At 47.0% G+C, this 56,406-nt stretch overlaps 2 protein-coding genes across 2 annotated transcripts; one reads left to right on the top strand and one right to left on the bottom strand.

Moving 5' to 3' along the window:
* Window positions 1-9,243: 9,243 nt before the first annotated feature.
* On the bottom strand, window positions 9,244-39,066 carry TSPAN32 (tetraspanin 32). Its single transcript, XM_041415123.1, has 8 exons — window positions 38,944-39,066; window positions 36,822-36,936; window positions 35,459-35,556; window positions 28,791-28,865; window positions 16,138-16,239; window positions 14,547-14,639; window positions 12,369-12,452; window positions 9,244-10,237 (listed from the first exon to the last, which is right to left on the bottom strand). Exons 1-8 carry the CDS (start codon window positions 39,007-39,009, stop codon window positions 10,142-10,144), a joined length of 729 nt encoding a protein of 242 aa, XP_041271057.1. The 5' UTR covers window positions 39,010-39,066; the 3' UTR covers window positions 9,244-10,141.
* A 7,498-nt stretch (window positions 39,067-46,564) lies between these two features.
* On the top strand, window positions 46,565-47,086 carry ASCL2 (achaete-scute family bHLH transcription factor 2). The gene has a single exon (XM_041415142.1). The coding sequence runs from the start codon at window positions 46,565-46,567 to the stop codon at window positions 47,084-47,086; it is 522 nt and encodes a 173-aa protein (XP_041271076.1).
* The last annotated feature ends 9,320 nt before the right edge of the window (window positions 47,087-56,406 follow it).

Here is a 56,406-nt window from a genome sequence, read left to right as displayed (position 1 = left end):
CTCTTATTTATTACTTTGTTTTTCCCTTCTTCTCACCCTCACAGGGACAGCTCACAACAAAATTTCCTACACACAAGTAGGAAACACGGGGGCAGGTGTTGGTGGGCTGTAGGAACCTCCCAAGCCTGACCACCATCCCTGTAAACTTGCTGCCACCTCCTAAATATCACCAGGCAGCCTGGGGTGCAGGGAGAAACCTCTGTGAATAGGTCGCAGGAGGTTTTGTATTTCTATACAGGAAAGTTTGAGGGTGCATTCATGAGGGGATTCCCCCTCCCCCTCAAAATAAAAAAGAGCAAAGGTCTTTTGCATTAAAACTATCGGTTTGAAATTCAGAGAGGTGTTTCCTCACTTCCCCTTATTTTATCTCTAAATCTGCTCTGCTGAACAGTTTTTGTCTAAGCTTGTGGCTTCAGTACTGCAAGCAATTACATCAAGGTCAGTAGAACCACTCAGAATGTTTTTTCTTTGGTTACTGGGTAACAAGAGCATCAGGGGGGCTTCAGGGCTGCCCACCAAAGAGATTCCCCCCTTTTTTAAAATTTTTTTTTAATTTCTTTTTTTCCTTTTCCTTCCCTACTTTTCCCATTTCCTTTTTTATTCCCCACCACCACCTTTTTTTTCCCCAAGAAAAGTTAAAAAAAAGTTAAAAAAAAAAAAAGGGTCACACATATCAACAGGCTTGGGAATTTTAGTTAACATCCTCCCCTCTCAAAGCTACCAGTAGAAGCAGGATGAAATTTCCCAAGCTTTCAACTGAAACCCACTTTGGCCCACTCACTCATCCTTAGAAATATAAATTGCTCTCACCCCATGTTGTGCTTCCAGGAAGCTCATTCATTTCTCCAGAGGCAGGGTGGTAAGTCACACAAGCAGAGCATAGGAGGATGCCTGGAAAAGGCATCAGTGAGCAGCTCCAGCCAAGGTCAGCACCTCACCGAGCTAAATGTGAACCTGGCACCCGCCCACAGCGTTGTGTGGGGAAACCTGCCCTCTTCCTGCCTGGGCACTTCCCTCCACTGAAGGATTTCAGGGAACAGCTTCTGAGCCAAGTATTTGGACACTCTGATAGAGTCTTCCCAGCCGTGCATCCCATAGTCAGGAATGAGCTGTTAGCTATCACACATTTCCTGCACATGTATGTAGAAATCAGGTCAGCTTCTTCCAAAATCATGCCATTGCCCTCAGGGCTGAGTTGGTCCAGGGCTTTGTCACATTCATCAAAACTTTCTGTGTCCCTCAGTAACAGCCCATGCACTACATGGCAGCAGGGACCAGGCATGAATAGAAGTTGGCTCCATTCCCTAATTACTTATGCTGAGTATGTCCGCGATTGTGGGCTTGCCATGGATTCATAACCTCCCCTTTGTCTCTAAGCCACATTCACTCATCCAGACTTACCAACAAAGCTGGAGGTTCACCAGGCTATTTATGCATGTAACTGCTGTCCTGAATTATCAGCATGACCCATCTGGTCACGGCAATAGCTGTAATCCTGTGGGGCTCCTGCTCATCAGTCCAAATGGTAACGGCAGGATCCCAGAGCTGCTCACTCGCTCCAGCACAGTGAGCTGTGATATCTTCTTTTCTGCAAGTCCATCCTTTACAGCTATAAATATATAAATATAATTATTTATATATAAATATATTTATATTTACTATAATAGTATTATAGTACTATAAATGGTAAAATAAATAGTATATAGTACTATAAATAGTAAAACACCCTCACCCCCCCCGAAAAAATAAAAGAAGAGAGAAGAGAGAAGAAAGGAAAGGAAAGGAAAGGAAAGGAAAGGAAAGGAAAGGAAAGGAAAGGAAAGGAGAGACTATATGAACCAAGAAGTCTCTCGTGCACTCTAGGCAGCTGTTCCCAGAAAAACTTTCAGAGATGATGCTTGGAGAGTCTGTGAGTGGGAGAGGAAGGAACTAGCAGCAGTAGGGCCTTCAGTAGCAGCAGCCCCACCACCTATGAGGAAAAACGACTCTCAAATCAACTTTTGTGCACTGGAAAGCAGTGCAATCACTGCCACAAGGCTGGCATTGAAACTGCTTCCAGGGAGCTTAGGATTGCTTTTTTTTTGTGTGCTTCCAGGGAGGTTAGGGTTGCTTTTTTTTTGGGTTTTTTTTTTCCCCCCCCCCCCCCCCCCCACCCCGTGGCTTTTCTTGTCTTGCTTTCAGTCCTTTTTTCCTCCTATGATGGGAAGTGAATAAAAATGGAAAACAAGAAATAAACTTTTTTGTATCCTTCAAAAATTGTATTAGGCAACAATTTGGTTTGGAGCCAACAGAGTTCTGTTTCTGGAAGCTTCCTTAAGGTTCTGTTGGAGCACTTGTTGCTCAGGGACAGCTGTGGCAGGGACACACTCCCACCATCTCCTATGACAAGCTCCCAGTTACAGCCTAAAGCCTACTGGGTTTAAACTGGCCATGCCAAGAGTCTTCTCCAAAAGTTGGAAGCTGAAAAGTATTTCAGGCTTCATCTTTTCTTGTTGTTGTTCTTTTAAGCAGCTCAGCTGGGTATATTTGAAAACTTTGGCCTTTAGGTACAGGAAGAAAAATGCCATCACCATAGCAGTGACAAGATAAGAGACACTGTTTCCCAGGACTATGTGTGATTTCTGGTGTTGTACACTCATTTCTCATGTTTCATACTCATTTCTCACACTGCATTACTTGCTGTACAGCCTATAAAGTACCACAACTACCTTTCCAAGGCTCTCAGTGGCTTTACAAATTTGCAAAAATTCAGTTCATGTCTGGGTGTCACATGCCAGTATTGAGTGTGAGTGCTATGAATAGGGCTGATGACTTCCCTCTTCAGGAGGAAAAGCTGGTTCAAGTGCTCAGGGCATGAAGTCGTTCACAAAGCAGCCAGCTGCAGGCAGGGCTGTGAGGAAGCTACCTACCTCCCCTCAAGCCTTTCATCCCTGAAAAAAAAAAAAACTCCTCCAAAAATGTTTTCTAAAAAATGCCCCCAAACCCCAAATTAAAAAAAATAAACCCATCCCCAAGCAGCTATTTGAATGTGCTTCTGCAACTGGGTTTGCAGGCAGAGTGAAGCAGCTGAGATGAGAGAGGCAGCACTTGCAGTGTTTCTTCTGTCTGTTTGGCTTGGGTTGTTGGGGTTTTTTGTGAACCTGTTTATAAACGCCAGTGTCATGCCTGTGGGTTTTGGCACCTCTGGGTATGACTCACCAGGGTCCGTTAGAGCAGATGCTGCCTCCCAATCCAAGTTTAGCAGAACATCCCTTACCAGCAGGACTCAGCAAACCCAACCCCTGGGGCTTTGAGCCTGATTATCCCAGGGGGATGCCCACCTGCCTTCCAGCAGCTTCCCCTTAAAACTCCTTTTGTTTTATAAAAAGTGAGGGAGGGGGGATGAGGGAAGAGGACAGACACACATCCTCCCCTGCTCTTACACGGCCTGAAGAGCTGGCAACCAGGATGGGAACTGATGACCTTCAAGGCAGGCTCTAAACACCTACTGACCAGGGTCTCCAGGAGATCTGGGAGAGCAGATGGGAATCCCTTATCCACTGGATAGCTGCTGATGTCATACTCTGGCTGCATGCTTTGGGCTTGAATGACAATCCTCCTGCCCTCCTCAGCCAGCTCAAAACTGATGAATAAACTATGGGAATAAAATGCACATAATTTTGCTGGTGAAGTCCTAGTTAGCTTTTAAACACCACTTCTTATTTTTATTGCAAAATACTACAGAAATAGCCTGAATTCTCAATTTACCTCTGGTAAAAAAAAAAAAAAAAAAAAAAAAAAAAGAAAAAAAAGCCAAACAACAACAGCATTACCAAAGATCTTTAAATAGGACCTTTTGGAGATGCATGATAAGAAACTCAGAAATTCATTCTGTGGGAGGTTAACAGTCCCAGAGCACTCAGGGGTAACTTCCTTGGCAGCCAACACCCCACAATGCTGTTTTTCAAGGAAGAGACTTGAGCAAAGGCAAACTGCAGGGCACGTACTGGCCTATGGAGCTCCATCACCTCAGGAGAGACCTGTCTACACCCCTGGCCAGCCAGCCAACACCTTCATTTTGAATAGAAAAAAAACATATGAGGAATCTAATCCCCAAGTCTAAGGGGACATTTTCAGAATACCTTTCCTGTGCCCCAGCAGGAGAGGATGTTGCCTGCTTATCCGAAATCCCCATGCCCATCTCTATAAGCGGAGTCAAAGCACTGTGACAGTGTGGGGGGGTTGCACTTGCCTTGCAGCCTCAGGGGAGAGGGATGCAGCAAGCAGAGACCTGTAGCTGAGCCTGAACTTTCTGTTTCTAATAAACTCAACAAATGGTTCCCATCTGCCTGACCTGTCTCTCTGCCATCTTTAAATATTTATATCAGTGTATCTATGGTGATAGGTCAGGTTATATAAATGGTGGGGGAAGGACAGCATCAGCTCCTGCTGGAGCTCCAGCCGAGGGAGTGAAAACCCAAGCAGGCTTCCTCTCCAAGGAGAAGCTCTCTCTTCTTAGCTCATGAGCACAAAAAGTGAGCATTCATTTTTCTCAGGGCATCAGAGAAGACTGAGTCACAGCTGGGCTGAGCTGTGCTTTGGGAGGTGCCAGAGCCCAGCCCGTGGATGCAAAGAGCTCTTATTGTATAATCAATGTATAATTCATTAGTAGGTGAATAAAGACTGGAATAGTTTATTGCTGATGTAACAGGGCTAAAAAGAAACCAAGCACGTCCGTGAGCAAGCTGCTGCACACAGGGGTTAAACAATAGCACTCAGTGATGCTGAGGGGAGACAGGGGATTCTGTCTTGGGATAATATAAACAACCCAGCTAGCTGATTGCCAGTGACTCCAGGGTGAGCAATGCAGGGATATGAATCTTCCTCCAAGAAATGCTGGGAAGGACCTTTCTTCTTTGCTTGCTGGAGTCTAAGGGAATAGTAACTAGAAGGCAGCAGGGCTTTAGCTGTTGGTGGTGAACATGTTTCTCCCAAGGGATGCCACTTCCTTGCAAGCTGAACAACAACCACACATATCCCTTCTAGATAAAGAGGTGGATTTTTCCTCTTGACCCTCCTGACAGGGGTAGATATGCACGTTGTGTCCAGGTATAAATCTGTTAGAGGGACCCCAAACGCCAGGTGATGAAGGTAGCAGTAGTTCTGTGCTGCTGGTGAGAGGGATGGCATGGTGGGGAGTGGAGTGAGTTCACCAGCAGGCCTGCAGTCAGTTATGGGTTTGACAGCTCTGGCCAAAAGCTGCAAAACACACACAGCCTGAGTTTTTCCAAAACAGCCTCCAAGACTTATCCAGAGCTCTCCCTCTTCACCCCCAGGTTCTTCCCCTCTGTCCCACACATTGTTACATCTCTCAGTGGGCAGGTTTGATTCTTGCTGCCAGTTGCTCATTCTCCCAGAAGAGGAACTACACAGTTAAGGAATAGACCACTTTTCTCCCCAGCTGAATTTTACTAACAGAGAGAGCTGCAATGACACTTCATGTGAAAGCTGCAGGATGTGTGTGATCTAACTGTGTATTCACAGCAGCTTCTGACCTCAACTGCTTTCAGCTGTGCTGGCCGAGATCTGTGTGGGGCATCTTCCATCTCTGGCTGCATGTCTAGAGGAGAATTATAGCCAGCTGCTTTTCCAAATGCATTACTTCTGCACCTGGTTAGAAAAACATGTGTCTATCAACTATTACTTCCAAAAATATTTTGTGTGTCTGCAGCTTATAAACACAGCTTTACCTTGGCAGGAGTTGGCTTCCTTACACTCCAGCACTGCAAGGCTCCACCCAGATTTGCCAGCTTCTAAGGTTTTGCAAGGACTTGCTCAGCAGTGTCTTCTCTAGGAGGATGCTGCAGGCATCAATTCAAGCTGCACAGTAAAGGGGTTGCTGCATGAGGAAGTTGCCTTTCAAGGACTCTCAAACACAGGGTTAAAAGGGCAGGAAATAGCAAACCAGTCTGGAGTCAAGACAGCACACCACAAGGCTGAAAGATTCTCACTCTCCTCACCACCAAATCTCTGTAGAGAGTTACTGTATTATTTAACTAACCAGTGCTTTCCACAAGTGCTCTAAGCATCATCCACTGCCATCAGAGTGAGTGGAAAAGCTCCTCTGTCTCATAAGCAAGCTGTGGTCAGTCCAGCCATGAGCATATGGTGAGCCCCATGTAGGTTTCTATGGAATTTAATGCCTCTGTTGGCAGAGCAGTGCCTGAGCAGTGCATGGATGGTGAAGGGTGGAGAGCAGCACAAAAGGTGCCTGCTGCTCCTATAGGCTGATACTCCCCAGCCCCAAAAGCTTATAGGTAGTCCCAAAGGTGGCCACAAAGGCCAGAGCAACCTGGCCTTATGCTGGTCCCTCTTCCTGTGGCCTCAGATAGAGCTGGGGGTTGTCTAAAGTAAAAGGAAAAAAGTAACTCATGAGCAGAAGCTAATGCATGCTCAGAGAGAGGCAGACTGCAACTGCCCAGATAATCTTAGTGGAAATAACTGATAATTGCTGCAACTTAATTGACAAGTAGCTGGAGCCAATTCACAACTAAATATTTAACTTTGCACCTTTGGTTTGAAATTTCTATTTTTTTTTTCTCCCATATATGCCTACATGAATGGATATCTTTCCTAGCAGAGTGTGAGTGTTGACATGCTTATAACAAACAGCTTCCTCTAGAGCAAGCCCCAGGAAGGCTCACTGCTCTGCAGGTGTTTCCGTGTCTGGCTGCTAGCTTGCATCCCCAGTGCTCAGCTCCATGCTCTTCTCCCACCAAAATCTCTCTCTCACTCCTCTCAACACTGTGTAAATCTTGGCACTGCTTATCAATAAGTTCCTGGGGTTTTGCTCTGGTCACACAAGAGCTGTAATTTGCCCCTAGACAGCAGCAAATAAGGGACTAGTAAGTGCAAAAACATTCATTGTAGAACAGGGATTTTTTTGTTGGCAGAGGTGTAAAAACACTGTTTAACACTCACCCACCCTGCAGGTTCCATCCAGCTATCCCTCGGTGCTGCCACTTCTACAACTGTGAACAAAATGTTAACACTGCACATTTCTGTAACAGGTTTCTAAAAATCAAGGAGCTGAAGGGATCTGCTTTTCTGCTTCTGAAAATCACAGCGGGATGCCATCACATCCCTGCTGCTACACACAACACAAGCTCTGGGAGAAGAGCGTGTCCAACTAGGCATGGCTGTGTCACCTCCTTGTTGGAGGTGCTGCTCCTTGCAGGGGAGCTCCAGCAGCCAATGAAATGGGAATAAAGCTCATGAGATGGCCAGTGGCTGGACACACTCTTCTCCCAGATCTTGTGTTGTGTATAGCAGCAGGGGCTCCTGCCACCCTGCGATGACATCCCTCTGTAATTTTCAGGAGCAGAAAAGCAGATACCTTCATTATATATATGGTACTCCTGTCCACAACTATGCCTTTACATTAAAAACTGACCTGGGAAGGTGGAGCACCTAAAGATTCAGCAGTCCTGGTGGTGATGCTTTAACAGAGATTTTTTTTACCCGTTGACGAGGCTTGAGCAGGTAACCCACACCGATGACACTGACTCCACCAATTTGTCCACGATGTTTTTTGATACAGTACAATATCAGCAGTTAACTAGCCAACGCAGAGCAGCGTGCAAGACCTGACTACCTAATCCTTAAAATAGAGAAACCATAGACATTTCTTCCATGTAAATACTCTGGTTGTTACAGTTTAAACATGTCCTTAAGCAGTTTTCCTGCCTCTGCTTGCATTACTCCCTGAGAGGTGCCATCCTGCTGGCCCATCAGCTGGCTGAGGGTGGGACAAGGTTGATGAGCTGCTCCTTTTCCTCCAAAGGACCAAGACCATCCTCTCCCTCCAGCACACTGCTGGGACTGGCAAGCACAAGCTGCCTAGGGAATATCTCTTCCCAGCACTGAAAGAATTACTGAGTCCCCCCATGGTGTAAACTCCCAAGCAATGCAGGCAGCTTCATGCATGGCACAAAAAAGAGGAGGAATGATGGCCTTTTGCAAGAAATTCATCTTTATTGAAGCAACCATGAGTCACATGAGCTACCACCTGGCCTGATGAATAACAATAGCAGTAGCCTGACAGCAGCAGCTGGAGCTCACAAAGGAGATGGTCTCTTTCCAGAGATCAATATATGTGATGATACATATACATGTGTAAGTGAATACTTCCCCACTAGAAAGTGCATATCGTACCCAATTTCCTACCAGACTGAAGTGTGTTGGTGACTGCCAGGAGGTAGCTTGAATATACACTGGGCCAGTTTGAACTTCATCCTGCTTCCAGTGAAGTCAACAGTGAAGCTCTGCTGGTTCCAAGGGTGTGGAATGAGAAGTGACAGCCTCCCTCAGCCCTGCACAACACAACTCTTTCCAATGCAAGGTATTTGCAGCCCAGGTTAAAATGCCAGCCAGGTGCTGTAGGCCGTACTGCTGTTCTTGTGCATGCAAAAGCCCCTGCCAGAGGGCCAGGACTTGTCCTGAATATCAGCACAGGGTTTTCCATGTTCATCTCAGTAAACAATTGCTACTTACAATTTTTCATGCCTAAAAACCACTATGTACAAGAGAAGTGAAAGCTGTTGCTGGCTCAAAAGACATTTCACGCAGCTGTATAACTTACAGCTACATATATTGCAATGATGGGTTTCAGCTCAGAAGCTGCTCTGCCTCCTCAACATGAGGACATAGCTAGACTGACAGCCTTTTACAAATTCTGTTTATTATTGATAAAATGATGTAAAAAGGATGTGGAGTTGGACATTGTATTGTTTGACCTGGCTGGAGATCAGTCCTGTTCTCTTATAGATTTGAACTTCTGTTTGTGTGTGTAATATCAAAGTCCTTTTACCACAAGAGCACAGTGGGCTAGCAAAGCCTGATAAACATAGCGCTGGGGCCGGAAGTTACAGAATCACACAATCAGCCAGGTTGGAGATCACCAAGTTCAACCTATGATCTAACACCACCTTATCAACTAAACCATGCCACTGAATGCCATGTCCAGTCTTTTTTTGAACACCTCCAGGGATGGTGACTCCACCACCTCTCCCTGGGCAGCCCATTCCAATGCTCAATCCCTTCTTCTGTGAACAATTTTTCTCTAATGTCTAGCCTAAACTTCCCCTGGCACAGCTTAAGACTGTGTCCTCTCATCCTGTCACTGGTTGCCTGGGAGAAGAGACCAACCACCACCTGGCTACACTGTCCTTTCAGGCAGTTGTACAGAGTGATAAGGTCACCCTGAGACTCCTTTTTTTTCCAGGCTAAATAACACCGGCTTCCTCAGCCACTCTTCAGAGCTTGTGCTCTAGACCTCTCACCAGCTTTCTGGCCCTTCTCTGAATATGTTTGAGCATCTCAACATCCTTCCTAAACTGAGAGGCCCAGAATTAGACACAGGTGTGGCTTAACAAGCCCATGTGAAATCAGTGTGGCATGAAGATTTAGGAGGCTGACTAAATCCTATGAATTTAAAAAAAAAAAAATTGTGTTGCATTAGCAAGGAGGAATAACAGAAATATGTCCTTCTGTTGGTCAGTTGTTTCAAAGCTCATTCACTACTTTCTGACTTTTTGTCCTGATCTCCACCAAAAGTTCTATACATTTGGCAACACTTGAAAATGGGAAAACTAGCTGACAGTCATTGGATGCCTATGTAGCATCCAGCATGATCAGAAACATGCCCAAAGTTAATCATTGCAAGTGTCCAGGCTGGGAGAGCACATTTCCCATTAGTGGTGACACACTTCTGTCATTTATTTACTGATAGTGCAACATTGATCCTGGGCTGTGATTCAAAGCCATCTTCCTAGAAACATTGCATCTTTGGGGATCACAGGGAACAGCTCAGATGACAGCACGAGAGAAGTTTGGTTTAATGCTGTGATTTTTGCTGGGCTTTTCTCTCCATTTGGTTGTAAAGAACTCCTCGTGTCCTTGTGGAGCCACAGCCCATACTTCTCCTATCGAGGGAATCTGCATCTCTGAGCCCAGTTGTAGTGCAGGACAGGGAAATGTATGACACATATCCCACCACCTGACCCCACGCAATACCTTCCCAGGGCATTTTGTGGGTGACTTCAGACATCTTCCTGTGCCAAGAGCTGGCTCTGCCTGGTAGGGATGCCCAGGCATCAGGTTTCTACCTCTCTCGCAGGATGTATTTGCCTTTCCGGTACAGGTTGCTGCTGAAGTGGATGGAGAACCAGAGGAATGAAGTTAGGAACATCCCATAAACCTAAAAGGAAATAAATGAGATAGGCATACAATTAAGTGTGTAACTGATTATGATGCTCCCTCTCTGCAAATAAGCAATCACAAATATTGCCTGTTGTCACAGTTTGCTGAGCAGAGCTGGTTTTCAGCTGAATGGTGCTGAACACCATTTCTAACATGGAAGTTTAAAAAAAAAAATCAACACATGGTTAAAACATCTGATTGGAGTTAGCATAGCACAGCTCAAACCTGGCCCTAAAAATACCAAGAAATAAGATGAAACCAGGAAATTCAGATTTAATTCCTGCCACAGAACATTCCTCTATGCAAACAAACATACCTCTTATAATAGTAGCCCTTTTGTAAAGATACCATAGGGAGAAAAAACCACAACACCCATGTCTTGTTTGAAGAAAAAACCCCAACAAAACAAACAAACAGACAAACGCCTAAACCAACCCCAAACAGTTATGAATGCAGATGACCGTGTACTTCCTCTGTATTGTGATACTCTGCCTAGTGTATCACACATCAGTATTAACACAGGCAACATATCCAAGGTAAGGCTGCTGTGGGAAGGATAATGATGGCTGTAACAATGTGCTCTTTCTTCAAGTATGCCCTAATGTGCTAATGCCTTTGCTTGCAGCTTGATCTGGGGATGTGTGTGCATTGTTGGCTGAGGGACAGTGACATCAGAGCAGCTATAGCCCTCTTTATGTGCTTCCCTTGCATCCTGCCATCACAATAGCGAACTGCGCGGCGAGATTTCCTCCAGCACAGGCTTCAAAGACAGCTGCCTTATCTGGCTACAGCATCAAGCTGTGAAAAAAGTGTATCTGTTATAAAAGTGCTCCAGCTTTTATCTGAATATAGCTACAGTGAAATTCTCCTTATACTTGAGAAAAATCGGTGACACCAAATATTCACACATTACTTTACATTTACAGCTCCATAGCAATACCTGAATGTTTTCCTACTTTACTGCTATAAAATACAAATCGTTTGTTCCTCTGGGTTTTATTTAAATGGAGAAGACTCTTCTAATCCATGAATGTGCCAAGGAGGCCACAAGGCATAAAACAATCTCCAAATACACTTTCAATCAAGAAAGGTCATCACAGCTGGGGAGCAGCATGGAGATATCACATCATGGTGATACCATGCCTTCGTGGTGGAGAAAGTAGTCTCCTGGCACATGCTCTTTTCTGGTGTGCATCACGTTGTGTACAGGTAATTACAGTGATACACCTCTGCCAAGCAGTGAGTGGGCAAACAAGAAGGCTGGTTTTAACTAGTGGCCTGCTCCAGCTCCAAAGAGACCATCCCCATACAGCCCCAGAGCCCCCTCACCACTGAAAGACATGCTTCCCTTGCAGCATTTAATCTTCTCTTTTGTTCTCCCCAAAATTAACTGCAGAGCCTTTCTACATGAGCCATCATCTGAAGATGATTTCACCTCTCCTCTGTATGTTACTCCTTCAAAGACAGAACCTGGGAGCCCAGACAACACACTCTTTCCATCTCCTTTGCAGCCTGCTCCTTATGAGCCTGTGATTTACCCACACATTGCCCGAGATGAACCTCATCAGATTCATATAGTGATCATTAAAAGGATGAGACCTTCCCCTTCTGCACAGCTCTCTAGCTCCACTGCTGGTGCTCAGTAGCTTTCAAGACCTTCCAGCTTCTTGCTGCACAAGCAACTTCCCAGGCTGATCTAGGAGGTAGCAAGTTTTCTAAAATATGAAGGGTTTACTGCATCTCCTTTTCTGCCATTGTTGCTGGCTTCCTACCTAATCCACAAGGCCCCAGCGAGGTGACATGGCCTCCTCACTCACAGGAGAAGTCATGCAGGCAAGCCTGAGTGGATGAAATGCAACTGCTGCTGCATCCTGCTCCCCACTCCCAAATGCCATGCCTTGTTAGGGCACAAAAACCATCTAGCGAGCCTCTTCCTGCAGGAAAACCCCTCCACCTATCAGCCTGGCTGGATTACTGACCCTTTCCCAATTTCCACAGTGGAGTCCACCATTGCTTGTGTCTCTGCTGCCAGCATCCAAAATCACTCAAAATTCTAGCTTCTGGGGGCTAATTCAGGATACTGGATCCAGCCTTTCAGGGCCAAAATGTGAAAGGACAGACACTGTTACCGTGAAGCCAATGGCGATGCCCAGGAGCGAGAAGACAAAGTCCATGTGCTTCTTCAGAAAGTCCTGGATCTCTTGCAGGCAGTCCTGGGAAGAGAGAAACAAATACCCCTTGCAACACAGCAGCAGCTTGGTGGGGGGCTTTATCCCCACAACAGCACTTCTACAGCCTCAGAGAGAAAAGGAGGCAAGAAAGGGGTGCAGCATTGCACAGCTGGGCAGTTCTCCCTTCTTATGCTGCTGCAGCTTGGGAAGACAAACATCTGTGATATCTTTTCTGTTACTACAACACGCCTACAATTTTATTGGTGTGATGCATTTTGGACTGTGGAGGATGTGTGCTTAAGTGTGGTCAGGCAAAAGCTTTTTTCTTTTCACCCACTGAAAAATTGAAAGAAGGAAGTGGAAAGATAGAACAGCAGAGCAGAGTGTGATGCCAAATGCATTCCCCAAGGTTACTAATGAACAGCTCGATTTTGCGAGGTGCTGCAAGCATTAATATACATTAGCCTTAAGCATACCAATGGCCTCACAGAAATCCCCGAGGTGTTAGCCAAGACAGCCATTTCAGAAATGCAAGAGCATGCCCGTGATGAAGGGGTTTGCAGAACAAGGAAAGAGCATTCAAAGCCAGGAGCAAACGTGGTGTGGCCACCAACCTCTGTGGTTTCCTGTGTCACATAAAGCACATCCTCCCACTCACTTCCCTGGCTCCCAAGCGAGGGAAACACACCACTAAGTGGGAGGAATGAGTCGCCCATACGGTGCCCAGCTTTGTTCTGCTCTCCCTTCCTGCTCTTTGAGCAGAGTTCCACCCTGCCCTGGGATGTGACATTCCTGGAGGACGTGCTTTGAAATGCTGCTCCTGCGGGATGATGTGCGCCTGTGCATCACGGTTGCTGCTAGCGCTTGACATCTTCACCTGACAACCTGTTTGTATCACTGCAGCGGTGTGGTTTTGTTTTTTCCTAGAAATACCATATATTGATGCTGGTGGCTTTAGCAGCTCTGGTGGAAGAAACATCATCGTGCAATAGATATGCTCAGAGAGTATGAAGTTGTAGCTTCAATGCACAACAGTCTAATACTGGAGGCTTCTCCAGCAGCCTCACTGAGATACCTGACAGAGCCAGAATGAAGCGTACTGGAGGAAGCTACTGCTGGGCATCACAGCCTGCTTCATGAGCTTCTCATTTTAATACCTATTTAATGCCCTGGAGAAAAAGTAATTACATCAAATTCCACATTTGCTGTTAACTGGAACACATTTTAAGTGTCAGAAATTAGTGTCATGTGAAAAAGTCAGGGTTTTTTGCGCTCTGATACATGCCTGTGATATCTCACACTCTCTGCAAGCACAGAAGATGAGCAGGAAGCTGGAGGGAAGTGACAGGCTGCAAACACAAGCATTTTGAAGGCTTTTTTAAACAGTGAAGGAAACTGCATCTGTGAGTCTGAGACCTGCTGATCCGCCAGGGCTCTTCCTCCTGATTCACAGAATCGTAGAATCATTTGAGCTGGAAGGGACCTTAAAGATCCCATCCAGTTTCAGCCCCCCAGCCATGGGCAGGGATACCTTTCCCTAGACCAGGTTACTCAGAGCTCCATCCCACCTGGCCTTAAACACTGCCACAGATGGGGAATTCCTAAATTCTCCAGGCAACCTGTGCCAGTACCTCACCACCCTCACAGCAAAGAATTTTTTCCTAATATTTAATCTAAAACTACTGTCAGTTTCAAGACATTCCCCCATGTCCTGCCATTACACCCTCCTGCAAAAAGTCCCTCTCCATCTTTCTTACATCTTTCTCCTTTTCTAGAAGGACACAATTAGGTCACCTCCATGCCATCTCTCTTCCAGGCTGAACAAAAGCAATCCTTTAAGCCATTCCTTGTTGGAGAGATGCACCATCCCTCTGATCATATTGGTGGCCTCCTCTGGACTTGCTCCACCAGGTCAATGTCCTTCCTGTGCTGGACCCCAGAGCTGAATGCACCACTCCCATACTGTGTCTGGTGTTATTGAAACAACAAAACCCCAACAAAGGAAATCCCAACCTGTTTCAACCCCAAAACATCAAAAAGCACAATTCTCATTAACACTTTAGCACCAGCGAGGTTTTGATAGCTAGAAAGTAGAGGCACAACTCCCTTATGGTGTGGGAGAATCCTTTCCCTTACCTGTCCTTCATCATGCACTTGGTTGGGTGGGCATGTCTTGTTCTCAACATCAGTTGTGTCCCCAAAAGGAGAGTGCTTCCCACAGCAAAGGAACTGCAAGAGAGGGAGAAGTCAGCCAGCTGCTCACCAGGGCTCTCCCCTTTGCTACCAGCTGCTGCAGCAGGAGGTGCTGGCAATGGGCCCCCGCTGCCTCAGGCAGGGCTACCCAACCAGGGTGGCAAGGAGCAAAGCATGTAGGAATCAACAACTGCAGCAATGCAAGCTAAATTCAGGGGAGGTGGATGGATCTGGCCTCAAACTTGCTCATGCTCCCCCAGGACTGCTGCCTGGGAATGGGGCCGAGCCCTTCCTCTGTGGTCATATTTATGCTCCCAGTGGCTGCTCCAGAAAGCCCAGGGATGCAGACTCATGTTTCCAGTAATTGTTATGGGCTGAGGGGATCCTCAGCAACACCCACCCGGGAGCTGGTTTCCTACAGCTGTGGTGCACTGGGCAGTTTGGAGCTCTGGCAGAAGGGGAAAAAAAACCCCAGGAGTAGAAATACTGCTTCTCCATCAATTCAAGTGGCAACTAAAATAAGCAACTGGTGAAGCCAGACATTGTGCCTGGTTCTCCTTGTCAAATGGGACCCTGGGGGTGCTGCTGGTGGACCCTGAGAGCAAGCACTTCCATACTTCCATGCCTGGGCATGGCTCTGAGGGCCATCACCACCACTGCAAAAAGGAACATTTGACCTCTTCTGTGTTTTGAGAAGCACAGATAGAAACAGCTTTGAAAAGTACTTGTTATGATGGTTTAAGAAAACACAGAAGGATACAGGGAGTTGTGTGGGAGGTGTCTGGAAACAGCTGAGCAGGGCTGACCTCCCCATCCAGCCCTGTATGTGCCATGAACTCACTCCCCAAACAAGCCCTGCTGTGCGAGGGAATGGCATCTCCTTTACTCAGCAGGGACTCGGGAGTTTCTCACTGTGGGGGACATCCTCACTCATCTCCTGTGGCTTTGGGGGCAAGCGTCCTCCCTGTGCTCTGGGTAACCACCCTTGCCTACCTGCTGAGCTACACAGACCAACAGCATCCTGGGTAGTGGTTTTTGGGAGCCTGATAGCAGTCTCCAGCTCTGTAAGAGGCCATGTAGCCTCCAGTATTCCTCAGACACAAACTTGAGGATAAATAGGGATAACCACATGCAAATACTACTGCTGGACTAAGTGGAATTCCTGCCCCTTCACCTCTACTTGACCAGGTGCACATCCACACTCTTGTACCACAGATAGGGAGCAATTCACAGGGGCTGCTGAGACAGAAAATACTATGGCAGCTGCAGGACAGAAGCTTTGTAGATCTTGCACCACAGTGATACTCAGAGAGGTGGCCCTTTGTTCCTGTTGGTAATCTGGTTGGTCAGATATGAGAAAGGAAGAATAAGAAGGGAGGAGCAGACTCCACAGCAGGCTGGAGGATTTATTCTTGAGGGAAAACGGCATTGCAGCATTCACGCGACAGAGCACAGGTGTCAGCCCCAGCCTGCCAAAGCCCTCAGGAAGACACCCCAGAGCAAGGTTTTCTCCTGCAGGTAAAATACAACTTACTGCTTCATGGATGGCAGTCAGCTCGTGCCTCCTGAAGCTGGAGGTGTTCCTCCTCACCTCTTCGTACACAAAATCATACACATCCATCATACTGTCTTCCACCTGCAATGAAAGCAGAGGTCTGTAGGTACAAAACACTGATCACAGTCATCTCTGGGGGGAATTGTGCTCTTCTTGATTTCCACAGAAGATCTCCCAGGTATAGCAATACAAGTAGTAGCAGCTACTAAAATGACCCCCAGGCAGCAGCAGGGGCTGGTGTGTGACCCACCAGACACTAAGGAGCCAGGGTCTCACCAGCTGATGGCTGGAGCTTTTGGCCAGTTTTGGATTTTGTGTCAGAGATGAACTTGGGTGCCTGTGACCAGTGTGCCTCTGAGTCCCTCTGCCAGCCAGGGCTGATGCCATCTCCACATCCTAAAGGTGGTACTGTGAGGACAGGCACACATGACCATGAGATGCTAGAATACAAAAAGTGAGAGGACCTCAGAGGGTCTGTGTTGTCTAAGTGGCAGAGCCATTTCTCGGAACAGAGTAAAAAAAATAATGAGAGTGATTCAGTGGTGACTCAGACCCTAAATATTTACCAAATGTGTGAGAACTTGAAGCTTGACAGATCCCAGCCAACTCCCACTCGGGTGTCAGAGGAAAAAAAAATATGACAGTTGCCCTCAGTGCCTGGAGTCAAAACCTCATTTCTTCCTTTCATTTTCCCTTGCTTCCTCAGCAGCACCGGTCCGAGTGGGCCTGCAGTCAGTGCTTGTCTTTCAGGAGGGAAAAATCAATGGGAGACAGGCAGAGCAGGTGGCCACCCAGGGACGTCTCTGGGAACAGAGTCACCTCTCAGCGAGGCTCTGCAGCTCAGCCTAAGGGTTCACACTCGGAAATTCCTCTAAGGAATAAACCCCAGCACTCTCTGCTCAGGGGTGAAACCAGGATCATTCAAGGTGGTTACATCTATTACTGCAAGATTGCCCTGTCCTGCCCAGCTGTCCAAAACACAAGCAACAAACAGAGGGTGATAACCAGGGAGGCGAGGGGGCAGGGGTTTGAGATTATTATTTGTATCCAGATTGGCTCTGTGCCTCCAGGAATAGAGTTTGAAGGCACACATCAAAAGATTTTCCATGGCTATCAACATGGCATAAGAGAGACCAGTGGCAGACAGAGCTCAGATATTATGGGCCAAGAAAAAAATACTCCATAGCAAAATGTGTGACACTGAGCTGTTCCACACAGGTGAGGAAGGAGGATGCTCCTTTCGTCCCTCTGGGGTATCAGAGTGCAAAAAGTGAGGTGGGTGCAACAATAAGACCAGATTTCTAGACAACTTCTGCACCAACCGTCCCCACAGCAAACCTTATAACCCAATAAAAAGGAAAATATCAAAGCTTTTCTAACTTCTTGTGGGCCATGAAATAGCTTTCCAGAAGCAGCAATTAAATAAATGGATTCAATAAAAAGAACGTCCATTTCCACTGAAGAATTAGATTAAGAATAATGAAAAAAGAATAATCTTCTGAGCTCCTCTTGTGGAGAAAGGAACAAGAGAGCAGCGGGTTTCTTAACCTAAGAGATTATAACCTTTTGAATATCCTGATCCCAGTCTAAGATGTAGGAATAAAAACTATTTTGTGCTGTGACAACATACATATGTGTTTTGGTAAGGGAACCAGTGCACATGCACAATATTTGTCTTTTCATATTTACCATGAGGGTCAGGATGCTGAGCTTTCATCCAAAAGGCCTAAATTTGGATGACTTAAAAAGAAAAAAATGAAAGGGTTCAAGCAAGTGACTATGTTCAAGCAAGGGTTCAAGGGGTGAAAGCAATCCAGAAGTTTAACTACTTTCTAAAGATCTCTTGAAATCTGGGCCAAGAAATACTGGGAGAGGTAGCTGTTTGAATGATAAGAGTGGATAGGAAAGAACTGAAGGAACAAGATGCCCATAACAAAACAGTGGCTGAAAATTATTTCAGCTGTTGGAAACAATAATTGAAAAAAACACAAGCAGTCATAATTTCACAGCCAGCTCAGCAGCAGTGATGGAAATGATGATGGTAATCTCCAGGTACATAACGACTACTAGAGACTTCAACTGCACCATTTCTGAGCTTGCTTGTGAGCTGACTTCTCAGTTACCTACTGATTTTTTTATTCTCATTTTGTCAAGCAGCCTCCAAGAGCTGAAAACACAAGTCATTAAATGGAAAATGTTTAATAGCAATAATTTTCTTTTAGAATGTGTGTCTGGGCAAGCCTAAGAGTACAATTTGCTGATTAGTCATTCTCAGCATTTCTATCTAGCAATTATATCTAGCATTTATATCCAGACATTATCTGAATAGGCTATTCAGATCCTAGTAAGGGAATATCAAACTCTAAATCCATTTTTTAAAGAGTGAATTGCTTGTAGTTCCGCCATATCCTCTTTCTAATTTTTGCTAGGATCATTTGATTTTGGAGGGAAAAACTGCTGTTTTCATACAACATAATGGTCTGTTTTCAAAGACTACTGCAGACAGCTTTCTCATTTAAATACTTCAGAGGTAGATAGCAGAAAACCTCAGTATTTATCACTCTGTTTCCTTCTGTGCAGAAGACTGTACCACAGAGCATACAAGATGTCTGATTTAATTAGAGAAGACATAGGAGAGCAAAACATCACACTTAGCTGCCTGGAAGGGGGTTATGTTTATACTCAGAGCTGCAGCCAGGCTCTGAAGCATGGGTCATGGATGGGAGCATTTATCCAGCCGAAAATATCATGCTTGCTCATGCATGCCTGATAATGTAAAAATAAAAGCCTGAATGCGTGAGACATTCACCAGGAGGTTGCATGACTTATTTGCAACATTGCTACATCCAGCAGAAGTTCATCCCCATATTTTCTATTGATCCAGCTACTAACACAGTGAAGAGCTAGACTGCAGCACTGCTTTGTACTCAATTGCCATCCTCAACAGATTCCTATCACACACTCCCCTGATGGGCAAGTTTGAGTCTGTTGCCTCAAGACAATTTTCTTTTTCTGTATCTTACACTGGTTGTTGGGGGGGAAAAATATTAAAAATATTCAGGGTGCTTTCTCTCACGTTTAAGAAACAGGATGATTGTGGAGTTGAGTGCTTACACTGATGCTGTTAATAATGTGCTTTAAGACAAAGAGCTGTGCCCCATCACTTAAACAGTACTTAGCATGCAATGGGCCGATACAGCTGGAGAAGAGAAAGTCCATCTGTTTTTTGAAAGGTCTTTCACTCCTCCCACACATAAGCATCATAATAGTCAAGTGGATTTTCCTGTTCCTAGTGACATGCTGTGATCCACTGCTGGAAGAGTTCTGCTGGACAAAGCTCTCCCTTGGAGGGAGACTGAGCCTGCAGTGCTCATCAGTAAGAAACACCATGAGCTGAAGGCAAAGCATCAGCTGGGCTTTGGTTAAGAAAAATCTCCAGCTTGAGTGATATGGAGGTCACACCTTACAGTAATTCTTTTTCTGGAAGAAGGTGAGTGAAATGTTCCAGCTCTAAATCAGGTAAATAATTGCTGCCTTCCACTTCTGTCTGCATTCCTTAATGAAATATTCATTTAGGAATGATATTGATGGGTTGCTGGATACAACAAATGGAAAATCACCACTGAAATGGATGCAGCTGATTCCCACTGACTCAGTAAGTACCATTTTTCACCTTAAGTAAAAGAAAAAAGGATTTTTGAGATTATTTATCATCCTCTAAATCCTTTATCCCCCAAGAAGCAGAATGTATGACTGCAGGAAGACATGTACTCTAAGCAATTAGAGTTCTTGCCTTTGGCTATTAAAACTAAACCAAATTTCCACCTCACCTCCTTCAAGAGGAAAAATTACATTTTTGACTTAGGTTATTTATTAGGGTAAGTTTTACCTGTAACTGGATTTGGAACAGAAAGATGAGACAAGGTCTGCCTTCAGTTCCTGATGCCTTTGCAAGCCAAAGATGCCAATGAATCCTAGTCCTGCTGCCATTGAATGCCTCTGTCTGGGCAACCTGGAAGTGTCACTTAGGTGGAAACTAATGTAGACTTGTACCAAGAACAATGGCCTGAGTCTTAGTGATCCATCTTTGCAACTGCTGTTGGGTAAAAATCCCTCTGCAAAGCTCAAGGAGAACATAGTGAAAGGAGATATCAGGATTGTCTCAAAGACAAAACCACCTTCCTCCTTTCCGATAAACAGGAATACTTGGCACGGCAGAGGAGGAAGACAAGCATGGGAAGCAGGAGGAGGATCCTCCTCTCCTATGGGTCTTTATGCCTTTGAGGAATCAAACTGAGCAGATGCACTGCAGGCTCAGAAGAAACTGCAACCTCAGCACTTTGTGTTCTTTCAGCATCACCACAGAGGATGCACTCACCAGCCTCACTCAGAAATGTGCCTCGAGAGGTGGCTACTGCAGACTCCGACACTCAGCTATGAACCACAAGCTAGACAGTTACGAAGTGAAACTGGAATAAACTTGTGAACTCAGTCAAAACCCTTCCTTGTTCCAGGAAGAAAAACACTTCTGCATTTTGCTGTCTCTGTCTTCCCTTTCCTCCCCAGTGTGCAGAAACGCATGCATTCACAGCATGTAAGAAATAGGGGTGGGGGCACATGCAACAGCTTGGGTTTGGGCAAAGCAATGATGCAACTGCAGCGAAACAGAGGAGAGAAAGCCACTCTGGGGACATTAGCCAGGTTGCAGAGCAACTCCTATCACATGGACCTAACACATGGTAAGACAAGCTTGCCCCATTCATACTCAACCAAGCCCCATTTAACCAGTCATTGCAGCTTGCTGAATGTTTTTATTTCCATCACTGCATATCAGCTTGAGAGCCTTCCCCTAGCTAGTCACTCCCAAATGCAGAAATCCAGCCAGTGCTGCAAATCAGAGCAGCCTTTGAGGTCTCCCGTGGAAAATGGCACAAGTTAAGGTGGTGCTGCTCCCCCTCTGACTGACAGTGGTCACTGGAGACCATGGATGCCACAAGATCTAGATGACACTTTTAGCCAAATGGTTTTCACCTTTTTTCCCCCCAGATTTGTGTATACATACAGATTTTGTATCTATCTATACATACATACATTAAAAAAACCCAAGCCAAACGATATGGGCTTCCCTCTACTTTCTGCTATATACCTAGAAGGACAGACCAAAAACTGCTGTGGAACAAAAAACTCAGAAAAAGCAAAAACTCTTTCTCTCCAGCCTCAGCACTTCCATCCTGTTCTTGCACAAAACACTTAAAACATGAGAAAGTGCTGAGCTGTTACACTGTTCACCTCCTCATTTCCTATCCCCACATTCCCCAAAAACCAGCAGATTCTAGCTGTGTGGGTGCTATACATCCCTCTTGGCCCAGGGGCAGGGGGACATCTCAACCTCATGCTCAGCCAAGCCATAAAACCCAGAGGCTACCTTTGTGTTACTCAGATGCAGCATTGCTCTGTGTCTGTGACAGAGTATCAAATGCCTTATAGGGAAGTGCAGAAAACCCAGGCAGGCAGTTAATCAATATCAACAAGGATTTTTTCCCCTAAATCTTCCAAATCTGTGGCTGCACACCTGTGAATGTCACACGTATACCAAGGTCCTCTTGGATTTTTTTTTGGATTAGCTTTTTTATGTTTGCTCTTTGTTGTTTTTTTGTTAAAAAAGAAAAAAAAAGCCCTTTAAATTTTCAGTCCATTTTATAACAGAACCACAAAGCCAACAAACTGCCAAGGGCCCACAATGACTCTATGTTCCTGTCTTTCAAAACACACAACCCAGCAATTTGTGAACACCCCCTCCCAAAAACGGTGGTCACATTATCTCAGCCATCCCTGAGCCTTCACCTGTAGCATTGAAACCAGAGCCAGTCAAGACTGCTTCCCAACAGAAAGCACTGAACAACACTGAAAACAGTTTTAGCTTATAAACGAGTGATATCAGCAATAGAGCCAGTCCCAGGGCAGCCCTGTCACCTCTGAGTGGGTGGTGGCTGTCCTGCTGTGGTGAGCATCCTACAGGTGCATGAAGGCTGGATGTGCTGCAGTGATGGCACCATCTGAGTGGCCTCAGGTGCCACTGCTGATGCTGCTGGAGACCGGAGCTGCAGCTCCAGCTCTGCCACAGAAAGCGGCAGAAACGGGGCCGCATGGGTTCAGCGCTGGGGCAGCCATAAATTATAGAACCCGTGAGTGCAAATGCCTGTGTGGAGGCTCAGACAAAGGAGAGCAGTGTCTCGCTGGGGGGAGTGGGCTGTCGCTGGCTGGTGAGAACATAAACACTGGGAAAGAGGCACAGTATTTAAAAACGTTAAGGAAGAGGGAGGGGTTTCCCTCCATTTTTGTTTTTTCCCATGGAGTTCAGAGACTGGGAAAAGCTTGGTGCTTTTAAAGCAATTGTGCCTCCTAGATGAAGAGCAAGAGCAAGGAGTATGTCAGATAGCTCACAGTTTTCACAGCAACATCAGTGACTTTTGTAAATGCTCTTGGAAGACCCCTGTGAGAAGTTACAATCCTGATCCAGCCCCTCTGAATCAAAGTCCAAAAGGAACCTACCTGTTCAGGTCTGGTTTCAGAAAACACCTGAGCACACCTTCAGCTTGTGTTTAAAACCCATTAAAATCTCTAGGATTTCAGCCTGCATTTAATCATTTAAGTCCCTGCAGGACTTTGCCCCAACACACACCAGAGGCAGCAATGGCAGACACACACACCCCCTAGGAAATCCACAGAGGAAGGATCTCTACAGTCCCACTTAAGAAATTAACTGGGAAGTGATGGGCTGTTCCTTACGTACCTGCAGAAAAAAGATGCATGTGCTGGTTTTATGCACAGTAGGAGATTATTTCCCTCCTGGAGACCCATGCAATGCTGCCTCTGGCTTTGCAAAGGTGCTGCTTGGAAGGGAGACCCACAGACAGATGACCAGTGCTGGTTCCATAGGCAGAGAAGGGAGGAGGGAAGCAGCTTTGTTCAAGAGCAAGACCCAGGTGTGGTAATGTTTGTTATTTAACAGCTGCAGCTGTTAGTTCCAGCCACGTACTCCAGGCTTTCTAACAGGTTAGAAAATCACCATCTCAAAAGGTATCACCTTGCTTGCTAACAAAGCTTGGAAGACTCCATTTCCACTTCCCAGCATGAGGAGGGAAGAGCAGACAAGTTACTCTGAAGGAAGCAGAGCTAGGCTGCAGGAGAATCACGATGTAGACAAATTACTTGTATTAATTCCCTGCCCATAAAAAGTTAAATCTTTGCATTTATTCTTGAAGTACAAGCAGTGCAGCACAGAGGGGCTAATGCCTTTCCTCTCATGTGGAGCCAAAAGCCACAGGTGAAACTTGTTTTGAAATCACCCAGCAACCTGAGAAACCACTTGATAATTAAGAGATTACCATATCATTGCAGCTAGTGCAAATTCAAACAACCTCTTCTTTCAGAGGACATGGAGAATCAGGCCTTTACAGAAATATGGACAACTATTTGCACCAGTTTCAAATTCCTGAGTTGGAAAATTGTAATTTAATCAATTTTACGCTTTTACCTGTGAATAAATCTCTGTAATTAAAATGCTCATTCTGTTGCAAAACTCCTTTTATGTTGCAGCAATTTTAGTGTCACTGACCCACCCTACCATCCTGGCTTATCTGGCCAGGGCCACAGGGTTCCTGGAAGAAGCTGCTGCAGAGAAAGGGAACAGCAGAAGTTGATGTGGAATAGAAACTCCTCTGGCCTCTTTCACAGCAGGGCCCAGAACATAACCCCAAACCTCAGGTTCAGCAAGACCAAGTGCCAGGTCCTGCACTTTGGTCAAGTGAGGTCAACAACCTCATGCAGCACTACAGGCTTAGGTAACAGTGCCTGGAAAGGGGCCCAGTGGAAAAGGACCTGGGGGTGCTGGGTAAGAGCTGACAATGAGCCAGCAGTGCCCAGGTGGCCAAGAAGGCCTAGGGCATCCTGGCCTGTATTAAAAATAGTGTGGCCAGCAGGGCTAGGGCAGCGATTGTCCCTCTGTACTGGGTGCTGCTGGGACCACACCTGGATGGCTGTGCCCAGTGCTGGGCCACTCACTACAAGAAAGACATTGAAGTACTGGAGCATGTCCAGAGAAAGGCAATGGAGCTGGTGAAGGGTCTGCAGAGGAAATCCAGTGAGAGTGAGCTGGGGGTAGTTTAGCCTGGAGAAAAGGAGGCTCAGGGGAAACCTTATTGCTCTCTGCAACTACCTGAAAGGAGCTTGTAGTGTGGTGGGGGTTTGTCTCATCTCTTAGGCAACAAGTGACAGCATAAGAGCCTCAAGCTGTTCCAGGTTCAGGTTGGACATCAGGAAGAATTTCTTCACTGAAGGGGTGGTCAGGCATTGGAATGGGCTGCCCAGGGAGGTGGTGGAGTCACTGTCCCTGGAAGTGTTCAAGAAATAACTGGACATGGCACTAAGTGCTCTGGTCTAGTTGACAGCCAAAGGTTGGACTCAATGATCTTAAAGTCTTTTCCAACCTTTATGATTCTGGTTTTGTGTTGGTTAGTAAGGGTACCAAATCTCCTCTATGGCAGCTGCAAGTACAGCTTTGCTCCAGCCTCTGCAGACAGGTTTCTAAACCAGCAGTTTGTGGGTGAGGAGAGAAAGGAAGCTGGGGAGCAGGAGGAGGAAGCAGCAGCCCTCCCCACTAGCTGTGCTAGACGTGGCATGTCTCTCTGCATTCCTACATCTCTCTCTGCATTCCACATCCCTGCTCTTTTTGCCCATGCTGTGAATGACAGAGGGACCTCACTTAAACAGACAGCAGTTTGTGGCAAAGGAACTGCCATAAAAATAACTTTGAAAAAACAAGACTCAGCTCTTCGGCTTCAGCAACCAGGACTTCCTAATGTGGTTGAAAACCATCTGAAAACCTCATGATTTCTGTGGTTACCACAGCAGTTCCAGCAAAGACCTTGCACAGAGGTCATCCCATCCCCTCTGCCCTCCCATGCACGTCGGTCTCTTGTTCGCTTTGATTGCGCCACTGTCCTTCCTCAGACAGGTTTGCAACACTTCCCTACCAAGGCCACCTCTCCCACTGAGAGGAGGAACAACTAGGATGCAACCTTTTAGGAGAAAGCATGATAAATCTCAGGTTCATGACTGTTGCATGTCTGGCATACATCACAAGAAAACAGACTATGGTGACATCAAGTCCATCTGGAATGCGGATAACTTGAAATTAAAACATTCAACATCTGTCTGAAAGAATTAATCCAGAAGCTACAGTAAGTCATGAAAGCAGAAAAGAAAGGGAAATGAGACGATTTGTTTTGTTTACAGTGCCCAGGTCTGAGAATACCAAATATTTACAAATAACTCTTCCTTTCTCCCTGCCCAGCTTCTCTGTAGGAAGTCCTGGAAAAGAGGCCCTAAAAGAGCCACACAGGCAAAAAGGGCATCTTGTTTTCATCATATTCTAACTACATTTCTACCTATTGTCTCTTGACAATAACCATGAAAACAATTTTTCAACTGAGTAGTGGGGTTTACTTTTTCAGAAGATTTTCTGTGAGAGGGTTCTGCTTTATGAAGAAAATGTAGGGGTTTTATTAATCTTTTTTTTACCAACAGGAGTAAACCAGTGAAGCATCTGCCATGGATCAGTGCAGGGGAGGCCTCCCATCCCCAGCTTGCAAAGGGAGGGGAGGACTGTTTTCAATGCTGCTTGTGTTCAGAACCTTGCCAGCAGGGAGGGAGAGGACAGGAACTACTGACACCAGCTCCCAGCTGGCATTTCCAAAATGAACAGCCTAATTTTCTGTCTGGCATTCCACTGAAAAATCAATGTATTTTTCATAGGAAAAGTTGACAATTTTTTTCTAGCCATGAACGTGGGGGCAGTACCCCTCAGTGCTCTTAGTGATTCAGGCACATGTAATGGCCATATTCATCCATATTCAGTTTTACATCCTCAGTTCCATTCCTTTCTTGATAGCTTTGTATATCCCATCAGGCTTACAAGACACCCACCCACTTGGCTGAGATTGATTCTCCCCCCCAGATTGCCACAATTAACTATTTTTGAGAGTACTGACATGCAGTAGGCAGCAGAGGACACCTGCTTGAATTTTGTTCTTTCTTTTGAGAAAGACAAGCAAACAAACAGCTCTATAATGAGACTTCAGAGGTCTTATCCCTACTTCATTCAATTTTCTGTATCACTGTGTTCCTGTCCTGGAAGGGCAGACACATCTGCATTTCTTTCAGTCACCTGTATTTTTCTCTCACATCTGCATTTCTCTCTCTAGTGAGACAAGTTACTTTTCAGTTGAAACTAAATTTCCACATGTTCTGTAAGTGACACTTCTAATTAAATCTTCCTCATTTACATTCCCTGCTTTTCCTTGGATTTTAGGAAGCAGAGAAACACAAGATGGTCTCTAAGGGTATTTTTTTTCTGTTGTCAGAAACACTGCTGATTTTCTTTGCTCAGAAAGTCAGCCTTTTACAAAACCACCTAATTTTGCCTAGTGGAAGCTGTTTTGCTTACAGAAACCCAACCAATTACCAAAGCTAACCATAACCATGGGTGCATTTGTGGACAGGGCACTCAGAGAAAAAAAAACACATGAAAATAATTTGAAGTAAAAACAGATGTACTGATCAAGAGATATACAAAGCAATACTCCTTTAAATATCTTCAGCAAAATATTTTTTGCATGGCACATCCCTGTATTACATAACCCAACATACAACCTTTTTATTGCAGTCTTTTTATGCCCTACACCATGTATGTGGATTAACAGTAAAACTAAATAGTCTGTTTAGAAAACACAATCTGACAATGCCAACCAGACAGTTTCTAGTGCCATTTCTCCTTTACTGACACGGCCTGTGCTTCAATCTACAATTTAATGTCTGCAGAAGGAGAAGGAAAGTGTGCTCCCTTCTGTGTTGGTCATGAAAACCAAATTATTTCCATATTAAACTGTTAGTGGGAATGTAATAAATGTTGATAGTTTTGCCTGAAACAATAAGGAAAAACAATAAAGAGGCTGTGGAAAGACATTTTTTCATGGATGCCTCAGCTCTGATTGATTCCACTTCAGCCAGTTAAGCACAGAGATAAAAGATGCTGTTATGCCATCAGCACTCACTTGTTTCCAAAGCAGTTGGACAAATTCACAGAGGAAAAACCCAGGGAGAACATTAAAGGCAAAGGCACCAGCAGTTGCCACTAGCAGACACCTGGGCCACAAGCTGCTGGCATCTGAAAAAACATTGCTTTGTGTTTGATGGGTTTTAATGCTGCTACCTTGGCTAACAGCAGGTCAGCCAAAAATCTCCTTGCCCAACAGCTCCTACCTTGGCCAACAATTTTAGCCTGGTCCAGTATAGCCACCTGCACATTTCAAAGGATTTTCAACTACTTTGGGCACTGGCCAGCTCTGGGAAAACTTTCTAGAGAAGCAGGACCTTATCCTTCACCCTAACCTTGACTTCTACTTTCAGAAAGACTGGGTTTTAGTTTATGCACAAGACACCGAACCATTTCAGTGTAGGGCTCCTTGTGCCTGCAAAAGCAATTGCCATAGTCCTAGTGTGGACTGAGTGGGATTTTGATGGAGTTGTGCTCCTCCACCACAGAAGGAAACCTCAAGGCCTGCTCTTCCATCACAGAAGGAAATCTCAAGGCCAGACACTTCAGACTGGTCTTTGATCATCCCCAGTATATGTAACCATAAAAAGATGAGCTAGCAGCATCAATTCCTAATTCACTGGGATGATGTTTCACAATACATCCTCATTGGTACCCAGAACAAGGCAGGTTATGCCCAGGGCTGGGGGAGGAGTAAAATAAAGACAAGGACTGAGCTACTTCATGAAGCACCTATCAAAGTCCCAAGCACTTCTCTGAATTATTTAGGTACTTGCCAAAAATACCAGTGTTCTGCTTTCAAAAGAAAGATGTCATGATTTTTTTCCACTGCCAATTCTCTTAAATTTTGTATTTTTTGAGTGCAGGGATGCAAAAAGAGGAATAAAGACCAACTTACCCAGCACCTTGCATATCCCACATCACCCATCTACCCCAGCACCAGGAAGCTCTGAGTTAAAAATTCAAACCCCAACTTTCTTCCAAATTCAGCCTCCTATAATCTCTTTCTGGTCGAGCTTTGTAGTGACCCAAAACACCATTTTCTTGTGTTTTTCATGTACCACTTCTGCATGCTAATAAACACATCTGGGTGCTTCTCCTGGCCACTGCCTTCAAATAGAGGCTCCCAATTGATGTTAGCAGGAATTAGAACCAGCTGGAAATGACTTTTCAAAAGTCAAGCATCTCATTTAAAACAAAACAAAACAAAGCAAACATCCCCTGAAAAAAAAATTCTCACAGCTAAGGAGACTTGCATTTTGTTTTGCCTTCAGCACAAAGCATTTACCCTATTAGATTTTCCATGGGCTTCTCCCTTCAGATGATCCCATTGAAGAGGTATCTGATGAAGGTGACCCTGTTCTTCCAAAGGACGGATGCAACAGAGCATGGATCTGATAGACCTCAATATGGATGGCTTAATTAACACCAGATGTCCCTTTCATGGGAAGAATATTTGCTATGAAAAAAATCTCTGATGAGATGCTGGTGGTATTTCCTAGCAGCCAACACTTACCTCCGTGCTGTGTGTGTATCTCCAGCAGGCAGCTGGGATCAATCCACAAAAGGCCAGAGCAAAACAGAAAAATCCCTGAGGATAAAAAGGAAAAATACCAACAGTTACAGTCTGGGGAGAAAAATACCCATTTGCAAACACAATCACGACATATTTAATATGCTTGTTTAAGCAAGTTTCATTAAAGTTTAAACATCACCTTCTTTTAATATCCCTCATAATGTCAGTTACTTAAAAGAAATTAGATGGACAATAATGTTCTCCATCAGGAGCCCTCTAATTACACTGTGGCAAATTGAAGAGTTTGACCAAAAAACCAGGCAGCTTCCTGCAGAGCAGTTAATCTATTCTGCCCAGATTCCTCTTGGACAAAGAAAGGTACAAAACATTATATTTACAGTATGCTTCCCTTCTGCTGCAGGACTGTGCTCCATAATCATGGGATTCAATCCCCTGCATTTAAAACTTGGCTATTGGCTTCAAAGAGGGGAAAACCCATACAAATAGTCCATAAAGAAGGGAATAACTGGGACAGAGATAGAAATCAACCTGCTCTGGAAGAAGAGCTGGGCTTACCCTGTGAGCAAGGTGGCAGCTGCACGGCCGAGCTGCTTTCCTTAGATCAGCACCATCCTAGTTAGACAACAGGATGACAGAAATATAATCAAGGCCAGAAACTGACCCTGAAGTGTCTAAACAATAACAGCAACGATGCAGGACATGGCCTGAATTTTGTCTTCTTCCTTAGGCTTGCAGAGCTGGAAGTTACATGCTTTGTGTTTTTATTTGAACAAATCTGGACCAAAAACCACACACCCTGATATAAAAAGCACTCGCCTGCTGTGACAGCTGGACCAAATGATCTTGTTCACATTTAAAAGAAAAAAAAGGAAGGGAAAAGTGCCTGTAAAGTGTTTGAAGGCTAAATGGGCTCATCCAATATGAATCCACAGCTTAGTCTTGGAATGACAAAAGGTGATGAATAAGCATCGGTTGAAAATTAATGCCCTTACAAGTTTTTCCATTAAACTGTGCCTCTTTCAACACAATATTATGTGGGAAACTTACCCAGCTGACTGCATCTTATTTTGGTTTCTAATTTTTTCTATGACTGTTTTCATTGTATGATATAGTTGAAATAACTTGGAAAAGTTTAAATCTTTCATGAAATTTTACCAAATTCAAGCTTAAGAGAGGAAGAACATTGCTTCTACCAGTTCTTCACAAAAAAAAAAAAATTGCTTAAAAGATATAGTTAAAAAAAAAAAGGCTCCAAACTCATGCATAAGCAGCAAGAAAGGAAAATGTGTTACTTCAAATCCTGGAAATGAAAGTGAATGTGCCAGTAAAATCCTTGGCTGGCTCTTGTCCATCTGCTCTGTTTCTCTGCCCTGCCTGGGGACTTTGCTCCTGGAACAAGACTGCCACTGGTATTCACCACTTTTTTGGGGCTGCCTTGTTTCAGGCTCTGCCTCAGACACTGGGGAAAACCCTGGTACAGCTCTTACGAAAAATTTTAAATTATGCATGTCCAGTCTCTCCTTTCATTTATTTTTTTGGCAGCTGCCTGGCCATATAGCTGATGAGATCACTCCTTGCCTTGCTAGGAGCTAAAATGAGATTACCCAAGACCCTAAAGGAGATGAGAGGAAAAGTCTGATCAAACACTGACGTGACAAGGTGGTTACAAGTCACGAAGATATGGAAGAGTGTGCAGGGCAAGATATCTCAGACCAAAACCCAGCTGGAGTGCTGAAGTGGAGGGTTCAACCCTGCAGGTACAGCACAAACTGGAGGGAGGAGATGAAGTTACACAGGCATGTTAGGATGCCCCTCAGTAGGACCAGACCCTGCATTTTGCACTGCCTCCAACAGCTTCCCCACCAAACAAACAGCATTTTCACCAAAATCAAGTTCAAAGACAAGAAAATTTTTAAAAAAAGAAAATTAGTCAGATGGAAAAACCAGCACTGATAGCAATTGTGACCACTCTTCCACATATCATTCCACTAAAGTTATAATTCAGGTGACCCACCATGAACCCGGAGAGCGTGAACAACAGGATGCCAGTGACAACCCAGATTCCTTCCCCTGTACTCTCCCTTCCTTCCCCACCAGCTCCAGCACTCACAACATCTCTCTGGGGCCAGCACCTACAGCAGATAAAAATCCTCCTTCTCATCTTCCCTTCCTCAGCTCCACCCCACATCTCAGTCCTTCAGCATCAGCTCTCCCTTTATTTCTGTCTGGTTTCTCTGGGAACACTAAGATGCAGCCCCTTGGGAAGCTCCCCCTCCATCCAGCTGGTGCACAGCAATTACATGGCTCCGAGAACATCTTATAAATGAATTATAGCCTGCTTTTTCCCTTCCCAGCCAAAAGGCTTTTGGAAGAGCAACTTTCTAATTACATTAGAAGACATTTGGAAGAAAAAAGAAAAAGGCAACGTGCAGTTAGCATACAAAATGTGGAAGGGTTGAGGCTGGTTCACCATCTCCCAGACCCTTGGAGCTCCTCGGAGCCAGCCACAGGCTGCTGCCTGCTTCCTTTGCAAGAGACAGCCACATCAGCCCTGTGGAGGGCTGTCACCAGGCACACATCAATTACTCTTTTATGAATGACATTGCTTCCATCCTTGCTGCAAGGAACAATTTCTCTTTGACAGACTTGGCAGAATCCATAGGAACAGCACCCTGTCTGTTGGCTGGTGCTTCTTTTAATTCACCTTTCTGATGCTTCCCCTTTGGTGAAGGGGGCCTGCTTTGGATGAGGGAGGGATCCTTTAGCTCATGCTGTGCTCTGTAGCTGTGTCCTGCCAAGCTCCCACACTTCCAGGGAAGGAGCAGACCTCTGCCCTGCTCTGCTCCAGCTGTGTTTTGGTGCTGCTGTGGTCATTGCAAAGGCCAACTCCCTGCCACACTGCAGAGCCCAAGGGCAGGGGAAGGGGGGCCAAACTTCAGATGGCATCCATCAGGTTGTGTCCCTCTCTGCCTGACCTAGTACATCTAAAAGCAAGCAATGTTTTTGCCCTTCCACAGAGCAAACACGAGTCAGTGACATCAGTCCGAAAGAGGAATCTGTCCTTGGTACCAGCTCTGCCACTGACACACAGATGCCTCACCCAGAAGTGCTGCACCATGAGAGAGAGCACCCAAGGCAGATTAAATTAGAAAGGAAGAGGCTGAAGTGTGCTGCAGTGGCATTAAGGGCCCTCTACACACTGGCCTACACCTGGGTATATAATAAAGCAAACAGCCTGTGCTGTGTGCTGCCCCTACTAGCTCATCAATCTTGATCAAAAACCAGGTTATATTGGGCATTCACTGAGGCTTTTTCCACTGCATTTTTTGGGAACATCTGCTCCATCCTGATCACAAATGTTCCCCTGTACAAGTCAGGTTTCAGACTGTAAAGTTGAGATGTGTGAATTTCAGCTATGTTGCTCCTTGTTTTTTTTTCTTTTCTTTCTCTTTATCAGTCTGACCAGGTAACAATACATGGTGCTTTAAACCTCACTGATACCAGAGTCTTTCCTTTATGCAAACAGGAAAACTGCTGCTTTCCTTCCTTTTCCTTCCCTTCAATAGCAACACGGCCTCCAAGGGCTATAAAGCTGCAGGATATTTACATTCAGGATTGACTGCATGATGGGCCATGGATCACCAGAAAGCAGAGTTTGCCTGAGCTGGAGGACAATCAATAAGCCTGTTGCTATTCTCCCTGTTTAAGAGGAGCTTTAGGTGTAATACTGCTGGATTTTGGCATATAATTTTTTATCCTTAAGTTCTCAATTACTTTCTTGGAACCAGCTCCTTCACAAGCAGCACTGGATGCACAGTAGCATCTGTCTGGTCTCATGATGCTGCTAATGCAGCTAGAAGACAATCTCCTGAGACCTGTGTGCTTAAACCAGTTTGACCTGTCCTGGTTTCTAACCACTGTGCACCCATTACTATTATTAGAACACCACCAGCAAGGCCTGCAAAGACCAGAGACTCCTCCTCTGTAGGCACACAAACCTCCAGATAACCAGGCAGCATGACGACAAATAATCCAAACAGACCAAAAAAAAAAAAAAAAAAAAAAAAAAAAAAAAAAAAAAAAAAAGCTCCTGTAAGCCCAATCTGGATCCTTGTCAGTTTTTCCTCAGGGTGGCTGGTTTACCAAGTGGCATTGTGGTGGACCAGCCACATCGATGCAGACATCCCCCGATGCACGGCTTGGTTTCCTGAACAGCCACAGATGTCAGGCAAATAGTCTGGTGTCTTCCCTCTTTGATTAAAGAGTGAATTAAATGGTCTTCTAAATAAAACACACTCTATGCAGGAGGAAAAGTCCTTTAAAATCAATAGCGGGGGAAGATGATTCTCTCTCTTGCAGAAGGAGGAAAAAAGCTCCAAGCAGCAAGGCCGATCGCTGCTGTGAGCTACAGCACAGCAGGGATCAGGGCTGGACAACACACCGAGCAGTTTTGGAGCTCCACAGGGCCAAACCCCACTGCTGCCTGCGATTACACCTCACTGCAGCCGTCAGGGCTGGCTCTCCCTGCTGTCGCTTCTTGCTGGCAGATCTATGATTAAATGAGTGCCTTTGGAGTGGGAACTGGGGGCAACACAAGCAGCTGGCCCTTGGTGAGCGATACGGCTGGGAGGGGAGAGGCGATTTATAACAGGCGAAGTCCCCACTGTGTGACTCAAGACGCCGATGAGCTCCTTCAACGGCTTGGAGCCGAGAATGCCCTTGCTACTGGCCAGCTCTGGAGCGCCTCCCAGGGTTCCCGTTAATTCCCGAGGGCCGGGGACGTGCCACCAGGCTGCAGGGCTCACGGAGGCCGCTCCCGTTCCGCGGCATGCCCGGGGGGGGCAGGCAGGCAGCGGGAGCGGGCAGGCGGCGGCGGGCCCCCGGTCCCTCCCGCGGCGGAGCGCGGCGCTGGAGCGGCCCCGCGCGGCTGCCGGCGGCCCGCTCGCCTCCTGCCCGCGGCTCGGCACGGAGGCGGCGGAAACCGAGCTTAAAGACAGCCAAGGGGCATCCCGTTATCCCTGCTGAGAGCAGCGTGGCATGAAGCCTCGTCGCCAGAGCTGCGGGGAAGGCACCTCGCACCTTTCCTCTGCCCCCCGCAAGGCAGCGATACCGTGACTGCCCTACAAACGTGCAATCAGGGGCCAGAATGCAGACGGCCACATCCCCCAGAGGAGCAACACTGGGAAGCTAAAGACAAGCCAACAGGGTGCACTAGGAGCCACAAAAATAAATAGCCAGTTTGAGGGTTCTGCCAACCATAGGTTACTTTGGCAGGCAAAGCTTGCCTGTGATATCCCAAACCAACCAGGCTGTGAGAGATGATGGGCGGCTGGAGAAAAGGATCACCCATGTTAAAATGGGAAGGGAGAGCAGCACCTTGTGGCCCTTGGACAATGCTCTTTGGACAGAGCTCTGGAGTTCACTCAGTATGTGCTGGCACTCTTTTTAACAGCCTGTTCTATGGAGTGGCATGCTCCAAACCATACCAGGGAGTAAGGCAACAAATAAACATTATAGAGAAGTTTGACTGTATCTTCAGGCAGCCATAACATTCTCCACTGATCTGTACATACCCATCTGTTGGTTTAGATGTGGTAATTGCAGGCACACATTAAAGACACTTCAGCAAAAGAGAGGGGAGTTACACATTCTGCTTAATTCATGGGAACTGAGGCCCCTTTGGGCATCTCAAACAGAGAAAGGAAGATGGTGTATTGAGAAGGTGAAAACATTAATTTCAGTGGCTGCTTTGCACTGAATTTTCAGGTGTCAGCTTTGCATTTCTGCCATCAGTATCATTTCCCCCAATTACACAGATTAGATAAATCTCTTTAAAGTTAGTGTATGACAGCAATGCAATTATTTTATATTAAGCAGGATTTCATGCTCAACAACCTACCTGTTAACTCCTGCCCTTCATATGGGAAAACACACAGTGAGCAGCATTTTACCACTCATCCCTCTAGCTCCAAGGCTGGAAGCTGCTCTGTGCAGGCTAAGCCCCACATGCAGGCTCTGTTTTGAAATGGAGCTTATCTCACAGTGCAGTTTACTACTGTCAACATGATCCAGGCCCAAACAGGCTGATGGAGAGCAGAAAGGGGGGATTTCAACTCTTATGCTGCTTCTCCACCCTCTACTTGTAGGCTGAAGTTCAGGGTCCTGCCCAAATCCCCCATGCCTGCTGTCATGCTTTGTATGAATGTTTGGGTGAGATGGGAAAAAGAGGGGCTAATTTTTCTGTCACAATTCAGGGGAAACATGTGAGACTCAAAATCACACTGCTAAGGTTTCCTCACAACAAACCACATGTTGACTTGATGAGGAGAAAAAAAATACCCTGGGAATTGTCATCACCATAGTTGCTTGGCAGATAAACACCTTCCCTCTGAAAACTGCATACACAGGACCTTGGCAAAAGAAACTAAGCACAGAATGATGCAATCCTCAGCCCTAAGAGCTCTGCAAGGTGATGCTTTTTCAAAAATGTCCCCTTGCAGCACAAGGTGGAACAACAGGACCTCCTTCCCCAGGCATGCATTCTCCCAGGGATAAGGCAGCGCAGACCCAGCAATGCACGATAGGGGGGCCAGCTCCAGGTGACAGAAAGCCTCTCCCAGGCAGTCCCTGCAGGTATGGATACGCACCATGGCAGTGAGGCACTGCGATTCCCGCACCGTGGCGGCAGAGCTCAGCAGGGCTGCCAGGATCAGGGTCATGCTCAGGCAGATCCCGAAGTAGAAAGCTGGAAGACAGACATGGGAGTTGTGGTCAGATGCCAGAGGCCTAGTCTGATGCTTGACCCAGAGAGGGGCCAAAAAGTGCATTTTGGGGAGCTGGCCCCAAATGACCAGGTTGCAAAACTGAAATTTTTCTGTAATTCATTCAATACCCCCCCGTCTGTGTGTGCTTTGCTCTGTATGTCTGGCAAGGCTGTAAGCCTCTGAGTGGTTCTCACAGCTCCAGCAGAGTGAAGCAGCCTAAAATGGTGTTGGTCCACCCAACAGACCAGAAGCTTCCAATTACTTCAGCATTCTGATAAGGATCCCCCCAAATGGGGGGTGCTGGTGTGCAGCAGCTGTCCCACAGCCTCTATCAGGACTCCGGGCACTGCTAATCTGGTGCAACACTCACCCTCTGGTTTCCTCCTGGCTCAGGCAGGATCTCACAGCCAGTACCCTGGAGCGGGGCTCAGGGACCACAGCACTGCAAAGGGCTTTGCTAGCCTAACCACACAGAGGTAATGCCTGTAAACAAGGCATTGCTGGTGATGGGTGGCTCGGGTGGGAGAGCCTGCAAGGCTGCAGTCAGTGGCAATATGTATGTGTAGGAACAGGGAATATACCTTAGCCTTGGACCAACACAGTTTTTACACCTGCCTTATTAAACTGAAATTAAGAACTGGATCTTGAGAGGGTATGAGCACGTTTAAGACCAGAGTGCAGCTCGGGAGAAGCAGCAGATGCAAGTGCAGCAGTGGTGAGCAGGGTATTTTAGTATCTGGGCTATCTTTGCTCTAGCCTTGTACCTGAGACTCAGTTTATACTTCTCCCTTGTGAAAGCAAAAATACCGCACATTTCCACAGAAAAGCTTGAGGTGCTGCTGCCGCCATGCATTTCTCCTCCCAGCCTCAATTTTCTATGTTCTGCTTCAACTCCTGTAGTTCCTCTCCTTGTTCTTCCAGTCTTCTGCCAGCCCTAGTGCACTTTTAGTGACTGAGGAGCTCCTCCTGAGCTCTTACCACAGCACAGGGTCAGAGAATAGAGGAACAGGTGCAAACACAGAAGCACCTGAACACCCCATGCACACACAGCATCCTTTGGTTACAGGCATGCAGGTCTGATATGGGGAAAGAAAGTGCCTGTGGGACTGTGTTAGTCCTAATGCATCCTCCAAAACCCAGCTCCTTCCTCCTCTTGAGATACTCCTGAATTTTCTTCTATAGCTTTAAGGAATTTTGCAGCGCTGGGTATCACCAAAGGTCTCACTGCGATGTGACCACAACATACCTGTGTGGTGGATGACCTTGTAGGTGTTGCTGTCCAGGGAGACATTGCTAATGAGGGTGAAACGGAGCCCATAGTGGGTGACTGTGCTCAGCGTGGCAATGGAGAGCCCCAGCAGCTGGAAAAGAAGGGTTTCAGGAAGGGATTTACAAGGCAACAGCTCTTGCTGGGTGCACACAAAGGTTTTAGGTGTATCTGGATACTCCTGAGCCCCATGCAAATGCAGACAGCCTCATCATCCAGAGACCACCACATGTACCCCAAAAATGCACATAAAAGGACAAACCCCAGACACTTAAAAATACTAAAGCTGTTTTTCTCTCTTGCATAATGAGTGCATGTAACATTGTGCAGCCCACAATCTCTTGGCCAGTGCCTATGGATTAAATTCCCATCATATGAAGAAAACTGAGAGGATTGATGTTCTTGCGGCACACCTGTGCAGTGCCACATACTCTGCAGACTGTGCATGTGTGGCTGTGAGGGCTGCCAGCTACAAGAGGGGTTTTGAGCAGGGGTCAAGTTCTCTGTTCTGCTCTTTGCAATGCCAGTCTCACTGCCTGCTGTTGGCTCTGTTTCCTATGGCAGAGCACAGAGATCTGAGTCCTGTACTACTCTAAGTTGTCTGTGGTGGTTTCTGTCTCTGCAAGGTATTGTCTGTTTCTGTCCCAGCCCTGAGAGCACCTGTATGCGTAAGGCATGTGGTAACTACTTGCATGTCCATACCTCTCCAGGTGATGGAGAGGGAACATTTCTGATGGCACCTGGCTCTATAGCTGGTGGCAGAGCTGGGACAAAGGCACCAGCAGCAAAATGAACTCCAAATCTAGTGCAATGAGCCTGGAAAATACAAAATGTAAGGCTACTCCTAGCTCTGAAGATAAGGCTTCATCATTTTGTGCCTTTACAATACAGAAACATGAGGGAGCTATACCTGTGTCAAATGTGACAATGTGATCTCAACATAATCCTCACTGTGTGACATTTTCTAATAGCTTTTGCTGGAGGCTTACAGTCTCAGAGACTAAATCCATTCAAAACATAGCATTTTGTCTAGCCTAATTTGTGGCACCTTCTGATCACTCAGACTGTGCATTACTGCGTATCTTGACCCACACCCAGCAAAATATTAAGTGCAACACCAGTTAGCTCAGATTTCTGAGAAACACCAGTCTAAAATCCTCCCAACAGCGAGAGTGTGATTCTAACCATTCTGAGCAGCTGTGCCTTAATGTCTCCTCTAAACATGCTTAGTACCAATCCTCCTTTCATTTCCTCCAAGTGGCATTTTCTGTTATTTGGAAGAGAGAACCACCTTACAGCCACTGCAGTCTTGGAATGTTGAAATTTGGAAAAACTACAAACTTCATTTGTGGCCCAAAGTAAGGTATTACCTTTTAATAACCCTTAACAAGTCACCAATCCTCTTGAACTAAATACAGATTATTGTTATTACTGCTATTATTATTATTATTATTTTTTATGCTGGCAAGTTTTGATGAAGTGGAAAGGCAACAAGAACACACGAGTGAAAGCATCCATAAGACGTGTTCTCCAGGTTCTGCCATTTCCCATCAGCTCTAACAGCAGATGTCCAGAAACTCCCCTTGAATTTGCTTCAAAAGCTGATAAAGAGTCCCTGGAATTGCTTTCGCTTTGCAGTGCTGATCCACATGTCTCTCACACACACTTCCACCAAAGACTTGTGGTTTCATATCCTCACTGATCCCACCTGCAGTCGACCACCCTCCCAGCAGCAAGCATGACTGCTGCAGGTCCATTCTCTCTCTTTTACTCCAAAGAGACAGGAGCAAATATCTTTTTTGCTCCCGCCCATTCTGCCAGCAGCGACCTTTTCTTTCTCCTTGGAGGAAGCTGCTGAGTTGTGAAAGAGCTGCAGTGGTGTGACAGCCTTGAGAAACCAGAAGTCTGTCAGAGGAGGGGGGGGATGCTGGTGGCCAGCGATAACCGCCCATGGTGCAATGATAACTCAGGCAGTTGGCTGTGCTTGCCCTCCACCCGCCAAAAACAGAACGTGGGAAAACCATCCCCTCTCAGAGTGGGGATGGGAAAGGCAACAGCTCACCTCGGTTCTGCAGAGATCCCCCCAAACCTGCCTGCTCACCATGACACAGAGGCTGGTCACCAGCAGCTGGCACTTGGTGGTCCTCATCCCACACCTCAGTTCCATGGCAGCTTGTCCCCAGAGAGAGCTGGCGGTTGGTCCCTCCAGCTCTTGATAAAGCCTGGGTTTCCACCAAATGGAGGCATGGCCACAGTGGGGCCTCTCAGGAAGTGGAGTCCCCACCACGTGCTGATGCACCTCCTCCTGCCTGATTATTAAATCCTCTTTAGGGCAGTCACCTTCTGCACAGGCCCCCAGTTAGCTGCTGTCAGCTCCCACACAGCCAGCTGGAGAAGAAGGAAAGGCATACAGAAAAACAACCTTTCATGGAGTTTGGAGCAAAGCTCCTTTAAAAAAGAATTAAACTGATTAGTCAAGAGTCAGTGTCAAAATATCCCAATTTTGACTTTCACTGGGATGCAGTTTTGCTTAATGAACATTGTCCATAACATTTTTTTCATAATATATATAAATAATATTTTGTAAAAACATCTAGGAAAACACTGTTAAAAAACAAAAAACAAAAAAAACAAACAAACAAACAAAAAAAAAAAAACAAAAAAAACCAAAACCTATTGTTTAAAGAAGATATTAAACTCCCCCCAAACAGATCTATGTAAGAGTCTTCTCTCCCCATGTAAAACCACCACATGGCAATAACCTTTGGCTGAGCTTCTATTAGAACTTGCATTTGCAGATAAGGGAAAAAACACATTTGGTAGTATTTTATTCAGGAAAATGGTCATATAACCTGCTCAGGAGACCCTCACTGTCCATGGACATTTTAACTGTTCCTTTCCCCTCTCCTAGCACTGAAGACTCCATGGACCCGTGGCTGCAGAAAAGATTCAGGTGATTTCTTCAAAACCAGCTGTCTCCTGAATGCATATTTCTTAAAAGTAAATCGGAAAGAAGTCTCAAGAAGGATCTGGCCAAAGTGAGCCTGAATGACTGAGTGCCTTAATTATCCTTACTTTTGGAACTAGACTGGTGGAGAACAGGTGAATAATTGCACTCCTGTCAGGTGGCAAAGGGAGCGAAAAAGTATAACAATCCCACAACAGTAACTGCAGTAACAGGAAGATGACAAGGCAAGGTGGAGGAGAGGAGTGAAAAAAGGAAGGAAGATGCATTTTGTAAAGCAAAGAGAAGAGAAAGCAAGTTGCACAAAGCCATGAGCATGGGAAAAAGCATATTATGATTTTCTGACTACATCACTAGCTTTCTTGCAAGCTTTCTTGCAGATCGTCTTGGTTGCAGCCTCCCCAGACACCAGTGAGAGCTGCCACAGCCATGCCAAAACCAGGTATCCCCATGGCTCATGGGTCTCTGCCCTGATGTTCAGGAGAAGGCACTGAGGTACCTATGTGCAGACAGAGACTGTCCTCCTCTGGCCACCAGCTGGAGACCATCTGAGGAAAACCAATGGACAGACAGCAGGGCAGGAGGGCACTGGGGTGAGGAACACAGGCTGGTGAGGGAGCTGATGCCAAGCCACCAACATTTAGGAGCTGGACCCCTGGGAACAGACCAGGTGTGGAAAATGCCTTATAAGACACTGTCAGAGTTAGGATTGTGTCAGAATTCAGAACTGTGGGCACCCATCACTTCTTCTGGTACTAGAGAACAAATGGGGATGTTGTTGTCACCTGCATTTTCAAGAGGAAGGATCCCTGGCAGAAAAATAACAGAGCTGACCCACCAGTGGAGTTACAGGTTAAATCTGGAAGGGCTGCGAGAAAGTATGAGCACAGCTCTGTGTGTAACACCAAGCCACGTCAGCCCAGCCACGAGCGACAGTCACCGTGTCACCTGCCCTGAGCACACCCAGATCCCGTTTCACAGCGGCGGACAGGAAAACAAAACATGGAGTCCGTCTCCGTTTCCCCCTGGATCCCACTTCCTTCCCCAGTCCTAAACACCTGCCACCGCAGAGACCTGTGCGAAGCCAAGTCTCACACTAGAGGTCCCCACAGGCCAGCGGAACCCTTTCCCGAAGGGCGAGATACTCGACGTGGGCTTTCTGAAGGGCATTCCCCTCCCCAGTTCCATGCAGTTCCTGCAGAAGCCTCGCACCTCACCTCATGTCCACCTGAGAGGTTCCGAAATCGTCATCTACACTCCTTGCAAGGGCTGCTAGTTTTCCCACAAAAGATGTCCTGCCTCCTTTTCTCTCCAGCCATAAAAACGGGTACTCTCACAGAGCTCTGAAAACAGGTCTGTAACTTCAAAGACCTGTGTTTAAACAGCTCCTTCCTCTATTTTGGTTGAAAATTACTATTCCTGAATAGCTTGACCATGTCTTCTGATGCTTCTCCCACCTGCAGTGCTTGGTGTCTGCCTTTGTGCCCACCCTCCACTAGCTGCTCTGCCTGCTGGGCTAAGGGGTGGAGGGATTTTCTGCTGTTTCTTTTCCCTCTCTCTTACCCTCTATCCCATACAGGTATGCCTTGAAAGTTTCCTCTTGGGGGCACAGCATATGTGGATTTCTAACATCACAAAAAATAACAACAGCAAAAAGAGTTGCTGCCTCACATTCACAAAAGCCAAAAGGAAAGTCACTCGCTCACCCAAAAGAAAGCAGGAGCATCAGTAGAGCTGGGATATTAAGATGCTGGGCTGTGATTAAGGAAGGCACATTTGGCACATGGAAGGGCACTGCTGAAGGGAGAACAGGGGACTCTGTGTGCTCATCCTACCTGTGCCCATCAACAAGGCAATCTGTGCAACACTTCACTTTCTATGGGATTAAACTTCCTCTGGGTGCCCAGTTGTTGGCACTCACCTGCCTCAGCAGGCACACACGTAGCTCTCTGCCCAGAGAGGTGAGAAGCAGGGTGTCCCCTCAACTTCATCCCAGTGGGAAGAGAGGCAGGGCTGGTGGCATGCCAGGGAACCACCCTCACAGCCAGCATGCAGGCTGGATGTCAGCATGGCTTTTCCAGCAAGACTTAGCCTGCCGCCCATCCTGGCAGGTTTCATCGATTGATTCCCTTTACAAGAACCCAACTTATCACTCCCAAAAGCAGTGCAAAAAGCACAGGTGACCACAGCTCCTGTCTGATAACCTTATCTCTGGTTATCACCTGGAGCATGGAAAGATAGTAGTGAGTCTGAAAATACCCCAGGGAGCACAGGTGCTCTCTTTCTAGCCTTGTGGCAGCTTGCAGATTTCTGTTACAAAAAACCTCATCCCCAGCTGCATGGGTCTCAGAGGGATGTTGCCATCTCATCCAGAGGGAAGGGTTGGTTTTAAAAAGGGAACAAAGCCAGATCATTTTTTTTTTTCAAAGCCATAAACTCCCAACCCTCTTCTGAGCTGGAGGGAAACGATGCGCACTCTGTCAGAGAGATGTTCTGAAAGAGCTGGGAATTTCATGTGTTAATGCTTCATGGGATGAACTTGGGACACTAAACACAAATGGAGAAGAAGAGGCTGAATTCGTACTGATGCTTTCTTGACATCCACTCTGGCTCTCACTCCATGAAGTGCAGTCACCAGTGATGGAACAGCAGCACCCCAGTCTCAGCTGCTTGAACTCTGTCAATGCAGCAGGGAAGAGAAACTTCCCCCTTCGCTTTGGGGCACTGCTATTCATCTGAGAAAGGATGGGCTGGAAGCAAGAAGAAGGATGTCACCCAGGAGCCAAAACTACACCCATCATCCAGGCAGGACACACCTGTGCAGGTCTCTGCTGCCTCTCAGAAGCCTCCTCCTTTTCCAGCCCACAGCACCACTGGGGATAACACCTCTCCTCCACAGCAGAAAGCAGCTCCAAATGTGTCAGATTTACAAGTGTCAGTGTCTCAGCCCATTCGGTCCCTCAGCTACTGCCCGTAACACGGCTGGGTTCACCCTAAAGCTCGCTCGTAAATAAAACATGTCCATATCAAACCGCGCCGCAGCCGTAGGGATGATGGGAGGCCAGGCAGACCTCACAGCCTGCCTCTGCCTTCCCGGGCACATCACAAGGATGCATTGTAAAGGCTGCTTAGCATTCATATAGCACATACACACAATCAAAGCTAAAAATCAACTTTTAAACCCGGGGCCATCTCTTTTCAAGAAAGGAAAGAGAGGAGGAAAGGGGGGGGGGGGGCTGGGCTTTGCCAAGCTTCAGATGCACCATACAACTCCACTGTGAATAGAAACAAGGCTGGCTGGAGACTGCCTTGGAAGACACAAAACCAGAGAGAAATCATAATATTTCCAAAGCACTTCTTTACTTATTATTTTCAAAATGTGTCTCAGAAATTCTCTCGTGATTCCAAGGCAATTTGAAATTATTATAGGTGAGCACATAAAGTGTCAGAAGAGTTATTAAAAATAGTCCATCAAGCCAGAGAAAGATTACATTGGAAAAGAGCATAAGCTGGAGACAGGGAGCTCCCTTCAAAGAATAAACTCAAATGAACTTCTTTCTCCACAGAAAGAACCATACTCGTAGCTCTAAAGCACAGTGCTCTGGTCAAGTTAAATTATTTTTCCTTTTTCACATGCTATCTAATTGCAAACGATAACTGCCCAGGAGCCAGCTGTGCAGGTGACAGACCTGAAGAGACAATGCGAGCCCTGCCCCATGTAGCCCTGCTCCTGGCAGAACCAGTGTGAGCACAGCCCAGCCTGCTAAATGGGCTCACCAAGAACGGGGCTGCTTAACTGCCCATCATCCTTTATTTCTCACATTCACCCTCTCAAGCTTTATTGCAACTGGACCTCCATTGCTTTCCACTGAAGTCCTCAAAGTTTTGGTAAAATACCCTAAAAATCTCATGCCAGCTGCGTGTAATGCATGGGTGGCACCAGGACTGAGCCAGCACCCCACCTGCAGCCTTCCTGCTGACACATGTGCCAAGCCAGGGGCAGCACTTTGCTCTCACCTTTGGCAGGTGCAAGAACTAACATGTAGTGTAGAGGCCCTTTCCAGCGGCCTTTTCCCTTCTCCCTGAGCATCGTTTGGCACCTTACAGCACACTGGCTGAAGCCACATGGAACTAAAAGGTGTCCACACCAACCATGCAGTTAGCATTTTGCCTTACCTGCTCCAGGAGAGGAGAATTTCTTCTCCCCACTCTCTGGGGATGGGTAGCACATTGCTGGATGCTCTCTCCTCAGATTATGATCAGGAAGTTGATTGTGAACACAGACAGTGTTTAATGATGTCTTGTTCTACGGGATCCTTACATAGTCATTAACTTTATAAAGAGATTTCAAAGGAGATTGCATTTTCTGAGTACAAGATGTACCTACCCACCTACCTTCCTGCAGACTGTTGGGAAGCCAGCTGCACTGCTAGGAAAGCATAAGCACTTGCTGTGTGCTGTGCTCAGACCCAGATCCGATGGCCACATCTGGCTGGAAACATCAGCAGCCGTGAAGCCAGTTTGGACAAATCAAGCCCATCCCTGAGCTAAGTGTAGAATCTCTGTGGCAGAAGGCTGCATGCTCTCCCTTGAGACTGGGTTTACTGGTGTGCGTTATTAATGAAAAAAATTCCCTGTAGCTATTTTTGTGTGATAAAAATCCAGTTATTACTCTTGAGTGTGGCACTTCAATACAGAAGGCTTTCTCTTGAAAAGTTTCAAGGGCAGTAGCTTCCCCTTTCCTGTGTGAAAGCTTTTCAGCAGAAATTAGAGACGAGGTAATAAAAGAACATCATTATTACTCCACTGAAGTAGTGCTCCTAAGCTGCCAGCGAGCGCAAGGGAAGCCCCTTGCTCCAGCCAGGGCACTTCTGCAGATGCTGGAGACAAGTGCCTGACATAGCCTGAGCTGAGCAAGCAACCTGTGCACTCCCAGCAATGCACAGGCAGCTCCCCTGCACTGCTGGGAATCCACCAGGAAAAACGCTCCTGCCTGCGCTGCATGCCATGAGCTGCTCCTCCCGGGTCAAGTCCTTCAGAGAAGCTGTAGGGCCGCTCATTGCTTTGCCCCCAGGTCTACAGCACAGCCAAGAATGTCTCAGAATTTGGTGCTAAGGCTCCTGAGTGTTTGACTACCAGAAAATCAAAGCGCTCACAGGATCCTTACTGTCAGGAATTTCAGCTCGGCTGCCTGTGACACTGCAGTGGGGTTAGTTCCTTCAAGCCACTGCCATTACAACCAATCCCCAGGGAAAATATTTCTCTTTCAACATAACGGAGCCTTGCTGCTCCCTAAATACCCCACACAGGTACGAAAAAAGATCCCTCTGTGTTACATCAAGGAATCATGGATAGCTCTTTGAACTACCATTTTTGGCTTAGATACACTTGAGCACCAGCAGCAGTGTGGTTCAGGGCAGCCAGGGGAATACAGATCCTTTGATATCCAAATCGTGCTGCAGAGCCTTGCTGGCACCTGTCCATGTGATGACACATCCCCACAACCAAGCTGGTCTCAAAAGACACCAGCTTGGAGCATTTTCCTGACACTGGGTTATGTTCGCCCCTAAAAAGTGAAGCCCTGTAACTGAACTGCCTCACACCACTGGATTTTTATTTTTTCTTTTTTTTTTTTTTTTTTTGTAAGGCTAGGTGGGAGCAAAGCCCTGAAGACAGCACATCCTGAAGCTGTGCTGAAGCTGAGAGTGAACACAGCCCCAGGGCAGTGGGTTCATGTAGCTCCCCCTCCATCCATCTTGTTTATTTAGCAAAACACCATGTAAGTTATTTCTTCCCACAAGTTCCCAGGACGGAAGCTCCTTTGTCCTCCCAGCTATCAGAATGCACCTTACCCAGCTGCTCTTCCCACCGGAGCTGGAAGAAAGCCTTGCTTGATGGAGAGCCAAGGAGGATTGCTTGGCATGGCAGAGGGAAGCGGGGCTGCAACCCCCGAGCTACAAGAGCTTTTCATTTTCCTTCTTGCCTCCATGCCTTTATCCTTGAAACTCCCATTGAAGCCCAAAAAGCTGGTCTGTGGAGAACGGCATTGGCAAGACGACCCCACGCTATTACTACAAATATTTGTTATTATGCATTTTTGGCGGATGTACCAAAGCAGAGCCCCGGTGTGTCCCGTCTCTCTGTCAGGCAAGCACCGACCGGCGGCCAGGTGCGGGCACTCCGCGCTCCGCAGGGAAAGCCCTGGCAGCAGCTGCCGGGCCACCCCTTCCGCACAGCGGCACCGGGTGCCCGGTGCGGGCAGGGGCCGGGCTGGTGGCACACCTGAAGGGGCAGGACCCGGGGCCTCCACCTCACCTGGGGCAGCGGGGACTGCCGGCTGCTCCAGAGCGCCCGCCGTGAGGTGCGGGAGAGGCGGGGCGAGAGTGCGGCCCCACCCTTGAGTAATAATAAAAAACTAAATAAAAATAAAATGTTAAAAACTGCCAGGGCAGGGGCGTTGCGAAGCTCCACAATGGGAAGTCAATAGGAGCGGGGCGAGCGGCGGCGGCGGCGGCGGCGCGTTGATAAGGGGCCGGCCGGCAGCGGGACGCGCCGCAGAGGCGCGGAGCGGCGGCGGGAGAGCACGGGCATGGGGGTGAACTGCCCCGCGCTGCCCACCCCCGCCTCCTTTGTCTCGCTTTAAATTTAGTTTTGAATTTTTTTATTTTAAAAGTTTTGGTTGTTGGTTTGTTTTGTTGGTTTTTTTTGGGTTTTGGGTTTTTTTTCCCGTGCCCGCCGCCACCGTGGCCGCCCGGCGATGAACGGCGGGGCTCTGCCGCCGCTGCCCCCCGCTGCGCCCCGCTGCCGCCGGCGGCCCGCCTCCCCCGAGCTGCTGCGCTGCAAGCGCCGCCTGGCCTTCGCCGCCCTGCCGGGCACCGGGGCGGCGGCGGCGGCCGCCGTGGCCCGTCGGAACGAGCGGGAGCGCAACCGCGTGCGGCTCGTCAACCTGGGCTTCGCCGCCCTCCGCCAGCACGTCCCGCACGGCGCCGCCAGCAAGAAGATGAGCAAGGTGGAGACCCTCCGCTCCGCCGTCGAGTACATCCGCGCCCTGCAGCGGCTCCTCGACGAGCACGACGCCGCCGCCTCTTTCCCCGACGGCCGCGGGCGGGTGGCCGTCGGGGAAGTTGGCGGCGGCGGCGGCTACTCCTCCGCTTCTCCCTCCTTCGCCTCCTCCGCGCCCGGCTCGCCGTGCTCCTCCGAGGAGAGCGGCTACGACGCGGCGCTCAGCCCCGAGGAGCGGGAGCTGCTGGACTTCACCAGCTGGCTGGGGAGCTACTGACGCGGCGGGAGGTGAGGGGCAGCGGAGGGACGGGGCCCCGCTTCCTCCCCCGGCGCTCGGGGCAGCGCGGTACGAACCCACCGGGGCTCTCCTCACGTCTCTCCGCAGCCGCGCTCAGCCCGCAGCACATCGGCGCCCGCGGTCTCGGCGGCAGCATCATTCCCCGAAAGTACCGACCTCCACCCCGGCCTGGCCCCGCTGGCTGCTTTTCTCGCCGGGTTCAGCCGTCGTCTTCTGGTTGTGGAAAGTGCAATGGGGTAGTTGACTGCGGGGTCCCGCTCCTTGCGCGGCGACAGCGGCTCCGCCTGCCCCCCGGGAGCTGCCGACCCACGGAGAGGATGCCCGAGCGAAGCTGCTTTCCCCCGCCGCTGCTGTCTGGTGTTGCTTTGGAGGGGTGGAAAAGGGAAAAAAAAAAAAAAAGGCATTAGAAACACTTGATGCTTCCTTATTTCTGGAGGGGGAGGGAATTTTTTATCATGTCAGATTCTATTTTATATGTAACTTGAACTGCCTATAGGGACACTGGTGTATGAAGACTTATTTTTGTACAACAAACCTTAGAGAAAAGGGATGAGGTGGTTCTATTTTTAGCATGTCCTATCCACTTGTTCTTGAACACTACCAGCTGGAATGTTTTGGGAACATACACGTTATAGATGCAAAGATGTTTGTTTGGGTTTTTTTTTAATTATTCTCTCCAAACACTTTGGTAGAAGACTGTAAACTTATGTTGTGTTTTAACGTGGTGTCTGAGTTTGCCTGGTGTGAAGGTCCACCTCTCTGAAAACTGAAGTTTAAAAAAAAAATGTATTGAAGGCATTTTTGTATGCACTTGCTAGGATTTCTTATGTTGTACATATGCAGTTTTTAAGAGAGTATCATATTTTATGTAAATTGACTTTATAAATAAAAATCTATTTATAAATGGCTTCCGGGCTGTAAGATGTGTGTATTTGCCAGAATTGCCCAAGGTGACTTAACTGTGGCCTGAAGGGGTGGGAGAGGGGAGTAAGGAGCAGTACAGCAGAGAGGCAGTTCTCCCTGAACCAGGTTTCATGTGCAGAAGGGAGTAAGGAGCAGCATAGCATAATCTCCAGGCTTACTTTTTTCCCCCCACTCAAGTTTTATAAATTCAGCGCTTGGAGCAGGTCCTGCTGGGGAGCTGCGGATGTGCGTAGGAGACAAGGCAGGTTCGGTGCTGTTAACCCCTGTCCTGAGCATGCAGAAAGCGCAGCTGCAGGAGGCTGTGTTGCCCCTGCCTGGGCTGCTGGGAGACTCATGGGAAGGTAAAGAGGAAGCAGGTATCTGAAGTTTGTCCTGGCAGCAGCTCTCAGGAGGTGGGTTGGGGTGCCTTTATTCAGGGGAGCAGCACCTCTGAGAACTGTGTTGTCCTTTAAAAACCATCCATAACCACAGTGTCCCACCTTGTCCTACTCTAACTTGAGCTGCATGTTCAGAGTCTTTATCTAAAGACAATAAGCAAATGTGAATCACTCGTTGGAAACTACAGGCAGACTCATAAGCTCTGTCCATTACTTTTGGGCTCATACTGAAGACCTGCTTCAGGGGAGGTGAGCCAGAGGTAAAAACTGTGTGGGTAAGAATGCTGTGAAATAAAACACGGGGCTGATGGCATGAAAAACTATGGCAGAGACTATTAATTCCCTTAGAGAGCTCCAGTGAATATTAGGAGTTGAATGGAGCAAAACGGGCTGGCATGTAGAATATGCTGAATGAACACAAAGCAGAAATGGTTATTAAAATTGACCTACTTTACAGGGACCCTGTGTATAATCTCTGCTGCCTTAGTACTGGGAAGGTAAAATTTTTCAGGAGTGTCACTCGGCAATTCCAGATTCAGTAATTCCAATGGATGCTCTGTAGTCCAGATCTGTACGAGTATTCCACATACATGATTCCATTTGAAGAAGGGGAAAAAAAACTCCAAAAAAGCCATGCGAAAGTGAAGGCTCTAAGAGCAAGCAGCATTTAGAAGCCTGCAATCAAGAGCAATAGCTGTTGAACTGTGCTTCAAGTTCATTCCCTAATAAAAGTTGCTCTAATGAAGTTCCTTTGAAAGGCACAGGGAATTCAAGTGCTCTAATAAATGTCTTGCAAAGGTTTTATACTCTTTGTGGCTCTTCAACAGTATCCCAGGTAGGAGCAAGAGCTGTGAGCTGGCCTGGGCTGTGCTTGGCAGCAACAGGGAGGGCTGGTGGAAGGGGGAGTAATGTGGTACCTTTCCCCAGAGACAGTGTAATGGCTTCATCCTCACAGGTGACCTCCAAAAAATTAGCCAAACATATAGAATCCCACATATTTATTCTCAGCCTAAACCAACATCAATCTTTTCCAAGCAGTTTAGACATCGGGACTGCTGCACTGGTCTGCACAAGTGTCCCATTATTGCAGAATGCACTTGTTTAAAGCATGTTACTACTGCTGGGCAGGGTGTTTGTTTTCCTTCCTTAGGTGCACTGATCATTTTAGTATTTCCAAAAGCAGTATTTGGCTCTCAGTCAAGTAACCCCCAGCATTGTTACGATGTTCATCTGATCACCCAAGATACCATTGCAGCAACTTTGAAGCAGTATCAACTGTAACACTATTGGCAAGAAATCAGCTGTAAGCAATTTTCACTTAAGCAATACTAATATTAGGGGGAAAAAGAGCTTAGTCAGCATCACAAATTACCTCAGTGCTGTCAGTCAGAGCTAGAGGGAAATCAGGAAGGTACAATTTTATTTTAAAAACCCCACAGTGGTCATGAGTCTTCCAAACAGTTGAGGGGGAAGAAGGTGCAAGAAAAAGGATGTATGTGTGCTTTAGAAACATGGGATGGACAGAGGGACTCCTCTCCCCAGCCATGGTCATGGTGACAGATTCTTATCTGCTGAAGAGAGCTCTGCTACACCAGAGAGAAGAGCACTGAATCACTGTGCCCTTTAAAGGAAGCATTTGGGAGGATGCAAGGTAGGTTCTGTGGCAGTTGCAGCGGGTACCTTCAGCTCACTCATCTTCAGCACTACCTGAAGACTGCTTGGACCTTGTTGAGAAGACTACTGACCCTAAAAACTCACCCCTAGAACTCTACTCCATTTATGCAAAATACCTGCCAGTTCAAAGACTTGGAGATGAAAGCCCTCTGACCATGAGAGTCACCTGTCAGCAGGCAGAGTAACAGCAGACCTGTCTCTCAGCCAGGTACTTCCCCTGCTGGGAGGAGCCAGCTACACTTGATGATGGGACCCTCAGTGTCTGGGTTAGCTGCCATCAACCAGGAGCTCCCCTGAGGGATTCCAGAAAGCCTGGGTGCCTGCCTAAACTGCTACAAGAAATGCTTGTGGCAGGGATGGGGAATGCCTCTGATGAGAACATCATTTCTCTTTAGATGTACAACTAGAAACTCAGTGCCTAAAATGGAAACCCCAGCTCCCAGCAAGACAAAACCCCAGCCCTAAGGTACAGGGCTGCAGGAGAGTAATTTAGTCAGATTCAGAAAGAAGAAGATATGCTGAGGAATTCTAAGAATTAAGAAAGAAAAAAAAAAAACAGCTGGGGGCTCCAGGGGGTACACACTTGTCAATGTACAGATACAAAGCACACTTCTGTAAACCTTCCACATCTCCATCCACCGATGGGTTCCCATTTTCCCGAGCAGCATTTCACAGGCCACAGACACGGCAAATAAAGCAGAAACAAGTTGCAGGATGGTGTCAAGATTAGCTGCCCCCCATCCCCACACAGAAAGAACCCTTCCACTTTCAACCGCAGTCCCCTCCTTGGCATTCTTTTGTTATTTGGACTGAAGCTTTTCTTGTTACCCAAAGCACTTAAAGCCTAGTACATGGTAAAAATAATCCTGTGCATTATGGCCTGGTGATGTTTAAAGGATGATGCTGTCCATCATGGGCAACCTCAGCTTCAGTTCCATGGCTCCTTCCAAATTTCTCCACATACTACTGAAAATAATTTTGAAGGAAGGGCCTGTGCAGCCTGCTGGAAGGCTTGTACAGCACAGGAAGACCTGGGAAGCAGGCAGGAGGACGGCCTCCAGCATCCCCATGGCAGAATGGCATTGCTGGAACTCCTTGAAGGGCGAGTGGCTTCAGCAGAGCCCAGCACCACAGAAAAGAGAACATTTGGAGATAAGAGTCATGGGGAAAAGGGCTCTCTCCTGCTCCTACCACCACAAGTTATCACCAGTAAATACCCTCTTTGCCACAGATCATTGTGCAGAAAACAGCCCACGATTGGTTTCAATGTAAAACAACTCAATTTACACTAACACCTCATAAAGATCTTGTTAGGGACAGCAGGCAGCGAGGGAGCTCCTGCGAATCAGCTTGTTGCTGCCTCCCCTCCCATCCGTGAGGAGAAGCCGCCAAGAAAAGACTTGTCCTGCCAGCCTTTGGTCTGAGTACCGAGGCTTTTCGGCTGCCACGGTTTGTGGGCAGACGGCTGTGTGCCGAGACTAGTCCCGAGGTCATTTCACTCTTTTCATGCAGGTCACAGAATAGCTGGCTAACAGCAACAATTTTCAGGCATTTCTTATCTGGATTGGATGCTGGCCAGGAGCCTGGGAGGGTGCATAGCTAGGAGTGAAAGGCAGCCCCTTGCACAGCTGACGGCAGGCAGAGCTGCCCTGGCTTTGCCCAGCTTGGGCATTGGCCAACCAGGGCTCGATTTGCTTCCCAGAAACTGCCACCAACAAAGCATTGGCCAAAGGCATACCTGGGAATAAAGGGCTAACAATAGGAAAGCGGCACCAGGTGTAGTCACAAGTGAATGTCACACCCTAAGGAGGCTATCGGGCACTATAACAAATGGCTCAGAATTCCGGGGACACCATACACACCCAGCTCCTTTGGAGCTTTGTGCACACTCTGGCACACAGGAACAGAGGAGCTCTGCCAGATGCTTTCAGAGCAGCCCTGGGACTCACTGCAGGTCTTCTCAAGCCAGTTCCTGGGGCTTGCTCTTTGGAGAAGTGAGTGGATGCTCCTGTGGCTGAGTCTGAGAACGTGGAGGGGTTTTACATTTACAGATTCTCAGTCTTTTTATTATATTTGAGTACTTTCTTCCACCCATTATTTTCCCATAATAAAGATCTACTCAGAATAATGGTAAAGCTGGTACAAAAAAGAGAGGGGTGGCATTGTTAAAGCCCTTCCCAGTAAGAGAGGCTGGTTTGCACCTCTGTTGCCACCATCTTCGAGAAGGGAAAGTTGAAGGGGAGCATCAGCATCCTTAGCTTAGGGGAAGTGTTGCAAAAACATCAGAGACTGAGATTTCTGCTGTAAATTAAATTGAGAATGTCTTCTGTTCTTGAGAGCCTGCAATCAGACAAAGATCATTGTTCAGATCAGGATGACTAAATTCTTGTTTTCTGCAGGTCACTGCCTGCCCCCTTACTCTTGCTGTCACCTCTCTTTTGTCCCCAGGCATAACAAAGTGGCAAAAGAGTAAATGAAGTGATCCCCACAAGTCCTGTCACAGCTGTGCTGCAGGTGAGGCAGGAGAGAGATACTCAGAAAAACCCCAGCCAGGCTCCAAAACCAGCATCTACACACGGTGAGCAAGAAAAACCCAGGACTAGACACACATTTGTTATCTGCCAAAGCCATCAGCGTTGTAAAAGACAGGAGAAATAAACAGTCATGTAGAGAAACAGAAATGGAAAGGAGAAGCAAGTGTAAGAAAGTGGTCAGCAGTGGAGAGCACAGTGCATTAAATCAGAGAAAGAAGCACAGTGAAATGATTTCAAGTATTGGTCTGTGACACCCTTCCCTCCCCTTCCATAAATGCTTTTGTTTATGGGTAGATGTTAATAACAGCAGAAGCATAAACATCAGAAAAGGAGAAACTTGTGGTAAGGCTGCAGGGACCAGGGCAGTGCTTCAGGCTTTGACCTGTGAGCATCCACTTTGCTGCTGGGAAAGCCTCAGTTCTCTCCTTTCATCTCCTGGCCTCAGCCCCAGCACTCACAGCCTGCAGTACAACAGTTATCCAGTCGCCAGACCCAGTAAATTGTGCTTGCTTTTTAAGTTGTTTGGTTTTGCCTTTTTTTTTTTTTTTTTTTTTTTTTTTTTAAGGGAAGAGAAAACAACAAAGAGGCATGATAGCCCCAAGGGGAATTTTCTGTTAAAGTCACTGCCAAAAGAATGACCAATTTGTAAGTGAAATGTTGACACTTTTATAACACAGCAAATATCTTTCCCTTGAATGAAGCACTTCAAGATTTTTTTTTTTCCTTGGTAGAAAAGATGAATTTTGTCAGGATGTTAAATACTTGTAGGAAGTGTTGCAATACTATAACACGTTTTCCCTTTCACTCAGTTTCCCATGTACAATTCCTTCAAGGCTCCACAAAGGAGCCACACTCACTTTAGCAGAATCATCCACAGAAAAAGCAGATGAAACCCACTGGGTAAACAAAAGCCTAGCCTAGAAGTATTAGTAAATACCACATCCCCTTACCGGCAGAGTACCTGCAAAGCCCTCTGCACAGGCTGCTGACTCCCATTTTCCTGCTTTCACCATGGGCTTGTTTTTATCAAATGAAAGCCAGCTGGTGTCAGTGGAAGCAAGCGGTCCCCTCAGTGAAACACCTGCATGTGATTCAGTGCCGAGGGTGCTTCTGTGTCTTCTCCTTGCCCAGGAGACACCAGAGGAAACTGGGCAATGGAGAGGGCGAGATGTGCTTCCAGCAGCTTGAAGTTTGCAGCACATGCTGTGTTTGGGCCTGATTTGAATGGAGGCAAGGATGGGGACCGGGTCTGGGTGAAGCAGCACAGCTCTGCACCATCTCCTTGCCCAATTCCCTGACCCCTCTCTCCAGCAGCACCCAGGAGTGTCCCTGCATCCCTGCACGCCGCATGGACCCAGAGTGCTGCTGAGATAGTTTATACCCGTTGGTCTTTGGTCTTGCTAGAGGACAGCCAGTAAAGGGAGGTGAGAGCAGAGGAGCTTTTGAAGTGGGGAGACCACAAAGCTCATTTAGGATGCATACACCACCAAAAAAACCCCAGCCACCAGACAGTAATAACTTCAAAACCGTGCTGACTGGAGTTGAAAACAGTGATGTACTGGCAGAAAAACTAGTGCCTAAGCCAAGTTCAGACGTGGTGTAAGCTGAATGTGATTGTTTATGATGCTGAAGAGCGCTAATAGTTGCCGGCAGGCAAGTCTCGCTGTTAAAGAGAAACACACAACTTGTTAAAGGGACCTCTGGGCACTCTTTCAGGCCTAGCAGAAATCATAACCAACCTACTCTCTGCAGTAAAACCTGCTGGAGAAAGCGAGGGCAGTGTCATGTTCCTTGGTGGAATCTGAGGTGTAGGACACAGGCTGCTTTTAGAGTGCACAATGCAGAAATCATGGAGGGAGCAGAAAGCTGGAGAGGGCGCAGAGGAAGCGGGACACAGACTGGGGCAGGAGGCCGCACAGGATGCCTACAAGATGTTTTCTTCTGCCTTGTTTGGGGAACAGGATTTGGGACCATTCTTTGTGAAAAAGCAGATGCAGTGAATAAGAAGAGTTTTAGAAGTAAAGCATTGGCATTAGAAAATGGCCCATTCTGGCAGTTGTTGAATGCAATGATTTCTCATTCCAAAATGTTTAATATTTTGTTGAGATTGACAAATTTCTTCATGGTCAAAAGGTACAGCAGACCATTTGCTGAAGAAAAGATTTCACTCTGGGTGAAACATAGTTCAAACTTAGTTTAAAATTTCATTTTGAGGTACCTCTGAATTATAGATACATCAAAGTCTAGTGATTACATTTGATCTACCTCAAAAAATTCTGGGCTCTGCTTCTTCCTTAACAAAGTGATAACAAGTCAGCACGAGAAAAAGTCAGGTGGCCAGCTGAAAAACAGCAGGTTGGAAAAAACAGAGGTATGGATGTGTGTGACAGCTTGTCCCCTAACCTCTCCAGCCATGGGGGTAGCTTTGATGTTCAAAATATGCTCCTAAAACATCTCAGAGGGCAGGATCTGTGTGGCATTAACAACCCTGAGTGCTCTTTGCCCAAGATTCAGCCCTGCTGTAGGATTTGCAGCACACAGCTTGGGCACCAGAAGACTCTGCTGAGACACAGGCTTTATGTATAGGGAGGGGTTCTCCCACAGGGTCCTCTCAAAGCCCATTTTTCTCCAGTGCCTTTGGTTGCCCCTCCCCATCTCTACTTAAAATTAACTATGCATCAGATATCAACCCACTTTGTTCCTCAGTGCTTTCACCGGGGGAGAAAGCTGGAAGTGGGAGGTGGAGCACAGGGAGCAAAGGAAAAAAAAAAAAAAAAAAAGAAAAAGGAAAATATGGAAGAAAGTGAGAGACTGAGGAGGGAGGGGAGGAGCGGGGAGGAAGGGCTTGAAAGGGCGACTGAGGGACAGCGGCAGGGTGGCCCCCGGCTGCCTCACATTGTGCTTGGCTCTATCCATCTAAATAAAGGGACTATCCTGACTTGCGTCCCAGCTGGGAGAGGTTTTGTTGCCTTTTGGGTTTTGGTGTCGTCCCCTCCCCCTGTTTTGCTCCCTCTTCTCTCTTCCCTCCCCTTCCCTCCCCGCTTTCATCCCGAGTGCATCAAAGTGCCCCCGTGTCTCCGACTCCTCGGGCATTTCCACCCCCTCCCTGCAGGCACAATGTCCCCCTTTGTGGCCACCACCCAGATGACCTTTTCTACCTTCTTGTCCTCTTTTATCCCTGCGCCCCCGGGTAAGTAAACCCTGAGGCGAGAGATGGGTAGAAGCTGGGACGAGAGAGCTGGCCGTGGGGCAGCTGGGCTCCTTTTGCAGCCCCGCTAGCCCCAGCGAGGCAGGGTAACCCCAGGGGAATGAACACGAGAGAGTTACTAGGAACTGGCTTGTGTACCAGGGACAATCAGCCTGCCCAGCATCCCACAGTGAGGTGGAGATGCAGATTTCACCTCAAAAGAGAACGCATCCCTACTTCCACTTCATTTAAATGCCCACGTCAGCCCCATAGGAGGGGCAGGCTTGAGTCGGGGTAGCCAAAGGCATGTGGACACATGGGCCTTTGAAGAGCAAATGTCCAGCCACAGCCTGCACCGGGGATGTTCACAGGGGAAGAGAAAAACATTTGCTGGGCTCTGTGCAGCAGGAGCCTACTCACAGCCCATCCTGTTGTGCCCGGGGGCTGCTCACTTCTCCCCTGGCTTTTTTCCCCTCTGCATGTTTCCCTTCAGTTCCTGCTGGTTTATCCATCTTTATTAGTCCCTGCTCGCTTTGGCAGAGCTTGTCACCTGCCAGGGCTCTGGTCCTGCATGGGGCTTCACCTCTGCTCTCTGCCATGTTT

The sequence above is a fragment of the Onychostruthus taczanowskii genome, unplaced genomic scaffold (assembly GCF_017590055.1).
Source record: "Onychostruthus taczanowskii isolate IOZ18803 unplaced genomic scaffold, ASM1759005v1 scaffold49, whole genome shotgun sequence".
Classification (NCBI taxonomy): Eukaryota; Metazoa; Chordata; class Aves; order Passeriformes; family Passeridae; genus Onychostruthus; species Onychostruthus taczanowskii.
This window is presented reverse-complemented; position numbering and strand designations above follow the sequence as displayed.

Bases quoted from the DNA above. Each gene is read 5' to 3' on its own strand.
- TSPAN32 (XM_041415123.1), bottom strand. From the start codon at position 39,009: ATGGAACTGAGGTGTGGGATGAGGACCACCAAGTGCCAGCTGCTGGTG. The intron at 36,937-38,943 runs GTGAGCAGGCAG...CTTCTTTTCCAG, and splicing joins TGACCAGCCTCTGTGTCATG to CTGCTGGGGCTCTCCATTGC. The intron at 16,240-28,790 runs GTAAGTGTTGGC...CTTTCATTGCAG, and splicing joins GATACACACACAGCACGGAG to GTGGAAGACAGTATGATGGA.
- ASCL2 (XM_041415142.1), top strand. From the start codon at position 46,565: ATGAACGGCGGGGCTCTGCCGCCGCTGCCCCCCGCTGCGCCCCGCTGC.